The sequence below is a fragment of the Adiantum capillus-veneris genome, chromosome 18 (genome assembly GCF_014529385.1).
Source record: "Adiantum capillus-veneris isolate H3 chromosome 18, ASM1452938v2, whole genome shotgun sequence".
NCBI classification, from domain to species: domain Eukaryota; kingdom Viridiplantae; phylum Streptophyta; class Polypodiopsida; order Polypodiales; family Pteridaceae; genus Adiantum; species Adiantum capillus-veneris.
In genome coordinates, this window is record NC_140948.1 from 74,081,402 (window position 1) to 74,153,490 (window position 72,089).

The 72,089-nt window shown below is 42.6% G+C and overlaps 1 protein-coding gene across 1 annotated transcript; it reads left to right on the forward strand.

Moving 5' to 3' along the window:
• Positions 1 to 20,722: 20,722 nt before the first annotated feature.
• LOC147435878 (GPI-anchored protein LLG1-like) lies at positions 20,723 to 48,325 on the forward strand. Its single transcript, XM_086488795.1, has 3 exons — positions 20,723 to 21,018; positions 47,591 to 47,653; positions 47,790 to 48,325. Exons 1-3 carry the CDS (start codon positions 20,931 to 20,933, stop codon positions 48,164 to 48,166), a joined length of 528 nt encoding a protein of 175 aa, XP_086344921.1. The 5' UTR covers positions 20,723 to 20,930; the 3' UTR covers positions 48,167 to 48,325.
• Positions 48,326 to 72,089: the final 23,764 nt, after the last annotated feature.

The window sequence follows — 72,089 nt, forward strand, 5'->3', positions numbered from 1 at the left end:
ACAAGTTGAAGCATAAGCCGAATGGTGAAATTGATCACTATAAGGCTCGACTTGTTGCAAAAGGCTGTGCACAACAGAAATGCATTGATAGATTATGAAGAGACCTTTGCTCCCACTTGTCATATGACTACTGTGCATTTTCTATATGCATTGGCATCTCATTTTGGTTGGGATATACATCAATCAGAAATTGTTACTGCTTTCTTGAATGGCGAAATATCTGAGGAAGTTTATGTAACGTAGCCTCACATTTTTGTCATGAAAGGACAATAGGATAAAGTGTGCAAATGTAAGAAAGCTTTGTATGGGTTGAAGCAGTCTCCTCATGGTTGGTATGAGAAAACTGACACTCATTTGGTCAAATGAGGCTTTTGTAACAATCCAATAGAAAGCACTTTGTATGTGAAGTGTGAGGGTGATGTACTTCTCATTGTTGTTCTATATGTGGACATTTTGTTGATCACTAGTCCAAATGAGACACATGCTGCTAAATTCAATTCTAGTTTGAATGCTACTTTCAAGACGAAAGATTTGGAGTTGTTGCATCATTACTTGGGCATACAGTTTAAGCAGTGTGTGATGGTGTGATGGTTGTATTGCCTTGTGTCATACAAGTTACATAGAGACATTGCTATGTAAGTTTAGAGTTGATTGCAAACCTATTACCATTCCCATGGAAACGTGTTTGAAATTGAGACTTCATTATGCTGGTGATCCTGCCAATGTCACTCTTTACTAAACTGTTTTATTTATGTATGCAATACGAGGTTAGATATTCAGTTTTCAGTCTCACAAGTCAGCAAATTTATGCATAGCCCAGGGTCTAAGCATTGGTAGTTTGTCAAGAGGATCCTTTGTTACTTGAGTGGCACTTTACATCTTGGGTTGTTTTATCCCAAGGGGGATCATTGCCGCCAGATTTACATGCTTTTCGGACTCAGATTGGGCTGGTTGTTTTGACACAAGAGTGTCCATGAGTTGTTTCATGCTCGGCAGTTCATGCATATCATGGTTGAGCAAGAAACAACCTACTGTGGCCACTTCTAGTTGTGACGTAGTCTTCACAGCTACGATTGAATGTGTTAGCTCAGACGCCTTATGGCTGATTTCGGTGTTGGACAAGACACTACCAACATCATCTACATTGACAGTTAGAGTGCATTGACAGCTACGAGGAATCCAGTTTTTCATGTGGCACAAAGCACATTGAGGTGCATTATCATTACATCAAGGAGAGACTCTCAATAGGAGAGATAGCTTGGCTTATGTGCCAACACATGACAACCTTGCTGGTCTTTTCACAAAAGGCATTGTCTCGTGAGAAGTTCAAAGCTTTTTGCAAAGATTTGGGCTTGCTCCCCTTTGTGGACTGGTCCTGTCCTCAGAGGATGGCACTTCCCTATACTCTATGTGCCAGCAGTCGTTCACTGCATCACTCCCGGGGGGATTTGTTACCATATACATGTGGTAGTGATGTGTGTGAACACACTTAGGAATGTCGAGGCATTTTTTCCCTCACTAGGAGGTTTTTCGCTTCCATTGCACACTAAGTAATACACTCTCTATTGTGTGCCTTGAGCTTCCTTTGTCTTCTCCAAGCTGTGTGTGTTTCCATGCAACCCTAATTCCAACAAACCATAACCATAACATGGTTCCAAAACCATAGCCAAAGAGCAATTCTATATCCATGATCATAACCTAAGAGCAATTCCATAACCATGACCCTAAGCCAATTTAGAGCGGTTAAACCCTAAGCCAATTAATTAGAGCGGCCAAACTAAAAACCGCTAGCCCTTTAGAGTTTTTACATTGGCACGATGTGAACTATCTCACATTCTCTAGCCATACCCGATCCATGTACACCTCAATCTAGAGGTGCACGAAAGATCAGGACCATCAGGTTATACTATCATCTTTATTGGTCAATGCCTATATTTGTGGGTGCGACATAAGAACACACCCACATCTGCATGACAATGCATGTTGAGGACAAACCCTAACACTCTAACACTCTAACCTAAAACTCCTACCGGCCATTAAGAACTTGCCTAACGCCTGCACCCTAACCCGATATAGAGCAGTCAACCCTCCGCGGCTATACACAGCCAACCCTAAGCACCTTTGCACTGTTAAACCTAAGTAGATTGAAATGACCAAACCACAAGCTGCTTACTCCAAGTTAGATCTAAGCAGACTGAAATGATCAAACTGAAGTGATCCTAAGTCGGTTAGAGCATCTTTAGAAGGCCAAATCCAAGAAGCCAAACCAAAAGCTGCTAACCTTAAGCAGCTAGCCCTAAGCACACTGAAACAATCGGACCAAAAACAATTGAAAACAAAAGCCACTTACCGCAAGTGGCTAACCTTGAGTAGATTGAAATGTCTAAACTAATGCGACCCTAAGCCAATTTAGAGTGACCAAATTGAAAGCCGCTAACCCTAAGCAGACTGAAATAGTCAACCGAGAAGACTGAAACCACAAGCTGCTTACCTTAAGCGGCTAACCCTAAGTGGATTGAAATGGCTAAACTAATGCGACCATAAGCGGATTTAGAGCGGCCAAACCAAAAGCCACTAACCCTGAGTGGTTAGCCCTAAGCGGATTGAAACAATCAAACCAATAAGAACTAAAACCATAAGCAACTAGCCCTAAGCGGATTAAAATGGCTAAACAAATGCGACCCTAAGCCGGTTTAGAGTGGATAACCTTAAGCAGCCAAATATGGCAAACCCTAAGTGAGTAAACACAACAAACTATTAGCATGCAAACTAACAGCCGCTAACATTAAGCGGCTAGGACTAAGCGGATTAGAATGAACAAACCTATATGACCCTATGTCGATTTAGACCGGCCAACCCTAATCGCCTTTACACAACCAACCCTAAGCGGATTGAAATGGCCAAACCATAAGCTGCTAACTCCAACTAGTTAGATCTAAGCAGACTAAAATGGCAAACCAAAGCGATCCTAACTCAGTTTAGAGAGGCTTTACAAGGCTAACTCCTAGCGACTAAACCAAAAGTTGCTAACCTTAAGTAGCTAGCACTGAGCGGATTGAAATGGCCAAACACCACCCTAGCTAACCCAATTTAAAGCGGCCAAACTTAAACGGCTTCACATGGCAAAGCCTATGCGATCAAACATGGATCGCCAACTATTAGCAACTAGACCAAGAGCTACTAACCCTAAACCGCTAGCCCTTAACGAATTGAAACAACCAAACTAATGCAGCCAAAAGACAATCTAAAGTGGCCAACTTTAACCTGCTTTATGTTGGAATTAGGGTTGTAGAGAGACACACACAGCTTGGAGAAGACGAAGGAAGCTCAAGGCACACAATAGAGAGTGTATTACTTAGTGTGCAATGGAAAGATAGATAGCCCTAGAGTGATGGGCATATATACAATGCAAGGGGGGGGGGGAAATCCTAAAGAGGGAAAAAATGCCCCGGAGGTCCTAGTGTGTTCACACACATCACTACCACATGTATATGGTAACAAATCCCCCCTAGAGTGATGCGGTGAACGAGAGCTGGCACATGAGTAAAGGGAAGTGCCATGCCCTAAGGACATGATCGGTCCACAAAGGGGAGTAAGCCCAAAGCTTTGCGGAAAGCTTCAAGCTTCTCATGAGACAATGCCTTTGTGAAAAGATCTGCAAGGTTGTCCTGTGTTGGCACATAAGCCAAGTTGATCTCTCCTGCTGAGAGCCTCTCCCTGACATAGTGGTAATGCACCTCAATGTGCTTTGTGCGAGCATGAAAAATTGGGTTCCTTGCAACTGCCAATGCGCTCTGACTATCAGTGTAGAGTGTCATGTCCAACACCCAAATCAGCCATAAGGTGTCTGAGCCATACACACTCAACCGTAGCTGTGAAGACTGCCCTGTACTCAGCCTCACAACTCGAAGTGGCCACAGTAGGTTGCTTCTTGCTTAACCATGATATACATGAACTGCCAAGCATGAAACAAAAACCACTTGTGGGCACTCGCGTGTCAAAACAACCAGCCCAATCTGAGTACGCAAAAGCATGTAAGTCTGGCGGCAATGATCCCCCCTTGGGATAAAACAAGCCAAGATGTAAAGTGACACTAAGGTAGCGGAAAATCCTCTTGACAGCCTGCCAATGCTTAGACCCTGGGCTATGCATAAATGTGCTGACCTGTGAGACTGCAAACTGAATATCTGGACTTGTGTTGCATACATAAACGAGGCATCCAACACAGCAGGATCACCAGCATCATGTAGACTCAACTTCAAACCTGTTTCCATGGGAGTGGGAATAGGTTTGCAATCCTCAAGTCCAAGCTTACATAGCAATGTCTCTATGTAACTTTTCAGACACAAGGCAATACCACCATCACACTGCTTAAACTGTATACCCAAGCAATGATGCAATAGCCCTAAATCTTTCATCTTGAAAGTAGCATTCAAATCAGCCTTAAATTCAGCAATATGTCTCTCATTTGGTTCAATGATCAACAAATCATCGACATAAAGAACCACAATGAGAAGTACATCACCCTCATGCTTTACATACAATGTGCTTTCTGTTGGACTATTATGAAAGCCTTGTTTGACCAAATGAGTGTCAGCTTTCTCATACCAAGCACGAGGAGATTGCTTCAACCCATACAAAGCCTTCTTACATCTGCACACTTTGTCCTCTTGTCCTTTTATGACAAAACCGCGAGGCTGCGTTACATAAACTTCCTCAAATATGTCACCATTCAAGAAAGCAGTAACAATGTCTGATTGATGTACATCCCAACCAAAATGAGCTGCCAATGCACATAGAAAATGCACAGTAGTCATACGACGAGTGGGAGCAAAAGTCTCTTCATAATTTATGCCTTTTTGATGTGCATAACCCTTTGCAACAAGTCGAGCCTTATGGCGATCGATCTCACCATCCGGCTTGCGTTTCAACTTGTAAACCCACTTCGTACCAATGGCCTTGTTGCCATGAGGCAAATCACATAAATTCCATGTGTCATTTTCTATAAGTGCATTATATTCTGATTGCATGGCAGCCATCCAATTTTCTGAATTCAGTGCTTCATCAAAAGACAGAGGCTCCTCAATATCATGTAAGCTAGACACAGCCAAAGCATAACATTCTGATGCATAAGATGGATGGCGAGAGCCTGAACGAGTACGACTAGACAAAGGTGCATCCAATTTACTATCACGCAAAGTGTGCACCAGCCATTTTGGCATACCTCTAGCCTGCTCATTTTCAGCCCTTTCCTCATCAAGTACATCATGTACATCTGCATGTAATAGGCTGATCTGTAACATTTTAAGAGACCCCATAGGCTGTACATTTGTCTCGTTGGAACTTACATTCGTATTTCCACCACTGAAAAGAGGCAACAAAGTGTCATAAATGTCATGTGAGCTTACATTACTGTCTCTAGTACATGACAACAAGGGCTGAACAGAATCTTCCACAAACACTACATCCCGTGAAACCAGAATATGCTTCGTTTGCGGATGATATAACTTGTAACCTTTGCTTTTAGCACTATAACCAACAGAAATACATTTGATAGCTTTATCATCCAATTTTCTGCGCCGTGTTTGTGGCATCAAAGCATATGCCAAACAACCAAAAACACGCATGTGCTCAATAGAAGGCTTTCTATCATGCCATGCTTCATATGGAGTAATAGACTGCAAAGCTTTCCTAGGACACCTGTTAAGTACACAAGTGGCACACATGATGGCCTGAAGCCAAAAAGAATGCGGCAACTTGACTTTTGACCATAAATTGTGCCATTTTTGTCAGTGACCCGTTTTTCCTCTCAGCAACACCATTTTGCTGAGGTGTATAAGGCACTGTACATTGGTGTTTTATCCCATGACTAGCTAGAAATGCATTAAATTCATGAGACATATACACCCCCCCTCGATCAGAACGAAGCATGCCCATAGTACATTTTGAGACATTTTCAGCCATAGACGAAAATTGTTTGACGCACAAAAAAAAATAATTCGGACTTCGCTTTAAGCGGAAATACCCATGCATGCCTGGAGTAATCATCAATGAAAGTCACGAAGTACAGGTAATTGCCCAAGGATGGAGTTTGCATGGGTCCACAAACATCACTATGCACAAGCTGCAACCTGCATGTGGCCCCAACTGAACCATCCTTTGGAAACTTAGAACTCTGCATCTTACCCAAAATACAGCCTTCACAAACATGTTTGACACGTGCTTCAAGAGGCGGCAAAGAAGCTACCATATCAGATTTCTGCAAACGCAGTAAACTGGCAAAAGTCAGATGACTAAAACGTGCATGCCAAAGTTTTGCATATGAAATAGCCCTTCAACAGCATTTGCAAAATTTTATACACACTTGTCATACAAAGTGAGCTTATACAGGCGACGACACAAGAGGCCAGATCAACAATTTCATCACCAAAACTGAGATCGTGAACTGTACATCTGTCATACACAAATTTGACTACAAGTCAAAGTCTAGCAAGTGCGGATATAGACAAGAGATTCTTCTTGATCCCAGGTACATAAAGTGCATCAACAAGTGTGAAAGAACTGCCATTAGCAGCAGTAAGCACAATCTTTCCAACTCCCTAAACCGGATAAGAGGCATTGTTGGCACAAGTGACTGAATTCCCATGAGGGACAGACTCGAGAGAGGTAAACAATTCACGGCGTGAGGTAATGTGCTTTGTAGCACCACTGTTGAAATACCACACATGTGAATCTACAGCAACTGACAAGCATGCATCATGGACAACAGGATTGTAAGTGCACTCTGCGCTAAAAGCCCATTCTGCATCAACATCAACAACACAGTCTCCTTTCACAGAAGACTCAACAATGGCTGCATTTGTAGTGGAACCAGCATTTGCAGTGGAACCACCCTCTTTCTTCTTAGCCTCTTTGGCCTTCAACTTATGACACGACTTGATCAAGTGATCATTAGCTTTACAATAATGGCAACGCATCTTCTTTTTGCCCTTATCACCAGAATTGCCAGATGAAGTGCTGCCAGCAAAAGCATTTGGAACAGAAATTTTGCCACTCACAGCAGAACCATAAGAAGTGGCTGCATTGTTGTTACCACCCTTTCTTTGAGAAGGAATAAAAGCCTGTTCAACTGTATGCTGTCTAGTCTTGTTTTTTCTGGAAAGTGATTCTTGCAACAACAATGTGCATAATGCATCAAACTTGACAACTTCTGGATTTCCTTGGGTCATAAGTCTCCAAGTACTAGCAAAAGTTTGGTAAGGCATTAAGAACAGTCTGCACAAGGGAACTGTCTGAAATGACTTCTCCAGCAGAAATAAGTTGCTCATTGATATCCTTGACACTAGCAAGGAAAGTGTCTATATCATCTTCCTCATGCATAATCTTTGACTCCAGCTCTTTACGCAGCAAAGCAATTTTAGCCTCATTGCGACTTGCATAAAGACCAGCCAAAATATCCCAAGCCTATTTTGCAGATTTTGCTAAACGAATTTGAGGAACAATGGTGCGCTTCACAGACAACGCAATCAATGCATGAGCCTACACATCCTTAACATCCCAACGAGCTTGTTCTACCGTAGGCAAAACTACTCTAACAGCAGTAATCCTTGCAACATCCTCAACATCGCCTGCATTCTCAAAACCAGGACGTACATCAATGCCCTGCACAATGTTCCAGACGCCCTTTGACACAAGAACATGTTGCATCATATAAGCCCACATAGGGTAATTGTCCCCATCCAACCTGTCCTCAACAGCAAACATCTTGAACACATCTGTGTTGTTGTTGTCAGCCATGGTAAATGCTGCACTTGATGTGCAAACTGCCTGAAAATAGGACAAACGGAGTGGGGACAACACATGCTATATAGCACAAACCGTAGAAGACTATAAGGCACCTGTTATGCAGAAAACGGCACTGACAGAATTTCTGCACAAAATGACGAAATTGCCTGTGCAAACCTGCATGTAGGGGAAACGGAGGCCAAAATGAGCCCTAATAAAAAATCTGAGCAGACTGAGCTCTACAAGTTCTCTCGAAACATTTGTCGACCTGCGAACGCTCGCCAAAGCTTACTGAAATCGGAGAAAGTGAGCAGGCGTGTATTGGAGCTGCTAGCGACTAAGCCCAGGAGGATGCAACCTGCTCTGATACCAATTGTGGGAATTAGGGTTGTAGAGAGACGCACACGGCTTGGAGAAGACGAAGGAAGCTCAAGGCACACAATAGAGAGTGTATTACTTAGTGTGCAATGGAAAGATAGATAGCCCTAGAGTGATGGGCATATATACAATGCACGGGGGAAAAAACCTCCTAAAGAGGGAAAAAATGCCCCGACGGTCCTAGTGTGTTCACACACATCACTACCACATGTATATGTTAACACTTTACATGGCCAATTCCTAACAGTCAAACTAGAACTATAAGATAGCCAAACCCTAATAAAGTAACCTAAACGGCAAGTTCTAGACGGATTAAGACGGTTAAACCCTAATAATGTAACCTAAACGGCATGTTCTAAACGGATTAAGACAACCAAACCCTAATAATCTAACCTAAATGGCAAGTCCTAAACGGATGAAGATCGTCAAATTAAACCTGAACACTATAACCTAAAACTATAATGACCTCTAACCTAAAGCATCCTAACACTAAAATTTACAACCACTTTGCATTTAGTAAACATAGGTCGCTAACATAATTAACAATTTTACCTACAACAAGTCACAGCTTAATTGTACCGCGTACACTTGAAATAAAATTGCATAAATATAGAATAATTACCTATAAATAAATCTAAACCAAAGCAACTCAACAAATTTGTTCTTTTATTGAAAAAATTCAATATATTAGTTTGTTTATGATAACATTTAATCAAAGTTTACAAATGAAAAACTTAATTTAACTTTATTCATTAATTATAACCTTTTTTGAAAATGTGTGTGTGCACGTAGTGTGTTTGATTATGTGCAACTATATATGTGTGTGTATTTATTTATGTGTTTATGTGCATGCATGTGTGATTATGTGTGCGTATGCTATAATAAAAAAAGATTGAGCATTCACCTTGGGCCTATCTGAGCACAAAGAGCTTGAGCTATTATAGCAAAACTTGCCAGAAAACACACACACACACACACACACACACACATGTTACTTTGATGCATGGCTTACTGCTATGAGTATGGATACTTGTTGATATTTAACACTACATGGATGGTAGGTATAAGTTAAAAAGGTTTTAAGTAGGACATGGATAACAATTGATAGGTTCATTGATCCCTATAATACTTATTCAAGGCTAGCAAATCTGGTTTCTTGTTTATATGGATGCAGGTGAGGACTCTCTCTTTACTTAGGATCTTTTTGTCTTTACTGCTGTCCATTACTATAGAACCTGGCATATTTCACTTCAGAATAAGTTGTTCTTGACTATGTTATATACAAAACACTAGAATGATACCTCATTCTCACTATGATGTAAAAAAAGGAGTCAAACACAGAGTTGTTTTTGTGTTAATCATTGTCCTTGTCTAAAGCCAGTTGTCTTTTAAATAGTTACGTTCTTTTGTGTATAAGTATAAGTCTAAAAACAACAACACACACTATGTGACGTAGACACACAAATACACAATCAATCTAGCACAAATCTTTAAAAAAATCATGTCTTTCAGTTGCACGAGGGTGTGTGAGTGGAAATCCAAATCCGGGTTGCCCTAACGTGGCAGATCTGGAGGTATGGATGGGATTGGCAATAGAGGAGCAAGAAGAAGAAGCAAAAAAATGGGGCAAAAACACGGAAATGAGCCCGTAGGTTTTGTTTTATACATTGGCGTCAATATTGGTGTCGAAATGCACCTCCGTATACGCGTCTAAATAAACATCGGTATTTCACATTTTGATTTTTTCTAAAATTGGGTCTCCTTCTAGTTTTAGCAATGCATATATCGACGCCCGCCAACGACGTCGGTAATTTGGCATTGGTAATGAATTGATCTCTTGTAGTGTCCACCCTAATCAAGATCACTCCATCCTCAAATAGTAATCCTAGAGTTTATGCCACTAACAACATTCCATATGCCCATCAACTTTGATTGCTTTAAATACCGCAACAACTGAAGAGCCTATTGAAGACATGACTGTGTGGGCTTCAACACATGGACTGGGAAGTCTTATTGAGAATTATTTATTTCAAAATAGGTGTTCAACGACCAAATAAGAGAACTGACCAATTTTTGATACTTTGTAGCATCGACTACATTTGAGGGGTCATACAAAGATAGCTTTGATACTTTGTAGGATCGGCTACATTTGAGGGGTCGTGCAAAGATAGCTTTTGATTGGGATCCATCGGAGTAGAGATAGTCTTGTAGCTAGTCATGCCAAAACCCTTAACACTTCCTAGACATAGTGTTGCTAAGAGAGAAAGATGCTTCCCTGTATTTGCCAAATCTCCACTCCAATAAAATGATGAACCAAGTCGAGATTTGTCATCTCACGCGGTCGCTTCATGAAGGGATCCCCTTAGGCCTGCCTGTATCACTACTAGGGCGCCTTCCATCGTGGAAATAGTGATCTTTAGCTCCTCCAAACGGAAAGGAGGTGTCCTACTTTTGGGGGTACTTACAAAGCACCTGCCCATAGTGCTAATCATGGTGCTTGTGGGTTGCCCTTCCTTGAACACTATAAAAAATTACCTTACATTTGAAAGCACCTCCGACCTTCAACCACCCTCCAAAAGCAAGCAACCCCTATAAAATTGTTGGGGTATAAAGCCCAATGTGGTCGCCTAGGTAAATGGGCGACCGCCAGGTATGTACACATATTCTTTTGTAAAAACCTAATAAGAACTCACTATGCTCTACACATTACAGTAGAGCGAGTTCACCATATCGTCGTGCTCTTCTTCTTGCACTCTCTCTCGCGCCGCACTTCCGCTCGTACTCCTTCAACTGGTATCAGAGCTCAAATCGAGGCTCGGGGCAGGATTTGCAGGTAGCCAGAGTCACCTGCTCAGATTGGAGTGAGATTCGACAGGCGAAGACACAGCCCCAATTCCTGTGGGTAAGCCCGAAGGGCTTGGTGTTCTCAGAATTTCATTCTGAGATCATCTCGGCCACCGTTCGGCTTCAACAAAGACCTGTGCAAGCCATTTTCGACTTCGTGGTCTTGGCGGGTGCAGATCCGACTCTGCAAATTTGGGGTTTCGGCCTACAACTGCAAGTGCTGAGGATATCTGCACTTCCAGAGTGCTGATTTGTGGCTATCTACACAACGAAGGACGGCTTACAGTTCTTGGAGGCGTGTGTAAGGTCTCTACTTTCAAATTTCACACAAGTTCTATTACGCAGTTGAATTTTTTTTAACCATCACTCATTATTTAAGATATTCAAGTTCAAATTATGAATCGTAGGTTGAGAAAACCTAGAATTTAAAATTTACGCTACAAAATTCTGACATGTTTAGCTATACGAATCACTAATTAACTTATTGCAAGATTTATTTGCTGATTGTAGAATTTTCTTTTACTGTTGTAAAGTTAATATAAGACTGTAAAGTTTAACTTAAAAATGTAAAGTAAATTATCATTAAGGAAATAAATAAAATAATTATAAAGACAAAAGAATACACAGGGATGACAAAGGAAGGCACGTGGACTCACTTGGACTCACATAGGAGGGGACAAAGTGGGACACACTGTCACATGAAAAGGAGAGGCTAGTCTTGACTAATCATAATGAGGGGGGGTTGTGTGGCCTTATCTTTTGATGATAATGACAAAGTGGTCAAGCTGATGGGTACCACAAGGGTACCAAAAACGCGGGTATGATTTTTGGGAAAAAAATTAAAAAAAAAATTAATTTTTTTGTTTTTTTGTTTTTTTGTTTTTGGAAAAAAAAGTTGGACGTTTTCTTTTCTGCTATAAATAGAGCATCCATGCTCACACTTTAGACATAGAGATTGCCTCTATAGCGCTCACGAAGTGCTGCCACTTCTCTTAGAGAGAAGGCGTCCACAACCCACTAAGAGAGCAAAAACTCTAGTAGACTAATAAGGTGCGTATCAATTAACTTTAGGAATGATGTATGCGTGCTATCTCTTACTCTAATCTCTCTAATAGATTAGTAAGATTCAATTAGCTATGTGTGTATGTGCTATCTCTTACTCTAATGTCTCTAATAGATTAGTAAGATTCAATTGGCTATGTGTGTGTGTGCTATCTCTTACTCCAATCTCTCTACTAGATTAGTAAGATTCAATTAGTTTTAAGAAGGATATGTGTGTATGTGTGCTATCTCTTACTCTAATCTCTCTAATAGATTAGTAAGATTCAATTAGCTTTAAGAAGGATATGTGTGTGTGTGTGTGTGTGTATGTTATCTCTTACTCTAATCTCTCTAATAGATTAGTAAGATTCAATTAACTTTAAGAAGGATATATGTGTGTGTGTGTGTTATCTTTTACTCTAATCTCTCTAATAGATTAGTAAGATTCAATTAGCTTAAAGAAGGATATGTGTGTGTATGTGCTATCTCTTACTGCAATCTCTCTAATAGATTAATAAAATTCAATTAGTTTTAAGAAGGATATGTGTGTGTGTGTGTGATATCTCTTACTCTAATCTCTCTAATAGATTAGTAAGATTCAACTAGCTATGTGTGTGTGTGCTATCTCCTACTTTAATCTCTCTAATAGATTAGTAAGATTCAATTAGTTTTAAGAAGGATATGTGTGTGTGTGTGCTATCTTTTACTCTAATCTTCTAATGGATTAGTAAGATTCAATTAACTTTAGAAAAGACGTGTGTGTATGTTTTCTCTTACTCTAATCTCTCTAAGTATACCTACTCTCTCTAGTTAGTACATCTTCACTATTAACTTATGCATAGTTAATTGAAAGTTAATACATAAGAGAACTCGTCATATTCTTATTATACATGATGAAATTCTCATTCAATAATTTTATTGTCAATTAGATTAAGTAGAATTTTTGAATAATACTAAAAATTGATTTAGTTGAAGTATAGAAATGAAAGTTAGAATTGGATTAGAAATGTGAAGCATAAAAGTAATGCATTCCTAAACTTTCACTCATAGTTTACACACTTAATTTTTGATTAATTACGATTAGCAAATATTTGATGTATAGAAATTAGATGTAGAACAACAACACTAAGTGTGAATCCAAGTTGGCCAGGGTTCAAATTACAGTCTCTCTTTGGAAACAAGAGATTACTAGGAAAATTGACCAATTTAAAGTTCTAAGTGCATAACATAAGTGTAGTACAAAAAAATGGCTCCAAAGCGTGTTCGAACCCAAGGCGCTAATGATCATGAAGCTGGTACAAGTAACGGTGGAACCCCTGCGGAACATGCTATGTCTCCACCAATCGGACCAATCGGAGCTATGATACAGGTTAGTATTGCAGTTTCAAGTTATGCATCATTGCATATGCGAGACCATAGGAATATATTATTTACCTTATGAAAAGAAAACACGGACCGAAACCACAGGGCTTAACCCCAAGAAACTCGTGATATATTTGACAAGTAGGAAAGATTGTCCAGTTAAACTGGTTGCTATAGGAAAGAATGTTTGTCCAAAACCTTCAGTATGGTTTCTCTCAAGTCTCTCTACTTATTAGCGTTGGTATTATGTGGCAGTTGCCGAGGCGTGAGATGACGCCTAGGATGGCACCGCTGATGCTGTGGTGGGAGTACACCCAGATTGGCTCAGTTGGATACTGTAGTTTTGTTTTGCCGTGGCGTGAGGATGACGCCCATATTGGCACCGTTGTTGTTGTGGCGGGAGTACGTCCAGATTAGCACAATGAGTACTTGTCGAGCGGTATGGGACGCTAATGAGGACAAGGGTTTTTATAAATAATGTATATACCAATCGGACATAATAGCGCCAATAGAGATTCTTGAGTGAACCTAATCCAGGGGTTGTTGGTTTAAAATTGGACGACTTCTTGTTTGACTATTGTTTGTAATACTGTTTGAAGAACTGTTTTAACGAACCAGTATCATAAATAAAGTAAAGAAACATGTATGTTTAAACAGTGTGGTAGTAATTAGATAACAAAAGAAGGGTGAGTGTGGTGTGGAAAGTGGGAGAATGATACCCCGACGTTATCATTCTATGGACGGGTGGACCCGATGAGTCGAGTAACTTTCCAACGCTATAAATTTTTTTTTATTAGTCATAAATCTTAAAAAAGACAAACCTTGGCGGCTGTGCTTCTGAAACATGGGGAAAAAAGCGCACAGGTTGGTCACTCTAAGATTTATACTTTTAGGTATAATTTATTATAGATAGTTTTTAGATAGGGTTATGGTGGTCACGCTCCGCCATAGCGAGATAGGACCAATCCTTCACTAACGGTTCATGCCCGTGGGGCTACGTAGTAGCTAAGGCAATGTCCGTTGGTTTTCCTTTCTCAGGATTGGAGACCTATCAAAGGTACTCCGCTCCTCTCAAAAAGGGGCAGGGACCTCACAACGTGTCACATACGACACGGGCGCACCTACACATAGACTGTAGGCAACATCCACCAGTTCATCAGGTAGCTTGTGTTTGCTGCTTGATATTCCAGATTTCATCCTGACATTTGGGATGTATTGTCAGAGATGATGTGTGTATGTTGAGGGTTTGCTGGCTGTGAGTCACACAGCAAACAACCGCCGCAACGGTTATAGCATACAGTGGGAAATTTGTGGATGTATGACTTTGTGGGAAGTCTATGTACTGTCAGATTTACCGCAGCCTTTGTTGAGGGTCGAGTGAGGTTTTATTGAGCTGGGGGATTCTCGAATGTTGAGATCCTTTCGGTGATAAAGGTCTTGCAGCGATCCCTCGAGCACCCTTAGATAGGCAGCTAGGATGTATTGACTGTGAGTCAGACAGTTGGGATTGCATCTTTGCTTTACTGCCGTTGAGGCATTGTCGTAGTATATGCTTATAGGACAGTGACAGGACAGTACAGGTGCAGGACAGGTTTACCCATAGTTTACAGTGTTAGAGAGATAGTGGATTTTTGAGCTGTTTTTGGTTTGTTTTTTAGTACACTAGAGTCATTTTACAAAGGAGACTCTGCCAAAATTTCTGCAGAATCTGAAGCTTTCTTGGTTCATTTGACAGGTTGATATTGGTTCAGAGGTCAGTTTACAGGGGAAACTCTGCCGAATTTTTCCCAGGAAAGTAAACTACTGTGAAGCGTAGCTATGGCTGGATCACAGGACACTGCTCTTTACAATATCAAGAAGCTGGATGGAGCCCATTTCCCATTGTGGGAGAAGCAGATTTGGCACGTGTTGGTACAAAAGAAGCAGATAAAACCTATAAAGCTCAAGGGGATAAAACCACAAGATATGGATGAAGATGAATGGAGCGAAATGGATGAATTGGCACTTTCTACCATTATGCTGACTTTGGCAGAAAGCGTTTACTTCAATGTAGCAGACGAGATGTCGGCTTATCAAGCATGGACAAAGCTGAGTGATCTTTATGAGAAGCAGAGTGCAGCTTCACAGGTATACTAGCTTAAGAAGCTTGTTGACTTGAAGATGAAAGAAGGGACCCCTATGTCCAATCATCTGAATGAATTCAACACCATCTACAGTCAGTTGTCAGCTCAAGGTGTCAAGTTTGATGAACCTGTTAGAGCTATGTTCCTGTTGATCACATTGCCGAAAAGTTGGGACACTTTTCGCACAGCTTTGAGTAATTCTGCACCTCCAAATGGTTTGACCATAGCAGGTGTAGAAGGCAGTCTGCTTATTGAAGAAACCAACAGAAAGACAATGGACAAAGGCAAAGGAACAACCTTAGTTGTCAGGGGAAGGACCAAAGAAAAGTACAAAGGTGGAAAGAGGGATCAGTCTTGTAGCAAGTCCCGCAGTGCTAAAGGCAAGAGTGACATAGAATGCTACCATTGTGGCAAGAAGGGTCACATGAAAAGAGACTGCAGAGAATGGACAGCAGAAAAAGGCAAAGAGAAAGCAGAAGACCATGGTGAGAAGAACAAGTCCTCAGTGAAGATTCGAGAAATAAATGTGACAAACATTGTTGCAGAGGATGATAGTCTAGTGTCAGGAGACATCTACTTCTTGAAGAATACAATGGACTCAGCTCTTCTTACAACATCTGATGGAAATGCAATGAGTGACTGGATTATAGACTCAGGGGCATCACTTCATGTGTCTCCAAACAAGGAGTGGTTTACCTCTTATGTGACCACTAAAGATCATGTTCGGCTAGGCAATGGACAGACATGTGAGATCTTAGGTGTTGGAGATGTTCAATTGAAGTTTCAGAATGGCTCTTCTTTCACACTGAAGAATGTGAGACATGTTCCCACAATTACAAAGAGCTTGATTAGCACAGGTTTACTTGATGATGCTGGCTACATCACCACTTTTGGACAGAACATGTGGAAGATATCCAAGGGTTCTATGACAGTAGCACATGGAGTAAAGTTTGGAGGACTTTACATGATTTATGTATCAAATGTCTCTAAAAATGTAATCAATGTAACCGAGTAGCCGAACGTTTCTTTGTGGCATAGCCGGTTAGGACATATGTCCAAGAAGGGAATGGAAATCTTGTCTCGTTCTGGTTATTTGCCTGGCTTGTCATTTAATGATTTTGAATTCTGTGAACATTTTCTATATGGTAAGCAAACACAGCAGCCACATAAGCATAGAAGCAGTAGAAGAGATACACAATTGGCACTTGTTCATAGTGATTTGTGTGGACCTATGCCTAACCTATCTCTAGGGGGAGCTTCTTACTTTATGACATTTATAGATGATTACTCGAGGAAAGTATGGGTTTACTTTCTCAAGCACAAGGATAAAGCGTTTAGTGTTTTCAAAACGTTTGTGACACTTGTGGAGAATCAGAGTGGCAAGAAGCTTAAATGCTTACGCACTGACAATGGTGGAGAGTATGTTTCAAAGGCCTTTCATGACTTTTGTGAGTCAAAGGGTATAAAACGTGAACTTACTGCTCCTTACAATCCTCCTCAAAATGGTGTTGCTGAGAGGATGAATAGGACCATACAAGAGAAGGTCAGAAGTATGTATTCTAATGCACAACTGCCAAATGGGTTTTGGGTTGAAGCTGTATCAACAGCTGTTCATCTTATAAATAGATCTCCTAGCAAGGTTTTGCACAAGGATTCAATGGCAGAGATGGTATGGTCAGGCAAAATGCCCTCATACAAGCATCTCAGAGTCTTTGGCTGTGAGGCATATACTCATGTTCCAAAGGAATTTAGGAACAAACTTGAGCCAAAGAGTAGAAAGTGCATCTTTCTAGGCTATGGTAATTCTGGTGAGATGGGGTACAAACTTTGGGATCCCGAATCCAGAAAGGTTATCCGCAACAATGATGTTCACTTTAATGAAGCCAAATATCATTCTAAACCAGAGAGGGGGAGATTAGAAGAGTTGTCTTCCAAGAAGACGGACCTGCACGTGCAAGACAAAATGTAAGGACTCAAGAGGAGCAAGGACAGGATAGAGTGGAACCACAGGTTGTGGCTGAGCCTGAGCCACCTATTGTGCATAGATCTGGACGTATCACGCGACCTCCTGATAGGTTTGTTCCATCTATGAACTATGTCATGTTGACTGATTGCAATGAGCCTTCATGTTACAAGGAAGCAGTGCAAATGAAGGACTCCGGGAATTGGCAATTAGCCATGCAGTCAGAGATGACAGCTCTGCATAAAAACCAGACATGGAAGCTAGTTAAATCACCACTGGGCAAAAAGGCTCTACCTTGTAAATGGGTTTACAGGTATAAGATCACCGCTCATGATAGTCAGCCAAAGTACAAAGCAAGGCTTGTTGCCAAGGGCTTTAAGCAAGAACAAGGCATTGACTTTGATGAAGTCTTCTCTCCGGTGGTCAAGATGACTACATTGAGATGCTTTCTTGCATTGGTTCCATATTAGATTTGGTGTTGCACCAAATGGATGTCAAGACGACGTTCTTGCATGGTGATTGAGATGTGGAAATTTACATGCAGCAGCCAAAAGGGTTTGTTGAGAAAGGCAAGGAAGATTTGGTATGCCAGTTGTTAAAGAGTCTTTATGGCTTAAAACAATCACCGAGGGCATGGTACCATAAGTTCCACAAGTTTATGCTTTCTCAAGGCTACAAACGTAGTGAGTTCGATCACTGTCTATATACAAAGAAGGCTAAGGATGGCAGTTGGCTGATCCTTATTTTGTATGTGGATGACATGTTGATTGCTGGCAAGCACTTGGAAGAAATTTCAGCTTTGAAGTCAAAGATGGCAAAATCATTTGACATGAAAGACATGGGTGAGGCGTCATATACTTGGTATGCGCATTGAGAGAGATAGATCAAAGAAGTTGATTTGGTTATCTCAAACAGAGTATATTGACAAGGTTTTGCAACGTTTCAATGTGGAGAAGGGAAAGTCATTGAGTGTTCCATTGCCACCATATGTGAAACTTAGCAAACAAGATTGTCCTGTGTTTGAGGAAGAACAGGCTGAAATGGATAAGATTCCATATGCATCTGCAGTGGGTAGTTTGATGTATGCAATGATTGCTACTCGCCCAGACATTGCATTTGCAGTGGGAGTAGTAAGTCGATACATGTCAAACCCAGGCAAGAAACATTGGGAGGCAGTGAAAGGAATATTGAGATACCTGAAAGCTACAAAGAGTATGCGCATATGCTATGGGAGTCAGGAGCTAAGTGTAAAGGGTTTTACAGACTCAGATTATGCAGGTGACTTAGACAACCGAAGGTCTACGTCAGGGTATGTCTTTACATTGGCTGGTGGAGCAATATCATGGCGTTCTAGATTACAAGATTGTGTTACTCAGTCTACTACAAAGGCTGAATATGTTGCAGCATCAGAGACATGCAAAGAATCAATTTGGCTTAATCGACTAGTAACAGATTTGGGAATCAAAGAAGAGATGCCTGTGTTGTATTGTGATAGTCAAAGTGCTATACAATTGGCTCTCAATCTAGTTTATCACTCAAAGACAAAGCATGTGGATGTGAAGTATCATTTCATGAGGGAAATGCTTGAGGATAAGCAACTTCAGCTTGTCAAAGTTCACACCACAGAAAATCTTGCTGATCTACTTACAAAAGGACTTCCCTCAGAGAGCTTTGCGCATTTTCGCAAGCAGTTAGGTGTAGGGTAGTACATCACTTCTCTACATCTCTTGTATATTAGCTTGTATAGTAGCTTCTCTCACACTTAAAGTACCACATTGGACTTTAAGTGGGAGGTTGTTGGGGTATAAAGCCCAATGTGGTCGCCTAAGTAAGTGGGCGGGCCGCCAGGTATGTACACATATTCTTTTGTAAAAACCTAATAAGAACTCACTATGCTCTACACATTACAGTAGAACGAGTTCACCATATCGTCGTGCTCTTCTTCTCGCACTCTCTCTCGCGTCGCACTTCCGCTCATACTCCTTCAAAAACAACCTATTGTCATTAGTTCTGCACTTGCACTACTTTGCACAAAGTGAGAAAACTGAAATATCAAAACCGTTTGCTCTAGGGATATGTATGGGATATGTGCATGGCCATCAAAAGTAGAGGGCCCTCTTTGCAAACACTTTTAGCATCAATATGGGTAGGTGCTCTTAAACCCCTAAATCCAAAAGGGGCTTATTGTGCCACTACATGGTAAGAAAATAAGGCCTTTCCTACTATACAATTTCAAAAATATTTATGGGGTTAGTTCAATTTGCAACACTCGAGAATGTTCTCTCTTCCACCCTCTTGTCAAAGTGAATTGTGGGGTTGCATCCCACAAACGAGGGATCCATTAGCGCAAATCGCTACTACACCTGCGATTTGTGGTTGATAAAAAAGTTAACATTTGGTATTATGGAGAGAGAGAGAGAGAGAGAGAGAGAGAGAGAGAGAGAGAGAGAGAGAGAGAGAGAGAGAGAGAGAGAGAGAGAGAGAGAGAGAGGTGGAAGCTAGAAGGCAACACATGATTGCCGATGTCTCCGCCTGAACACACATGGACGTGTGTGCTGCTAAAATGTCAAAACAAGATTTGAATCTGCAATGATTGTCATTGGGCGGCGTTAACCGACTCGACCCCCTTGCCCACCTTGAGGGGTGTGCAGACACTACAAAAAGCAAGCACCCAAAATGGCTCTTTTTATGCTTGTCAGACGCTCGTGTGTGACATTGGCCTAATATCTCGCCGAAGTTGGCATTGTAGAGAGGCCTCTCTTATGGATAACGTGATAACAAGTTACAACTTTTGAGCTTAGGCCCATGTCACATTGGGACATGCAAATGCTAGCCATGCCGAGGTGTCGGACTGTCATTGGCGAAGGAAAAAGAAAAAGTTGACCTGCAGCTTTTGCCAGAGGGACGGGCAAGGGAGATTGGCCAACTTGTGAGTGAAGCGGCCATCTCCAAAAAATGAGCGCGCGAAGAAGAGCATAGGTCTTGAACAATACCCGTCGGCACGGAACGAGGATTTCTAACACTTGGCTACATGCAATTCATTGTCAAATGTGGGCATTGTTTAAGTAATGGCCCAATGTGACTGCAATTGCCTGGGCCCTCCTAGGCGCCTTGTGGCCGCCTGTCCCAGTGTGACAGGAGCCTTAAGGTCCAACGCCCAGGTGTGAAAAATTAATTTGAATATGGTAATGTACCATTGCCATGACTTTGATGACCTGTTAGAAAGGCATCTTTTGAACAGCTGGACTGACATACCGCCAATGCCAAGATTTCTGCCGCGTTTTCTCAGGATTCATTTCGATTTCTGCACTATCTAGCCTAGTTATGAGCTCTATACTCGTTAACTGAAGCTCGAACAGCTCAGCGGGCTAGAGAGGGAGTTGACCGGATCTAGAAGGGGATAGAGAGCCAGTCTTCGTCTCATTGATGCAGTCATGGATATGGCGATCCGATCGGTTGTTCTCCTTGTAATGCTGGCCATCTGCTCCTTTCATGTTTCTGGAGATTCTAGATACATTTCCTGTGAGTTCTCTCTCTCTCTCTCTCTCTTTCTCTCTCTCGCGCGCGCGCACACCTTTTTTTGTAAATCTTTTTTGATTAATTTTCAAGTGGGAAATCTTAAAGTGAGAAAAACCCATCAGAAAGATCAGATACAATGGGAAGAACACAGGAGTGTGCCCTAATTTAAAGGCGGTAAAAGAGCTGTAGGATATCCCAGATACAATGGGAAGAACACAGCAGTGTGCCGTAATGTAAAGGCGCTAAAAGAGCTGTAAGATATCCGAGGATATGCCCCCAACATGGGGCACAATGTAAGGATTGCCTAAGTGAAATGTTGAATGAAGGAAATGGATCCGCATCATGCTGATGGAACATGCGAAATTTGCATTGACGCCACCAAGACTATAGAGCTGAAAACCTAACCCATTTGAAGAAAACTGCAAAATGTTAAAGGGCAGTTGGAAGAATGCCAAAAGCCCAGAACTGTTTGCAGAAAACTGCCGAGGGAAAGTGGAGGCGCTTACAGAGCGATATTCGGTCAAGGAAGGCCTTGGTGAAGCGACAATCCCAAGCAGGTGTCTCACAACCTCATCATAAGCTGAACAGCTGACACAACGGGAAAAGCTGATGCGACGCGCACTAAGGAGAGTTCCAATAGGGAGGAACACACACACACACACAAACCCCCCCCCCCCCCCACCCAAATTGTATTACTACAGTGTTTTTCCTTTTCTGCTGCTTGCCAAGAAGCTTGAAGGCTTCGGGACTTCAAGAAATTTATCATTAAGGCATTTTAATGTGCCATTCCCAACTCAATGATCTCTGTATTCAGATCATGTGAGGGAGGCATAGAAAGCTTAATGATACGTGCCCTTTACCTCTATGGAAAACGTGTTGTTATTTGGTATTTATGTGTAATTGTTTCTCTTGATTGTCACAGCTTCTTAGTTTGCCTGTTAGTTCGTAATTGACGAATTGGATTAAAAAAGTAATCAGCTTGTTCTTATTTCTCTACTGAATTTATGTTGCTGTATATTACAAAAAAGAGATCTGATGGAAGCATGTTGAAAGCGTTCATGCTCAGTTCTCAAAATTGTTTGTTTGTGTTTGGAACAAACATAATTACCAAGAAATGGCCTGCCCATGAATGTCAACCTTACCCTTTAGATTCTTGGTTTTGGCTAGAGTCTTTGTTAATGTAGTTCCTTCTTTGCCACCGGATTAAGATCTCTTCTGATTCTTCAATTTTTGCTTAATGACTCACATGGAAACATTGTGAGTCTTTCCCAAATAATTTCAAAGTATGTGCTACCCAATTGAGATAGAGTTGATCTTTGCTCTTCATTTTTCCGAGTCTTGCCTTTTCGCAGTAGAGAAGAACCAATCTTTGACTCATCGATAATGCTGGTTTCTTATGCTTCTATGCTTCACTTGAGACTTGAGTGAGCATCTATAAGCTTTGTACAAACGTGTCTTTAATAAATTCTCAAAATCACTGTTATTAGTGTGAAGAATAGGTGGAAGCTTGCAATCCCCAGGATGATCTCAAAGGAAAATACCTTCCCCATAAAGTGTTTTGCAATTTAAGTCTTTAAGAGTTATTGGCTTGAGGGAGGTTAGTGGCCCTAAACTGCCATTGTCAGTGCCCTGGGTAGGGAATCGCTTTACTAGGCTGGGACTTCTTGCGTGTTTCTGATTGTTGTGGCTCCCTCCTGCTTATAATCTTCTCATCACACATGTATTGGCCAGCGGTCGTGGGTTGGCCACCTATACACGTGTTGGAAAGGGATTTAGGGCACACTTAGGGTTTGCATCGGCACTTTGCGTGTTTTAAGCTTGTTTTGACCATTTTATTTTTGTAGGATCAGGGTTTTATTTTGGTCGTGGTATTTGATAGAGAGATTTACCCAACCTTACCCTCCCTCACTATATATGTGGCCTAGGGTGCTCTCTGTCCTTTTGCTTGAATCATTGGCAAACTTTGCCGTCTTAAGTTATTTTACTTGCCAGCCTTTTCCATCTATCTGTCTTCTCTCTCTCATGTGCCATTGTCTCTTTCCTCTCTCCTTCCTTTGCACACTAGGACATGGTATAAGAGCATCAGGCTTGTGCATGCTAGATTTGTCATCGCCATCCCTATTGCCGAAGAAGCTTGTTGGTTGAGTTTCACTGTGGACAATTCCACCACTCCATTAGCATTTTTTTGCAGCTTCTTGTCTTATTGTATATTCGGGGTCGCTTTCCTGCTCTGTGTGCACCTCTTGCCAGCTCCTCCTTTCAAAGTGCCTCTCTTAGTGACAGCTTTTCATATATTGCTTTTCCCCCAAGGCCAAGGGCCTTTAAACAAGTCCCTTGGGCTCTCTCTGGCTCAGTGTGTGCTGACGAGCCGGTGAGCAGAGGAGCCCCAAGGACAACTGCACTTTGCTCGAGCATTAATAAAAAAAGAATATCGAAAGGGGCGCCAATCTTTGGGGCCAGTCTCTCTGGCCACAAAACTACGTCGAGCCGTGTCGACTCAGTTGGATTGTGAATTAAGTGAAGTATTATGAAGTTATTTTCTCTCGTGTGTCGAGTTAGATTCCAGATTTGGGGGTGTCCAAGTTTGTTACAGTGGTATCAAAGAACGACCGATTTCTCTTCTACCTGGAAATCCGATCCTCTTATCGCGACACATGGATTCAAACAATGAATCCCGCAAGAATCAAACGAACCCTCCTGACATTTCGAGAACGGGAGGCAGCATGGAAAATTCGAATGGATTAGCAGATCACGAATATGGGCCACCTTGGCCTACGTAGTATCAGCTAATCTAGATGCAACGTCAATAGCAAGTTGATGCGTGCGCAAAGCAGATGCTCCAGCTTGCAAAGGATCCACAATATGCCAAATTTTTGACCAGACATCGGATTGACGAAGTGCATACGCATTGGTAGAAAGCCATTGGCTCACCAATAAATTTGGCCCTCAAGAAACCTCCTACTCCAAGGATGTTTATTGAAGAACAACTTGATGACGTCGTAGAAAGGCGAGTCAACCAACTCTTGGGGACGAAGAAACAATTGAAGAAACGTAACAAGGGGATTGACTACGCCGGTTATTTGGGCCGTCAATCTTCTTTTGCAAGTGCAAGATAACAGAAGAAGCATGTACGCTTTGAAGGATTGTCCAATTCATCCTCTTCTGACAGTCCAGATTGCTCTTCCTCTTCCAATTCAAGAGAAGAGGACAGAAAGGGCAAGAAATGAAGAAAGAACAAGAAGAAGGCGAAGAAGAGCAGATCTTGACTTGTTTCTGATAGTTCTATTGAGGATTCATCCTCCTCCGAGAGTCAGACTCCGATGACCACATGTTCTATTCAAAGAAGGAACACTTTTACAGAGCCAATCAATATGATTTTCTCGATCACAAGGGCAAAAAGACCAAGGAATTTAAGAAAGGTGGACAATCAGTAAAGTTTGAATCCTTCTCAGGATTCCGAGATTCTCCCAAGGCTTTAGCCTTTATTCAGCAGTTTGACATAGCATTCTCTTGAGGGCGCTACTCAGAGCACTCCAAAATCAGGAGGGCAACATCATTCTCAAAAGGAAATGCACGAATGTTGTGGTCCACTCTTCTTTTACGGAAAGAAGCCCCTACCAAGTGGTTAAAATTCAAATGGTGCCCTTGAATTTTTTCTTGCCCTTTCTCTTTTCCATGATTTTGTTCCCCAACGAAGTGATTCCTCTTCTTGCCAAAAGTGGTCCAGCAAGTGCAGGAGTCATCATCAGAGTCGTCAAAAGAGTTTCTACGTCTGAACGTGTCATGTGCACATGGCTCTGTGTGCCATGTGGACATGCTTCATCGACTTCGAGAGCCAATTTTCCCCTTCTTCCTAGATTGGGATGTCTAGAATCCTAGGAAAATTAGTATCGGCAATTTTGTGAGAGGACCTGCATGTTCGGACAAGTCGATTAGATTAGGTTTTCCAATTTTGGAACCCTCTTGCATAAATGGTTTCTACACGCATTTTGACAAATGTCATTATACTACAATGGGCATTTGGCATGACGTGCATGTAGTTCTAGGCTAGAGGAATCCAACGAGCCATTTCCCGCGTCGATCGGATTCCCGGGTGGGCAATGTCAAAGGTGGCAGAAGAAGATGCAATGAAGACAAGAACTGGCTCGTGATCGGGTGGGTACCTCGACTCCGATTTAGAACACCTGCAATGCCAAATACATGAACAAGGCATACTTGTGGAGAAGAGAGATCATCGAGGTAGAAAGAGACAAGACATTTTAGAATGAGAGAGAGAGAGAGGTGGAGCAGAATGAATGTTGAACTTTGCTCAAGATGAGTGCTCCGAACTGTGCTCAAGGTTCCTTTTACTTACAGAAGGGAGAGCCTTCCGTTCCTTTAGTGAGAAAGTGCAATGGACACAAACAAAGTGGTGAACATTGTGAATGAAGGTGCTGAGACCAAGAGATAGAGAGAGAAGAGAATACGACACTAGGGATGTTGTAAAACCCTCCTCCAAGGGCCCCACTCTCGATGGCGAGAGTGGTCTATGCTATTGATTGCACAATCTGGTATAAGATGTTGATGCAAATCTAAGTGATGCTATGTCGAGGTTGACAGTGATGCCGACAATGACAAGCCTATGGCTGAAAACTGAATGCTTGGTGACTCTGCAATTGTTGAAGTCGATGGGGCTGATCTGTTATTGCAAAAACGCTGTCCTTGCTGTCTACAAACGCTGGATCTGCTGCTCTTCTAAGCGTTGGTTTGCTGCTGTTTCGTAAGGCTGAAAACGTTGATCTGCAGGGATGAAAAACGCTGGTTCAAGGCCTGCAAAATGCTTCCGCAAAACGCTGGTTTGATGGCTGAAATCGCTGATGTCTTAGGCTGAAAAACGCCAGGTTAATTGGGCTGAAAACGCTGGCCTTTAGGGCTGAAAAACGACGGAGTTCTCGAGGGGGAAACGCCACGGTTCTTAGGGGTCTTGCGTGAGAAGATGCCTGTTGAGCAATGCTCCTGCTGCCTCTTCTGTCAGAAAGTGCTACTCTGGTTTCCTTATATATTTCATTAGCAAAATTGCCATACCTATTTTCCAACAAAAGTCACTTAAAATAATAAGTGAAAATTGTCAAAATAGGGAAAATAGGTCTAATGCACTGGAAAACGATCCTGATGGAATCCGATGGGAATCTGATGATCATGCTGTGTGCAACCAGAAGATATGTATCTAATCTAAGTGCTTGGACATGCACGGTCTGCGAGTAGACTCACAAAAGTGCCAGATCACTTCCTATCCTAGACTGACTTGATTGAACTGAACCTTGGTCATGCTGTAGCTTGTCCACGGACACATAGGGTTGGATGTGGAGAGAGAGAGAGAGAGAGAGAGAGAGAGAGAGAGAGAGAGAGAGAGAGAGAGAGAGAGAGAGAGAGAGAGAGAGAGAGAGATCTGGGAAAGGCTCTCCATGCTGATAACAATCTGCTCATACAAGTGACCAAGGGTGGTTCGGCATAGAACTGACATGCCCAATGGATAGACCCAAGGTGCACACAATTGTGACTGCTACTGACACTGCCAACTGCTCTTGCGCACGACACCACTGACACGGTCTCGTCATGGGGTGGACTGTTAGACCTACACCACTTTGCTGCTTCACAGGTCTAGGGCATACTTGTACGACTACTATGTCTTTGGATTGGCCACCCATAGTCTAGGTTGTCTTGGTCCAGCCGCCCGTGTTTGGGACCGGTTGCCCACTTTGTCTGGGCGCCCTCATATATTTTCATATTCATTTTCTTGTTGGATTGTCGGGGATTTTATATGGCATTGCCCTACCTCTCCTTGGGCACCTATTTATGGGGCCAGGGGGTACCCACTTCCATTATCTGATGTATTCACAAGTCTTGTGGTTGATAGTAGTCACGGGGGGACTGGTCGCCCCCTCCTCTCACATCTTGCGTTTGTCTCTACTCTCTCTCTCTCTCTCTCTCTCTCTCTCTCTCTCTCTCTCTCTCTCTCTCTCACGCTTCCGTACACGCGCACTCTCACATGGTATCAGTTGCCAACGTCGAGGGCGCACCTTCAACAACTGTTTCTTCTCCCAAGCTTCAACAGCAAGCGTTTTCATTGTGCAGGCCTAGTGCTAGCATCTCTGCCGATTTTCGTTGCGGGAAAGTTGCAAAACAGCCTAGCGTTTTTTGCAAGAAGCTTAGCGTTTTTGCATCTGCCGTGTTAGGTGTAGCGGAATGAATGTTTGCACTTTGCTCAAGATGAGTGCTTCGACCTGTGCTCAAGGTTCCTTTGTTGTTCTTATGGAAGGGAGAGCCTTCCATTCTTAATGAGAGAATGCTATGATCACAACAAAGTGAATGGACACTGTGCGTGCAAGTGTATGAGACTGAGAGATAGAGAGAGAAGAGAGATACGACACCAGAGACGTAAAACCCTCCTCCGAAGGCCCTACTCTCGTCGGCGAGAGTGGTCTACTTATGATTGCACAAACTGGTACAAACTGAATGCATGTGACTAATGCAAGTCTAGGCTATGTCGGCGATGACCACGGTGATGACGAGACCGACCTAAGGGCTGAAATTTGCAATCTTTTATCTGCTGTCCAAAAACGCTATGGGCTGAAATCTGCTACAATCCAAAAACGTTGGTTTTGGGGTTGCTTTCTAATGATCTTGTTGCTGAAATTCTACAGGTTTTAGAGCTGAAAACTGAGGTTCTTAAGGGCTGAAAACTGCTGGTCCTTTCGGGCTGAATCTGCTACTCTTTAGGGCTGAATCTTGCTATGACCAAAAACGCTAGGCTAGGGAGTTTTGTGGCGATGGCAATGGCTGAAAACGCTGATGTGTTGCAGCTTTGCCGGCGATGCTGAAACTGTTGCAAAACTGAAAACGCTATGCATGAGGAAAGCCGCAAGGCATGGGGATTGCTTGCGGGGAATACCTGTTGCAAAAACGCTAGCTGAGGGAAGGTCCTTGCTTGGAGGAAAATCCACCAAGTGTCTTGCTTGAGAAGCTGCCTGCTGAGCTTGGCTCTTGTTGCCTCTTCTGCCATTTGGTGCTAGTCTAGGTTTGCTTATATATAAACTTACTCAATTTGCTCTACCTACTTTTCAACAAAAGTCATTTAAAAATAATAAGTGAAAAATGTCAAAAATAGGTAAAATAGGCTAAATGCATTGGAAAATTTCCTTGAAGGATTCTGATGGGAATGCGTATGATCATGCTGTGTGTGTAAGGATTCTAGTCGCTAATCCTTAATTAAGTACTTAAACTCATGATTAAGACTTAAGAAACTGAAATTGAACTTAGAACAAGACTAAGAAGACTCTGTGTTTGATTGATTGAAAGTGTGATACAAGGGTTCCTTTTATAGGAATTGAATAGTCATCAGTGAAGAGGCATGTCTCTTTGTGAAGAGACATGACTTTAGGCGAAAAGACACTTCCTTTCGGCGAAGAGCTGTAACCATTGGGTGAAGAGTCGCATCCGTAAGGTGAAGGGGTGTGACCAGTCGTTGAAGGAGTGTGGCTTTTGGCGAAGAGGTATGTCTTTTGGGCGAAGGGGTGTGAGTCCTCCTGGGTTAGTCACACTTCGCATCTGCATCTGTAATGAATCAAGAAGAGTGTAACAAGTCACAATCGTGACATTCCCTCCCATTTACATTAAAACCCCGTGTTTAGATGAAAGTCTTCCGCTTTTCAAAGAATTCTTGAAGGAGGTTTGGGTACTGCTGCATATCTTCATCCGTCTGCCAAGTTGAGTTTGACTCATCAAGATCCATCCACTCGACAAGAAATTCTGTTGTTGTCTTTCGTCTTGTTTCTTTGTCTTACATCAAGAATCTTTTCTGGAACAAGAATTATGTGTTCATCTTCAATTTCTGGCACATAAGAAGATAAGTCTGGAATTGGCGAATCTCCTTGTATGTATTGTTTGAGCCAAGAAATGTGGAAAGTTGGATGAAGTTTTCCCCATGAGAGTGGAAGTTCTAACTTGTAACTGACAACTGAGTACTTCTTGATTATTTTGAAAGGTCCATAGAAGCGAGGGCGCAACTTTGGAAAGACCGATTTCACAGTTTTGTAGCGATGAGGTGCTACATATAATAAAACCAAATCTTCCTCTTGGAAATCTGCATGTCGTCGATGCTTATTGGCTTGTTTCTGGTACTTTTGTTGGACATGAACCAACTTGTCACGTACTTGAATAAGTACATCTTGCATTTCTTGAACCAACTGATCTGCTAGAGCTACTTTGTGTTGAAGAACAAAGTTTGTCGGTATAAGAGGAGTATGCCCATAATCTGCTTGGAATGGAGTCATGCCAGTTACTGAATGGATAGAGTTATTGTATGCGAACTCTACAAGTGGCAAATACTCTTCCCATGATCCCAATCGAATTTGTATGTAATGTCGAAGCATTTCTTCCAAAATTTGATTCACTCTTTCTGTCTGCCCATCAGTTTGAGGATGGTATGCTGAGCTGAATAACAAATTTGTACCGAGGGATTTGAAAAAGGATGTCCAAAAATGCCCTGTGAATTTTGGATCTCTGTTTGAAACAATAGACTTTGGTAATCCATGTAATCTGAAAATGTGTTGCACAAACAATTGCGCAACGTCTGGTGCTGAGGCAGCTTTCTTGCAAGGAATAAAGTGTGTCATCTTTGAACATTGATCCACCACTACGAGAATCTGTGCATTGCCTTTTTGAGAACCAGGCAATGTAGTGATAAAATCCATGCTGACACTTTCGCATCTTTCTTGAGATATGGGCAAAGGATGAAGTAACCCTTGAGGAAGTTGTCGAGAGGCCTTCATTGTTTGACAAGAATGACAAGCTTTGACAAACTTGATAACATCTTGCTGCATTTGTGGCCAAAAATATGTTGCAGATAACAATTTGTATGTCTTGTTGATGCCTGGATGAGCAGCAAAAGGGACTTCATGATGCTCTTGGATCAAAATTTTCCGCAATGGTGTATTGTGTGGAACACAAATGCGATCAATGTAATACAGCAAGTCATTGACAGTGGTGTAAGCTGCAAACATATTTATCTCTACAGGAGTCGGAGTAGAGGATTTAAGAGCTTGAAATGCATCCCCAAAATCTCGATCTGTCAAATACTCATGCTTGAAACAAGCAGGTATCTCCATCTGCACACCGGAAATGGCAAAGTTGATGGCTCAAGGAAGACGGCTTAAGGCATTTGCAATTGCATTTGCAAGGCCTGGCACGTATTGAATAATCATATGAAAATTTGCCAAGAACTCAACCCATTGTCCTTGACGAGGATTCATCACCGGTTCCTCTGGAACTGGAACTGGAGACGAGGAATCCGAAATGAGAATGACTTCCGGTTCGAATGCGGGTTCCGGTTCGGGTACGGGTTTTGCTTCGGGGGTATCTGGTATAATTATCACTTCGGGAGCCGGAGAAGGATTTTCTGGCAATATTTCTTCGGGTACCTCGTCTATATACGAGAGAAAATTGACGGAAACGTCGAAGGCATCGTTGTCCATGACTCTGAACAAGCCCGCGTGCACGTCTGTTGATGGCCAGAATTGGTGGCGCTGGAAGTTAGCAGAAGAGGGTGCGCTGAATTTCTCTCATGATGGCGCTGTTTTGCCATTGCGTTGGTTGCAACTGGCCTCTTGGTTTTTTTTTTTTTGTTTAATTTTTCCACAAAGGGGTGCCCAAGGGTGCCCACTTAAAATTAAGTTGGGGCGGTCGGCCAAAATCTTTTAAAGTAAAAGGGTGGCCTTGGTTAAAAAAAAAATCGAACGCTGGCTTTTTCATGTGAAACGTTGCGCTGTTGGCTTTTTAAAACGCATGCTACTGCCTATTGGAAAAACAGCCAGCGCTACCATGTTTGGGTTGTCGTGAGCGAGTTGCCGGGTGAAGGGGCGGCCTGGATGCATGGGCTGACGGTTGATGCGCAAGGGAGATCCACGCGAAGCGTCACCTACTGTTGGAGAGACTTACTCCAGAAGTGCAACTAGTATGCCGCAACACCCACGCTTTCTGCCATCTTCTGCTTAGCTTTATGTATGTGTTTGAGAAAAAAAATTACCTCATGGCCATCTTTCTTTTGCTTCCATACAACTCCGGGAAGGGGGAGAGTAGCGGTGAGGGTGAGAGGCTCACAACCTTCGGGTCCTGGGAAAAATTTGCTCTGATACCACTGTAAGGATTCTAGTCGCTAATCCTTAATTAAGTACTTAAACTCATGATTAAGACTTAAGAAACTGAAACTGAACTTAGAACAAGACTTAGAAGACTTTGTGTTTGATTGATTGAAAGTGTGATACAAGGGTTCCTTTTATAGGAATTGAATAGTCATCAGTGAAGAGGCATGTCTCTTTGTGAAGAGACATGACTTTAGGCGAAAAGACACATCCTTTCGGCGAAGAGCTGCAACCATTGGGTGAAGAGTCGCATCCGTAAGGTGAAGGGGTGTGACCAATCGTCAAAGGAGTGTGGCTTTTGGCGAAGAGGTATGTCTTTTGGGCGAAGGGGTGTGACCATTCGAGAACAAGAGTCCTCCTGGGTTAGTCACACTTCGCATCTGCATCTGTAATGAATCAAGAAGAGTGTAACAAGTCACAATCGTGACAGTGTGCAACCAGAGGATATGCATCTACACTAAGTGACTGGGCATGCACGGTCTACGAATAGACTCACAAAAGTGCCAGATCACTTGCTAAATCTAGACTGACTGGATTGACTGAACCCTTGTCGTGCTGTAGCTTGTCCACGGACACATAGGGTTGGATGTGTCACGTGACATCCCCTCCTTTTCAAAGTGAGGTACTGGTACCGAACTGTATGGCGTCGAGGGAGATCGCCAATAGCATCCAGAATCTTGGAAGGGACTCTTCGCCGGCCCACTATGATGTGTGGGTCATGCGGTACTTGAACTTCATAAAGGTCTGCAACGCTTGCTTCTTTGGGCCGCGCCGAAAGCGACACAAAGTCTTCTGTGGCTACTTCAGTGCTTCAACTTCGTCGGGAGTCATGCTTCTATCTTCTTCAAGCATCTCCATGGCTGAAAATCCCTGAAACCATTTCCAACACAAAACCATGAACATACCTATTCCATGTAAAGTGAATGAAAAAAATCTTGTCTTCTATAAAGACTGTGTATGCAATGTAGATGAACATAGAGACGGAGTGACAAACCGTTCATTAAACACATGAAAACAATGAGATCGAATCTTTCTCTTTGGATCAAGAGCAATCACTTGTGGCGATTCACAATGGAAATGCGCATGCTTGGTGCATGTGCTCTTGCTACAACTGTGTCGTGCCAAGGAAGAGACATGGAATGTGACTTCCTTGAATGCATACTTTTTAGCTTTTCATGAACAATCCGCATACATTCGTGCTCATTCATGAGTGAAACGTACTCAAATATGTCATGCCTAGGAAAAGGGATCACATAAAGAGGCTGACGAAAATACGGGAAACGATCACGAATGAAACACTCGAACAATGTGTGCGTATCAATCATGCGAACACATAATACTTCCTGTGAGGGGTCTTTGGACCTAGGCTCGAGAGCCAAGATCGGTTCTTCCTGAGGGGGTTCTTGGGACCTAGGCTCGAGAGCCAAGATCGATCCTTTGTGATTGATCGAATCTGCAATGAGGTTAGCTTCGCTAGAAAAAGCATCAACTAACTCATCATCCTTGTGAACAATCACGTCATTTTCCTGCAACTAATCATGCTTGTGAGAAATCACATCTTGATCATGCCGGAATTCTGCAAAATGCAAAAACGCTAGGCTGATCTGCTGTGTCTAACTGTTGCCGGGTTGATCTGCCATGCAAAATCATCATGCTTATCATCATCATCCAAATCATCATGCTTATCATTGTCATTCAAATCATCATCATGCTTCTCATAATCATGCAAATCCTGTGTGTCATGCTTTGGATGTTGGGTGCAGCGGAATGATTGTTTGCGCTTTGCTCAAGATGAGTGCTCCAAACTGTGCTCAAGGTTCCTTTTAGTTCTTATGGAAGGGAGAGCCTTCCGTTCTTGATGGAAAGTGCTATGATCACAAACAAGTGAATGGACACTGTGTGTGCAAGTGTATTAGACTGAGAGATAGAGAGAAGAGAGATACGACACGAGAGACGTTGTAAAATCCTCCTCCGAAGGCCCCACTCTCGTCGGTGAGAGTGGTCTACTTATGATTGCACAAGTGGTACAATGACGATGCAATGGACTGATGCAACTTGGGACTATGTCGACGACGACGATGGTGATGACGACGACGACTTTAGGGCTGAAATCTGCGGTCTTCTAACTGCTGAATTTCGGGGCTGTTCTGGTGGCTGAAAATGACTCTTTTGGCTGCGTTTTTCAAGGCTAAAAATGAGGTTCTTCTGCAAATCCTCTAGGCTGAATCTGCTGTTATCTTGGATGCCAAAACTCTGAATCAACTGCTGCAAAAAAGGCTGAATTTGAAAAACGCTGATCTGCCCTTCTAGCATTAGTAAAAAACGCTGGTTTTTTTGGGATTGCTATCGATCATGGGATGGCTGAAAACGCCAAGGTTGTGGAGGTGCTGAGGATATGCAAAAACACCAGGGCTGAGAGGAAACACCAAAACGCTAGGGCTAGGTGTTGGTGGCGAAGCTACAAACGCTAGGTTGAGGGGGTACTGTGGGTTCTGCTGAGAAGATGCCTGTTGAGCGGGAAGCTCCTGCTGCCTCTTCTGCCATTGAGTGCTAACTTGGGTTTCCTTATATATTAATTTAGCAAAATTGCCCTACCTACTTTTGTTGGAAAGTCACTTAAAAATAATAAGTGAAAAATGTCAAAAATAGGAAAAATAGGCTAAATGCACTAGGAAATTCCCCTAACTGATTCTAATGGATTCTGATGGGGATACTGATGATCATGCTGTGTGCAACCAGAGGATATGCATCTATGCTAAGTGATTGGGCATGCACGGTCTACGAATAGACTCACAAAAGTGCCAGATCACTTCTAATCTAGATTGACTGGACTGACTGAACCTTGATCATGCTGTAGCTTGTCCACGGACACATAGGGTTGGATGTGTCACGTGACATCCCCTCCTTTTCAAAGTGAGGTACTGGTACCGAACTGTATGGCGTCGAGGGAGATCGCCAATAGCATCCGGAATCCTGGAAGGGACTCTTCGCCAGCCCACTCTGATGTGTGGGTCCTGCGGTACTTGAACTTCATAAAGGTCCGCAACGCTTGCTTCTTTGGGCTGCGCCGAAAGCGACACAAAGTCTTTTGTGGCTCCTTCAATGCTTCAACTTCGTATAGAGTCATGCTTCTTCCATCTGCAAGAATCTTCATGGCTGAAAATTCTTGAAACCATTTATAACACAAAACCATGAACATACCTATTCCATGTTAAGTGAGTGGAAAAAAGCTTGTCTTCCTAAAAGACTGTGCATGCAATGTAGATGAACATAGAAACGGAGTGACAATCCGTTCATCAAATACATGCAAACAATGAGATCGAATCTTTCTCTTATGATCTAGAGCAATCAATTGTGGCAAAACACAATGGAAATGCCCACGCTTGGTACTCAGACTTTCATATGCTCGTTCAGAAACTGTCATGCCAAGGAAGAGACATGGAATGTGACTTCCTGACATACATACTTTTCAGATTTTCATGAAAAATCCGCATGCATTCATGCTCATTCATGAGTGAAACGTGCTCATTATACAATATGTCATGCCTAGGAAAAGGGATCACATAATGATGCTGACTAAAATACAGGAAACGATCACGAATGAAACATTCGAACAATGTGTGTGTACCAATCATGCGAACACATAATACTTCCTGTGAGGGTTCTTTGGACCTAAGCCAAGATCGGTTCTTCGTGATTGATCGAATCTACAACGAGGTTAGCTTCGCTAGAAAAAGCATCCACTAACACATCATCCTTGTGAACAATCACACCATCTTCATGCAAATCATCATGCTCATCATTATCATCCAAATCATTAGGTGCAACGGAATGATTGTTTGCGCTTTGCTCAAGATGAGTGCTCCGAACTGTGCTCAAGGTTCCTTTTAGTTCTTATGGAAGAGAGAGCTTCCGTTCTTGATGGAAAGTGCTATGATCACAAACAAAGTGAATGAACATTGTGCGTGCAAGTGTATGAGACTGAGAGATAGAGAGAAGAGAGATACGACACCAGACGTTGTAAAACCCTCCTCCGAAGGCCCCACTCTCGTCGGCGAGAGTTGTAACAAACTGCTGACGTGTCAAAGCCTAAAGAATGGAAACCCTAATTTTTGCCAGAAACCCTAACTGCTGAAACCCTAATTTTGGAAACTCTAACTCTAAAAACTACAGAAACCCTAACCCTAACCCTAAGGGTAGCATGGGTTCCGAAAATTGCATTGGCATGATGATGTGGCATGCTGTACGGATTTCCGCGTTTTGCGTTGGTTGATGACGTGGCAGGCTGTACGGATTTTCCTGATTTACGTTGGTAGCTTTTTAGCTTTGCTTTTGGACGAGAAGCTTTTAAGTTTGAAGGCATTTTACTATAAACTGCTTTTTAGGCCAAGGGCCTTTAAATATGAGATTAGGGCTCATTCTCTGGCATGCTTCAATATGAAGGTGTAGTGTCTCGAGTACTGGCTTGTACTGTGTTGATGCAATATAAAGAAATACCGGAAGGGGCGCCAAGGTTTGGGGCCAATACTCTCTGGGGTGGAATTCCGCCACTCCGTGTTGCGTGTCGTCTCTCTCTATCTCTCAATTTTGTTGTTATTGAAGTGCTAAAAGTCTATTCAGTTTGTTCTTTTCTATTGGCACGTGGTGCCCGCCTTGTGACAGTGGTATCAGAGCATCAGGCGTGTGCTTTTCTGAAAGCATACCAGTCCTACAAAAGAGCAGACAGAGCTATTGGAATTTTATTGGGAGGTATGCTCTCCCTCCAACCGGGACTTATTAGCCACACCCACCCTTATTTCATCGCGCATCGGGCGCGCTCTCGTCTTCACCGCAGTGTCTTACAGGGCATAAGCCAATTAAGAACCCAATACTTGGAATTCATGGATTCAACAGAATATTTGCAGTTTCTGCTCAACGAGCTTCACGACATTCTTTCGCGGCATCCTCAGCAAAATCTTTTGATGCTGCAAAGTTTTCAACAATTTTTGAACTACATGTTACCCCCTCTGATGCCCCAGGTGGTACCTCCTCCTGCGGGCACCAGAAAGTACGAGAGCTTCCGAGCGGCAACCTTCTTAGCCGTCTGTTCCGATGGGGGGAGTCTTCAGGAATATGGTGCAGCCATCTGACCCTGATCCAGTGCAACCGCCTTTGCCACTGCCATTGCCCCCACCTCCACCACCACCGCCACTAGGCTACAATGTTTGGAGCCCATATGGGTACCCTTATTTTCCATACCCGGGACCTGCGCCTAACCAACCCAAAGATTTCTAAGATGGTGGCACGACAGTCAAATTTTTCACTTTTTCCGGGGTGAAAGATCGCAAGAAAGCATTGCAGTTCCTATAGCAATTCGACAACATCTATGCTTTGGAACTATACAGAAGAATCCAAGATTTCTCGAGCAGCGAGATCTCTTAAAATATAATGCTATGCAATGGTGGAGTTCAATCGCGACACAACCGCATGCTCCAAGGACCTGGCAAGCTTTCAAGACAGTTTTTGCACGTTGTTACATGACTTCAATGTTTGAAGTCCGGATTTTGGTAGAGTGGGGCAACTTGAAAATGCTTGCCACCGAAACCATGGACGATTATAACCAAAGGTTTCTCGACGTGTACCTTCCAGTGTCCTTCTTTAAGTTCATTCCCTTGGAGGACCAGTGCGAGCGCTACACCATTGGACTACCATCACCATTGCAGGAATATTGTCTCTCCAAGCAAGTCTCTACCATGCAAGAGCTTATGGACCATGCCGCGGTCGGCTACAAGCTCATGAAAGGAAAGTTGGAGTTTACCATAGAAGAACCTTTGGCCACTAACCAGAACTCCCGGCAACAACGAACAAATTCTCGAGAATCTCGTGAAAACCAACCTCAACGGCCTCGTTTGACACAACTTCAACAAGACGCCTTGTTACAAGAAGGCCGATGCTTCGAATGTTTCCAAACAGGGCATACGTTCAATACATGTCCTGAGCGACCCTCGACGTCCTCAGTGCAACCTTCTGCTCCCACGACAGACAGATCCCCGCGGCCACCTCCGGCCAAGAAGCCTAGACCTGCTATTGGACTAGTACCCGATATTTATGGTATACACCTCGAGAGTTTTAATGAATTATGCAGAGCTTATGGAAAAGTCAACGGCTTGAAAGCCCTTATTTTCTTTGACCCCGGAGCTATGGAGAACTTCATCCATCCAGAATTCTTGAAGTAGATGCACTTTGATTATGATGTAGAGGGTGGAGAAATTGAAGTTGAGCTAGCCACGAGGCAAACTCAGAAAGTGGTACTGCTCATTGGTGCACTTCCACTCACTATACAAGATTATCATGGAAAAGCCGATTTCCACATTATGAAGTTGGGCAATTGCGACGTTCTCTTGGGCATGCCTTGGGACGACAAGAATGATGCAACTCTCCAGGTCCGGAACCGAACCATCATCGTGATGCAGAAGGGCAAGCCCGTTGTCCTCAAAGTTCGATTGTCTGAACAAAACCCCGAATGACCTCTCTAGTTGTTTTCTACTTAGATACTTTTGAACATTGTTTGAGAAAGTATTGTTTGAACTTTGTTTGAAATGGATGCTATCTGTTTTAAACCTGTCTTGGTGCCGATTTGAAATGTTTGACTTTGGTTTCAATACTGGTTTCATTGATTGGTGATTTTTACTTCCGAGTGGAGGAGTGAGAAATACTGTCTTGATATTGTTTGAACCTCGGAACGACGCAGGTCGATGCTTGGGGAGCGTTTCGTTGTATGCTAGAAAACCTCCAAACGACGCAGGCCAATGCTTGGGGGACGTTTGGTTGTATGCTTGAACCTCCGAGCGACGCAGACTGCGATCTGGGGAGCGTTTGGTTGTATAGTCCTGTGAGCTCATGGCCCGGACCTTTTTAGGTTATTTGCGGGGGGAGTGACGAGGTAGTCGTTGAGTAGCTTCATACCGCATACCGTTTGTCTCGGGGGAGTGCTCAACGGCTCTGTTTGTTGTGTCTTGTAACATGCATATGTGAGCATTTGTGTTGCATTGTGATGTGTCAATTACTGAATAATCCTAATTGGATGAGATTGCCTGGGTATGTAATTTGAGTGCATCAAGACACTCGTGGAAGATCAGTATGGTCTGGGTGTGATGGCTAATTTTACTACGCCGGAATATCAAGAGTTCCGATCTGGACGAATGGAGAAGCTAACTCCTTGATCAAAACAGTCGAAAGGAGAAGCTAACTCCTTGATAAAAAGGGCAAAGTGATTGTTTCTCGGAATGTCCCTCAGAAATTTTTGAGCTAACTTGAGTTGTTTTGCAGATATGCTAAATCGCGAACGATTACTCTCTTTCAAGAAGAGGAGATGTAACAAACTGCTGACATGTCAAAGCCTAAAGAATGGAAACCCTAATTTCTGCCAAAAACCCTAACTGTTGAAACCCTAATTTTGGAAACCCTAACCCTAAAACCTGCAAACCCTAATTTTGGAAACCCTAATCCTAAAAACTGCAGAAACCCTAACCCTAAGGGCAACGTGACAGATTTCTGAAAATTGCATTGGCATGATGACGGGGCAAGTTGTACGGATTTCCGTGTTTTGTGCTAGTTGATGACGTGGCAGGTTGTACGGATTTCCGTGATTTACGTTGGCAGCTTTTTAGATTTGCTTTTGGACCAGAAGCTTTTAAGTTTGAAGGCTTTTTACTGTAAACTGCTTTTTAGGCCAAGAGCCTTTAAATATGAGGTTAGGGCTCATTCTCTGGCATGCTTCAGTACGAAGGTGCAGAGTCTTGAGTACCGGCTTGTATTGTGTTGATGCAATATAAAGAAATACCGAAAGGGGCGCCAAGGTTTGGGGCCAATACTCTGTGGGGTGGAATTCTGCCACTTCGTGTCGCGTGTCGTCTCTCTCTCTCTCTCTCAGTTCTGTTGTTATTGAAGTGCTAAAAGTCTGTTCAGTTTGTTCTTTTCTATTGGCACGTGGACCGTGGTGCCCGCCTTGTGACAAGAGTGGTCTACTTATGATTGCACAAAGTGGTACAATGACGATGCAATGGATTGATGCAACTTAGGACTATGTCGGTGACGACGTTGACGACTCAAGGGCTGAAATCTGCGGCCTTCTATCTGCTGTCCATACAAACACTATGGCTGAAAATCTGGATTGATTCGGGTGGCTGAAAATGACTGTTTGGCTGCGTTTTTGAGGGCTGAAAATGAGGTTCTTCTGCAATTCTATAGGTTGAATCTGTTGCTATCCATGCATGCTGAAAACGCTGACCATCTGCTGCCAAATGGGCTGAAAATAGATCTGGTAGCGTTAGTGAAAATGCTGGCGTGTAGGAATGATGGCGATCACTGCAAAGCTGAAAACGCCATGGCTAGGGGGAGGTTGACGATGTTCCAGAAAACGCTAGGGTTGTGGAGGAAAAACGCGAAGTCTAATGGGGTGCTGAGGGTACTGTGGGGTTCTTGCTGAGAAGATGCTTGTTGAGCGGGGAGCTCCTGCTGCCTCTTCTCACCCAAGTCAACCTTGGAGGGTAATATCTTGATAGTCTTATCATTGGTACAGGACCAGGTCCAGCTCCTCCCAAGCCCCGTAATGCAAACATAGCTGCAGCCACAATCTGCTCTTGCTGTGTGCTACTAGGTGTGGCTTCATTGATAACGTCTGCTGCCACAGGAGCGGAAAGATTGTTTGTGCTTTGCTCAAGATGAGTGCTCCGAACTGTGCTCAAGGTTCCTTTTAGTTCTTATGGAAGGGAGAGCCTTTCGTTCTTGATGGAAAGTGCTATGATCACAAACAAAGTGAATGGACACTGTGCGTGCAAGTGTATGAGACTGAGAGATAGAGAGAAGAGAGATACGACACTAGAGACGTAAAACCCTCCTCCGAAGGCCCCACTCTCGTCGGCGAGAGTGGTCTACTTATGATTGCACAAAGTGGTACAATGACAATGCAATGGACTGATGCAACCTGGGACTATGTCGATGACGACGGTGTTGACGACGTTGACGACTTAAGGGCTGAAATCTGCGGTCTTCTATTTGCTGTCCATACAAACACTATGGCTGAAAATCTGGGACTGATTCGGGTGGTTGAAAATGACTGTTTTGGCTGCGTTTTTGAGGGCTGAAAATGGGGTTCTCTTCATGCATCTAGGGCTGAATCTGCTACTGTGTGGAATGCTGAAAACGCTGCTGCAAAGGCTTTACTTCAGGCTGAAAATGAAAACGTTGGCAGATCTGGGGATCGTTAGCAAAAACGCTAGGTAACCTGGGAACTGCTGGCGATGGTAGCAATGCTGAAAACGCCAGGGGTTGGGGCGGTGCTAGCGATATCCAAAATGCTAGGGTTGAGTGTGGCGATGAGGTAGGACCAAAAACGCCAAGGGGTGTTGAGAGTACTTCGGGGTTCTTGCTGAGAAGATGCTTGTTGAGCGGGGAGCTCCTGCTGCCTCTTCTGCCATTTAGTGCTAACTTGGGTTTTCTTATATACAAACTTAGCAAAATTGCCCTATCTACTTTTGTTGGAAAGTCACTTAAATTAATAAGTGAAAAATGAAAAAAATAGGGAAAATAGGCTAAAATCACTGGAAAATTCCCTTAACTGATTCTAATGGATTTTGATGAGAATACTGATGATCATGCTGTGTGCAACCAGAGGATATGCATCTACTCTAAGTGACTGGGCATGCACGGTCTACGAATAGATTCACAAAAGTGCCAGATCACTTCTAATCTAGACTGACTGGACTGACTGAACCCTGATCATGCTGTAGCTTGTCCACGGACACATAGGGTTGGATGTGTCACGTGACATTGGAGAAGAAGAGACTGAGAGAGTCTCCTTCTCATGAATGCTTTCAATCTTGTTTGCATATTAGCAATGAGAGAGGGAGAATGAACAATGCCCTCTCCACGAATGACAATGGGAGAGTCACTTTTGGCATAGAGAGTGAAAGTGTTAGCCTCCCAATCAATGAGAGGGTTAAGATCACGAAACCATTGAATGCCCAAAATCATATCACATCCTGAGAGAGGAGAGACAAAAAAACCTTCTATTGAAGGCAGCTTGTTGAATTGTAAACAACACACCCAAGACACTCTTGCGTGATGAGAGAGTCCATACCTGGAACAAAGCCAGAGACCTTGAGAGGAGATTTCTGACTAACTTTTAGGCGGGCTCTCTCAACAAGAGAGGGACTGATCACATCATGCATACTACCTGGTCAAACAATATGACAAAACGCTGCCCCGATACCTGACCATAACATTTAATGAGAGAATCATCAATGGGAGGGTCAAGAGACACTTGGGGCACACTCTTGTTATCAGTAATTGCATTGAGAGAGAAAGTGGGTTCTGTGGATTCTTTAGATTCATTCGATTCAAGCTTAGGACATGTTCTTTTTATGTGACCCTTAATGTGACAATGAAAACAACGACCTTCCTTACAATAAGTGCTTTGCTGTTCCGACCTGATGTATCCTCCTACTATTCCTTGTGCTACCTTTTCATCTGGAGTAAGCTTAGGTTTAGCAATTGTGTTAGTCTTACCCTTAGGTTCATTGGAAGAATTCTTTTTTGAGAGACTGTTGGAAGATTGGTTAGAAGAGTTACTGTTCTTACTAGTCTTACCGTTCTTATCGTTCTGAGGGTTCTGAGAAGTCTGCGAGGTACTTGTAGAAGTCTTGTTCTCCTTAGGCTTTCCCTTGTTGTGCTTCATCTCTTGCGCGAGAGCAATCGCTATCGCCTTGTTGAGATCGATTGGATCGAGCACCTCGAGATCGTACTTGATATACTCGTCCAATCCGTAAAGGAATGTCTCTTTGCGTTCATCATCCGACTTGCGTAATTGGGTATCTAGTTGCAAAACACGGTTAGAAAAAGACATAACCAGCATACCATTTTGCTTGAGAGCGCGCCGATCATCTTTCAATCGTGTGAGGTACTGAGGTGGCATAAACTGCGCCTTGAGCTTGTCTTGGAAATCAACCCAATTGAAGGAAAGGGGTGTGAGTTCGTCGGCTTCCTCTAGGTGCGCGGCTAACTGTGCCTCTTGCCATGCGTGCTACCAATTGATGTCATCACCGGCAAGGTACATAGTTGCCGTCAAAACCTTGCTATTCCCTGTCTTCTTAGTTTTCGCAAAATAAGCATTAAATTGATGCAACCAAGAATGAATAACCGTAGCATCCATCTTACCATCATACTTACTGAAAGTCAACTTCTTTGTGGCTGGATTGTTGAAATCCCCATCGTGGCTTGCGCCACTGGAGGAACTCCCACGATCTTTGGTTGGTTCGGACTTCGAGGCAAGTACTTGTTGAACCAATTCTTGAGTACGTAGTTCTCTTTGAGCCTCACGCTCGGCCTCCCAAACCGCCGTCGTGCTGCCGCTTCCTCCTTTCTTTGTGCTTTTCTTTCTTTTCGTTCGTTGCGTTCGCGTTCTAAAGCAATGCGAGACGCTTCTTGTTGGATGGCAATTTTTCCGTTTCTTTCTTCGTGCTCGCGGTCCTTGGCTTCCTGTTGTTCTGCTTTTCTTTCTAGTTGTGCCAACGCAACTCGATTCGTTTCTTGTTGTTGTGCCATCATCTCCATCATCAACTTGACCATCTCCTCCATAGAATTTGGTACAACTCGTGGCATAGATGGGGAAGGGGGAGGGTCGGGAAACCCTCCTGGTGGGGAAAGCTCTTCTTCGGCACTCCCATGCTTATCACCTGTATGCGAAGTATCCATTCCGCTTCGGGTGAGGACCATGCACTATGATCTTTGGTTCTTAAGTTCACGAGGAACTAGGGTTCTTGTGGGTCTTGGGTTCTTGGGTTCTTGAGGCTCTTGGGTTCTTGAGGTTCTTGAGGTTTTCTTTCGCTTGCAAACCGTGTTTGAGAAGGATCTTCTCTTCACCCGAGTTCTTCTCTTTTCTGCGGGCGCACCCCTTGGCGGCCTTGCGCTCACACCAAGGTTGCTTTTTCCCACCTCACGTCGATTGGCCGGCCGCTAAGTGCACGGTCCGCTCTTGATGAGTGAAAAGAGACACAAGGGGAGGCTGGAAAAGCCCTTCTTTCTTGGGATTCCTGTCACTCTTCAAAAACACAATTAGGAATCGACACGGCCAAGCGAACTTGGGTTCGTCTGACCGCAACAAGCAAAAATAAAAATAAAAAAAATCTTGTGATTCTTGTGGTTCTTTCCTTGAGTGATACAGAACACTGCCAAAGCTCTGATAACAATGTTAGGTGCCGCGGAATGAATGTTTGCACTTTGCTCAAGATGAGTGCTTCGACCTGTGCTCAAGGTTCCTTTGTTGTTCTTATGGAAGGGAGAGCCTTCCATTCTTAATGAGAGAATGCTATGATCACAACAAAGTGAATGGACACTGTGCGTGCAAGTGTATGAGACTGAGAGATAGAGAGAGAAGAGAGATACGACACCAGAGACGTAAAACCCTCCTCCGAAGGCCCTACTCTCGTCGGCGAGAGTGGTCTACTTATGATTGCACAAACTGGTACAAACTGAATGCATGTGACTAATGCAAGTCTAGGCTATGTCGGCGATGACCACGGTGATGACGAGACCGACCTAAGGGCTGAAATTTGCAATCTTTTATCTGCTGTCCAAAAACGCTATGGGCTGAAATCTGCTACAATCCAAAAACGTTGGTTTTGGGGTTGCTTTCTAATGATCTTGTCGCTGAAAATCTGCAGGTTTTAGGGCTGAAAACTGAGGTTCTTAAGGGCTGAAAACTGATGGTCCTTTCGGGCTGAATCTGCTACTCTTTAGGGCTGAATCTTGCTATGATAAAAAACGCTAGGTTAGGGAGTTCTGTGGCGATGGCAATGGCTGAAAACGCTGATGTGTTGCAGCTTTGCCGGCGATGCTGAAACTGTTGCAAAACTGAAAACGCTATGCATGAGGAAAAACTCCAGGCATGGGGATTGCTTGCGGTGAATACCTGTTGCAAAAACTCTAGCTGAGGGAAGGTCCTTGCTTGGAGGAAAATCCACCAAGTGTCTTGCTTGAGAAGTTGCCTGTTGAGATTTGTTCCTGTTGCCTCTTCTGCCATTTAGTGCTAGTCTAGGTTTGCTTATATACAAACTTACTCAATTCCCTACCTACTTTCCAACAAAAGTCACTTAAAAATAATAAGTGAAAAATGTCAAAAATAGGTAAAATAGGCTAAATGCATTGGAAAATTCCCCTGAAGGATTTTGATAGATTCTGATGGGAATGCTTATGATCATGCTGTGTGCAACCAGAGGATATGTATCTACACTAAGTGACTGGGCATGCACGGTCTACGAATAGACTCACAAAAGTGCCAGATCACTTGCTAAATCTAGACTGACTGGACTGACTGAACCCTTGTCGTGCTGTAGATTGTCCACGGACGCATAGGGTTGGATGTGTCACGTGACATGCCGGCCCGGATCTGCACACCTATTGCAGGCGCTGTCTCCCTAGCAACAGATCGCACCCAAGAAGCCAAGATCAGTCTTGCGTTTTTGGGATTGTTGGCATTTTTGAGAACTTGCTGCGTTTTCAGTCACACGCTGCTCTCGGGAGTGCATTCAGCCACCATATCTTCCCCTTGGTGGCCATCCGCAATCCCACATCGAGAAGGATCCAAGGTGCATCAAATCGGCCCCGGAGGTGCCTCTTCCAGAGGAGTTACTGCAACGATTATCGTCATTCGAGTCAGTAGAGTGTGCATTGAGGTATTGCGTTTTGTGTACATTCCATTTACGCAATCTAAAGCAAATATCACATTGGCAACGGTGTGGGGGGCCCTTGAGAGGGTTGGTTGGGACCCCATCGGGTGTCGCTCTCGTCTTCTCTCTCCCTTTACACATCTCTACTGCATTCTCTCGGCCCCTCTCTTCAAGGGAAAGTAAAAGGAACCATCATTCAAGCACAAAGCACTCACTAACGCAAGGAAAGAAGGAAAGGATTTTGTGGAAGGGTAAAACTAGATCTTCACCGTATTCAATTCCGCTGCACGTGACAGAACGACATGATTTCTTGTAGTTTTTTTTTGATTGTCTTCCTCATTGGAACCAGAGGGAGGAGGAGGAAGAGGATAACTAGAGTTGTCGTCTAATTGAACACATTGACGGTGTTTCCTTTTCGACACCTTGTCTCTCAAATCCTTGAGAGTTGATTGTCGACTAAGGTAGCCAGGGAAAGACTTAAGACTTCAGTGCTTTGCGAGAGTGTTTCCTATATTCCATAATTTCATTGATCTTTTGCTCCATGGCTCGATCAATTTCTTGTAATAGCAGAAATCGCTAAGCAGGCAAAAATTGATGGGCATGGGAGTTTACTTGCTAGGCGCTCTTGTGGGGCAAACGGCTGTGCTCCAGGATTCAACGAGTCAACGTGGCTGGCTAGCAAGACTGTGCTTATTACGTGTTCCACCAATGGCCAAAGGGAAATGGTTGGTTCTTGTGTCTGGTTTGACGTGCAAGGCTGCAATCTAAGTTGGTGTGGTTCTCAGGGGTACACTTGTGGATGCGTTCCTTGTTTGCTATGAGATCGGAGGGTCTAGTGGCGAGATTCCACTTGTGGATGCGTTCCTTGTTCGCTATGAGATCGGAGGGTCTAGTGGCGAGATTCCTTCATGGGTCGGAAGTTGTCTTTCACTCCATCGTCCTTGCGCTACCAATGCAAAGCGAGATGAGAGGTTGATTCTTTTCTCATATCCATAAAGTATAGCCTCTCTCACATGCTTTTGCCAGTTCGGCAAGTAAGAGACAGAGGGGGCAACCTATTGCTCCAACCTGATTTCGTTGAGCACTATGCTTTAATGATGCTTGGAATAGACAACTGGCTTGTTAACCTGGCTTGTAACCTATTGAGTAACTTGGGTGACACGTTGCATGTAATAGACTTGGACACCCCAAGCCAAAGATATAATGCAATATATGTGAGAGAAACTGAAACAACTGAACAAAATTGAGAGAGAGAGAGGACACGGCACGGCGGAGTTCCGTGCCCAGGTGTAGTGGCCCCAAAGACTCGATTTTGGTGACCCTCTTCAATATTTCTTTATTATTATGCTTCAACCAATACAATGTCCGAGGGTTCTCTCTCTCTGCAGTGCTCCCAAGCAAATCTGCCAGAGGAGGAGGCCTTGGCACACTTATAAAGGCTCCTGGCCTAGTCGAAAGCAGTTACATGAAAAGCATTGGTCCCCAAAAGCATGCACTGCTGGGGTCTATGTATACGCCTTCATAAACCACCGGAACTCAAGGCCTGGATTACATTGGCTGGACACAACTCAAACGTCCATCCTGATGTCTAGGTACGGAAAGTTCCTGTACAAATGGTCTTGCCGGTTATAAAGTAGTTAAGGTTTTCAAGTTTTATAGGTTGCTCAACTGGCAGTTAATGAATAAACTAGGCCACTCATCATGGTATCTGCTATGGCGTGAGAATGCATATTGCTGAATCAATGGAGAATGATAACGGGTCGCCAGCAGGTCAATGCTGAGTCTTGTGTCATAGCAAGTTGCATAGTTTCTGTCCTGGTCTTGCAAGTAGTCTCTGGATAGTTCACCTAACTGGAAGTTCATCAATAAGCAGGTGCTTTGTCCTCGCTGGCCTTAACTAAAGTCTGTATCTTGCTAACTGCTTGGAGTGAAAGGTATGTTTGAGCATTAGTAGCAGGTTGGCGTTTCTCTGTCTGAATAGCTGGTGCTGTAGTATTATTATACTCGATATTCCTTTTTTTTTGGCCTGTTATATGTGAAGCCTATTGACTGAAAGGTATTTATGGAGCTCTGCTACCTTTAATGCTCTCTTTTGCCGCAAGGTATTGCTTGATCAAGTGTCCTCTATCCGGATGGTTCCCTTGTGTAGCAAAATGCAAAAGAAAGCTAGCTCACAGGCTGGGTCAATAAAAAAGAACCTCAAGAATCTAAATAGTTGTCATGGAAATGCATGTGTTGGTCTTACATGAACCTAAGCTACAAATGTTGCATACACCATCTCTCCAGTCATTTTGGAACGGGAACGGGCCCCGGGCACAATTCTCTGCGGAATGAGTTTCCCATGTACCATAAGCTTGGAACAGCGTTCCCTTGTTACTATGGTTTTTACAGTTTGCTCAACTGGCAGGTTATGCATAAAGTAGGCCATTCATCATGGTGTCTGACACCACGTGAGGGAGCTTATTACTGATGGAGGGTGATGACTAAATATCAGCAGGTAAAGGCTGTCAATAGTTGCATAGCATATTGTCGTGCTGAAACGCCTAGTCCGATGGTTCCCTTGTGTATCAAATTGCGAAAGAAAATGGCCTTAAACTAGTCAAATGCCTGTATTTTCTGATTAAATATGATTGGTGAGATGAAAATTTGCTAGTCTGATTGAGGTTGATCATTATTTTCTTAGACTTGCAGTGCCTTCAGCTGGCGATACAGAAGCGGTTATTCCAAATAGGCATCTTCTTCAAGTTTTAACTCGTAAGTCGTCCTCATGAATCAGCACTTTGTTCATGATTAGTTTCTTTATGAAGAAAGGGCTTTTCTCAGCAGTCTAAATGTGGGTTATATAGCATGTCCTGACGGCACTTTATGTTGCGTGCATGCGTCTTTGCAGCATGCTCTGTCAATTTCCAGGTTCAAAATTACACAATTATAACAAGTGAATGCAAAGGCCCTCAATATCCAGCAAATGCATGCTGTGCAGCGTTTGTGAAGTTTGCATGCCCATTTTTTGAAGAATTAAACGACAATACGACGGATTGTGCAAACACCATGTTCAACTACATCAACATCTATGGCCGTTATCCATCAGGGCTTTTTGCAAACGAATGCCGTGGAGATGATAAAGGCCTCCCATGCCCAGGTAACTCAACGGCCCCGAATACCAATGGAGCACGGGATGTGAAACATAGTCAGCAGCTATGGTGGTTAGTCTCTATCATCAGTACCATTGTATTGTTTAATCTACATGGTGGAGGGCCTGCTTTTTGAATGACGACAACGGTCTGCTTTCAGCTACATTATTTCATTACTCAAAACATCTGAGACTAGCTAATTTTCCAAAAATTACATTGTACGCTATATATTCTCCTTGTAACTGCTATTGGTGGTTGTGCTGGACTCTAAAAAACTGGGAATTTTTGGGTGCTAGATGTTTGTTTTAAGCTTCATTTGCACGATGTGGAAACTTACTTAGACGTCTTTGACATGGTCCATAAGGTCTCTGACATGGTCCTCAGGTTCTTCGGCAAGAGGGAATATGGTTTTGCTGGGGTGGGGGGGGGGCACGGGGTTTAATGTCAATCCTAAGAGACCTCAAATATCTATCCAGTCTTGAACTCAAAAGTCTATTACTCAAGTGGGAATTGAGATGACAATCCATCACACTTGGTGGTAGAAAGTTTATTCAAGTTTCCTCTTTTTACTCTCTCTCTCTCTCTCTCACACACACACACACACACACACATGCCCCACCTGATTACACTCAAAAGCTTTGTTGGATTATACATTATTTATGGTTTTTACACTTGGGCAATGACCCTGATTTCTTGAAACTCTTCCCTACATTGTAAACATCTCTTTGAGGTAAACTACATTTAAGTTGCAGTACTCTTTACCTTGAAGCATATACATGTAGTGTTTATGCATGGCTATGCGAAACTTATTGGTTTGTTCATTGTTTATGGAATGCCCATCTTTACATTGGGTATTGGTGTCCATGTGGGATTTGATGAAGTGACTTGCCTTGATGGTTAAATGATTAGTAATTTTCTTCGATGCGTGGGATTGTGCCCACACACATACACTCAGTCATTATACTTGTGCTAGTGTTTACTCCAACCATTGAATCTCTGAGCTTCCATTGCCCATCTCCCTTACACATTTTATGGCATGATACAGCAGAATTTTGTTGCTATTTTTATTTTTGGGTTTCTCTTAGACATAAGTTTCATATTTTTTGGGTTCATTCATAGCTAGATTGGTTTTCACATCTTTGGATTGTTTTCTTGTACATTCCTCCCAACAGCTTTCAATCTATAGCATCCCCAAGGATAATAGAAAGGAGCCTTAAGTCAATCAAACAGAAGTTAAGACTCAAGTTCATTGAGCATCACTAAGAGTGTTTAAGAGAAGCCAATCAGCCTTATAGTATTCTGTCTTGCCTCCTTCTAAACTTTATTTAATAAACCTTTGATTTTTCCCTCAAAAGTGGGAAGAGAGTGAGAAAAAGCTAGTCTTTTTGAGGTGTCCTCTTGTTGACCTATAAATGCCCATAGAAATTGTGGATGGAACTTTTTCTCAGGCTTTTTACTTGGCACTCTAATGTATATAATTTATTTTCTACTCTTTCAGTTCTCTACGGGTATGGTATGTTGGTAAAAGATGGTGCAGTTCAAGCTTATGGTGCCTGCTTGAATTATCGATATTAGGAATTGCTTTTGGCAAGATTTGGCGTTCATAAGCCAAAAATCACGAAGTTATGATGTGCAAGATAGGACACTACAGCACTATAGGCCTCACTTAGCCTATGGACATTTTGTCTTCCTTGTCTTCCAAATCAAAGGGAGTAAGAATGAAAGGAATGAGATATTGTCTTTGCTTTCCCTCGCTTAGCTCGGTATTACCTTTGCTTATTGTTTACTACAGAAGAGGTAGAGTTTGGTTTCTTGATACTCTGTGTATTGGGTTTATTTTTTACACTTGCAATTCTCTGTGGCTATGGTATGTTGTTGCAAAATTGGGATGGGACATCCTCACTTTCATGGCATGATGTTGTATTTTATCAAATATGATCTAGCCTACGATGTGTGTATTTGGCTTGATTTTCAAGATTAAAAAGAAACATATGCTGACCTTTCCTACAATGGTGACCTATCCTAGAATAGTACACTACAACACTAAGATTGGGATGGGAAATCCTCACTTTGATGGCATGATGTTGTATCTTATCACTTATTGATCTAGCCTAGGACGTGTGCATCGGCTTGATTTTCAAGATTAAAAGAAACATGTGCTGACCTTTCCTAGAATAGTATACTTGACCTTTCCTAGAATAATACACCATAGCACTAGGATTGATGACTTCTGAACATCTACACTTGCATATTTATCTTTTTACTCACGCCTGTTACAAGAAAATTGATGCTTAATTGGATATAATTGTTGTTCTTAAACTCTTGCAGTACTTTGTTGTGATCTCTTTTGCTATAAAGTGGGAATGCTTTGCTTAAAGGATTTGTCACTGGTTGAGATGTGAGTCCTTTTACCCCACTGATTGGCCTTGCTCTCCTTAGCAGTGTTATGATTGTAATGAGGTATTACTACTTGGTGTTGATAAGAACTAAATGCTATTTCTGAGAATGGTTATGGCATTCTGGTTGTTTTGATATTAGGAAACTTTGGCTCAGATTAATGGCCTTTGATTACTGTTATCTGAGTTAGCCTTTGAACTTTGATTCCTAGGTAAAGGAATTGCATTAGAACTTTGCTTAATCCCATAACATTATTGTGCTTCATTGGACTAGAAGAATTTCTTTTTGATGGCTAGCTTGATTGCTTGTTGCACTTATCTGGTTATAGGATATGACCATGCTTTTCGCTTTCCTCGTATAGATAGAATTGGTTGCTCCTCGTTAGCATTCTTGGAGCTTTAATCTACACTCGTGTTACAACCTTGAATGTTGTGGGATGATTGCCTGTGATAATTAACACTATGATACACCAGTTCTTCTGGTTACTTTGAGTTTAAATCCCTAATGCATGTTTTTCGTTTAGACCCCAAAAGGGAATGCATGGAGTTAGGTGGAATATAATTTTAGCTTATGGTACCCTGTTAAACTAGTTGTGACTTGTTGGCAAAGGACACATTCTTAGTGTATGTGTGCATTAGGTAGTGACTAAGGGGCATTTGGATTTACTATATTTATCCTTCTTGATTCGTGGTATCTTTAGCTCTACCTTTTTTGACAAGGTCTTTGCTTCCTCTTGCTTGGATTGATGAAGTTCTACCTTGAATACTAACATCCAATAGTTGCGTGCTTGACTCATGCCTCTATACTAAGTTCTACTTGCCTTAGAGCTTGATGGTGGATTGTGGGTCATCATGCTGTGTGAGCATGCTGTTTCATAGGGATTGAAGTTGTGAGTATGGATTGACTCGGTAACTAGTCACTCCTTGTTTGAGTACACTAATTGCTTCATTGGCTAAGATTTGAAGTCTACCTCTGAGAAGTTTCAAAAAATCTTTTGGGCTTACTCCTAATATGGTCTCTATTACAAATGCTAAACAACATCATATTGTAACACTAAAACACTATCTGAACACTATCTCTAATGTAACATTAGAGCACTAACACATTAAAACATCAAAACCCTAACACATTCAAACATCAATAAGAAGCTATTTACCAACAATTTTCCTTGGCCATATCAAGCAGAGATGGTCTTGTGACGGTGTTGGAATTAGGGTTGTAGGGATGCACACACAACTTGGAGAAGATAGAGAAGCTCAAGGCACACAACAGAGAGTGTGTTGCTTAGTGGGAAAATAGAAAGATAAATCCCTCCTAGAGTGACGGGCATATGTACAATGCATGGGGGAAAACCTCTTAGAAGAAAAATGCCATGGTTGTCCTAAGTGTGTTCACACACATCTCTACAACATATTTGGTAACAAATCCCCCTTGGGAGTGATGCAGTGAATGAGAGTTGGCACATAGTGTATAGGGAAGTGCCATGCCCTACAAACATGATTAATCTACAAAGGGAGCAAGCCCAAAGCTTTTCAAAAAGCTTTGAGCTTTTCACGAGGCAATGAATTCATGAACATATATGCAAGGTTGTCTTGTGTCAGAACATAAGCCAAGCTTATATCTCCTGCTAGAGTCTCCCCCTGACATGGTGTAATGCATCTCAATGTGCTTTGTGCGAGCATGAAAAATTGGGTTCCTAGCAATCTACAATGCGCTTTGACCATCAACGTAGATGATGTTGGGAGTCTCCTATCTAATATCCAAATCAGTCTCACAAGACGTTTGAGCCATACATACTCACCCATAGTTGTGAAGATTGCCTTGCACTCAACTTCACAATTAGAAGTGGCAGTAGTAGGTTACTTGTTGGTTAGCCATGATATGCAATGAACTATGGAGCATGAATTAAAAACCATGTGTGGACACTCGTGTATCATAACAACCAGCCCAAAATGAGTAAAAAAAGCATGTAAATCTAGCGGCAATGACCCCCCCTGGATAAAACTACCCAAGATGTAAAGTGCCACTCAAATAGCAAAAGATCCTTTTAACAACTGCCAATACTTAGACCCTGTGCTATGCATAAATCTTCTCTCCTGTGAGATTGCAAACTGAATCGTATTGCATACATAAATAAGACATTGATAAGGAGTGACATCCACAAGATTGCCAATATCATGAAGACTCAATTTCAAGCCTGGTTCTATTGAAGTAGCAATATGTTTGCAACACAAAGCAAGACCTTCATCACACTACTTAAATTTTATGTCCAAGTTATAATGCAAGAGCCCTAAGCCTTTCATCTTGAAAGTAGCATTCGGTTCACCCTTGAATTTAACAATGTGTGTCTCATTCGGACAAATAATCAACAAATTATCTACATACAAAAAGATAATGAGAGGTACATCACCCTCATGATTTACATACAATGTGCTTGCAGTTGGATCATTACAAAAGCCTTGTTTATCCAAATGACATCTAGCTTTCTCATAGCAAGCATGAGGAGAGTGTTTCTAGCCATATAAAGCTTTCTTACATTTGCACACTTTCTTTTCTTGTCCTTTCTTGACAAGATTTCGAGATAATACTTAAAGGTGAATGTGTCGATAAGTGGTATTACTAGAGGACCTAGTAATATGTACAGTAGGTAAGGGAGGAAACACATCTCAACCTATGCCCACTAGCTCTCTCGAAGCCAATGCACGTCACTGTGTAGGCTCTAGCAATGTGCGAAAGCGTATATCCCTGCTAGAATTAGCATGCATACTCTGCAAGTATCATGTATTGATATGCACCACTTCATGATGCATCATGATAGTGCATGTATCATGTAATGACCTGCACCGCTTCATGATGCATCATGATAGTGTCAATCATTACATGACTGATAACCCAAGTGCAAACACTCCCACTACAATTGCTATGTCGGGTCTTGACACTAAGAGGTCAAACATAAGAGTCCCAAAGGCTGATGACAAATGAGTAATCTCTACTAGCATATCCATGCCAATCGCATCAACTCCATGTGCAGTGACCTCTGCCAATCTATCCACAATAAATATCTCAACCATAATTGTATCACCACCAGTGCTAGTCGCATATGGATGCATCAATCCTGACTCCATGGTAGTCATCACTCCCTCATCATCCATAGGGACTGTATCCTCATGTCTTGGCATCACCATATTAGCCTCTAGCATGAGCGTGTCAGAGAACTCCATATCGCTCATCTCCGTGGTATGAGGCATCTCTATCCTAAGAGGATCAATCCACTGTGTCTTGCTAGAGCATGGTCGCTCTAACTCTGCATCTATAGACATATCGTGCACAACACTCTGGAGCTCATCCATAAAAGTACATGTCTGCAAAGTCACTGAGACTGCACCGTCTCGCACATGTGACTCACTGCTCTACTTTCTGACTGGCAAAGCAAAAAAATTTGTCACCACCATCGATAACTGCTCTAGTCGTCCATTCAAAGAGCTGTCCTGCTTTACATGTTTTTCCTCAGACCCTGCATGCACAACAAGCGAAGCGTCACACTGCTCATCAACAAAGTATACTAGGTTGTTTCCATGTGTTGTCAAATACCCGACACTTCCTAGCTTTCAAGGTCTGTTTGAAGTAGCCGAACTAACAATTTGTGTTGCAATAAGCAGCTCGTGGCTCTTGAGAACCTTCCCTCCCAAAAATAGATTGTCTTAAAGAACCCATCTTCCAGGCCCTTTGAACCCATCTGCAGATCTTTCCCGCCAGGCCGCTAATTGCAGGGCATTCCTTGAAAAGGTGGGAGAGGTCTTGGCTAGCTGATCTGCATTGAGAACATCTATATGGGCCAAACCCCCAGGCTAGAGACTTCACCCCAGTCGGCAATGTTTCCCACAACAGCTACCAAAGGAATACCTTCATGGCATGTGGCCCCTCAGATGTTCTTGGTGACTGCCTCCCATCTTGATTCTAGCCAATTCATCCCCCATTGTTTATTCAATAAAGAGAAACAATCCATTGATGCTATAAGTGTGTGGTATACTCCTTTGGTTTGAGGCTTAAATAAGTATCTATCCTTAGGCCAACGCCATGATTTTCACTCACCATTACACAAGAGAGGACATTAGGGTAAAATCATATGTAGGCCTTTGATTTTCTTCTGTTGACGATAATTGATGCACGTTAGTTTCCAATTACTAATCTAGCACAATGTCAAAATGAGTAGCTACAACCTTGCTTCAAAGTTGGATCAAAACCTTCCCAATTGTCTTCACCTAGATACATGGAAATTCGTAAAGAAAAATTCTCATTATTAGTCGAAAAAAACCTTGATTGAATTGATAAATGTCGTACTTTTTATTGGATTAACTACTATCTTAAAATAATACAAGTTTTTTGGAGAAATTATAGTGGCTACAACCTTGCTTCAAAGTTAGATCAAAACCTTCACAATTGTCGTCACCTAGATATGGAAATTCATGAAGAAAAATTCTCATTACTAGTCAAAAATCGTTTAATTAAATTGATCCATGTCGTATTATTGGATTAACTACTATCTTAAAATAATACAAGTTTTTCGAAAAAATGATAGTTTCTTTTTCACTCTTTTTAAAATAAGAAACAAGTTAATTGATATTTTGTCTTTCCATATGTTACCATATATGTGGTAGTGATGTGTATGAACACACTTAGGACTGTCGGGGTATTTTTTTCCTCACTAGGAGGTTTTCCCCCTATGCATTGTATATACGTCCATCACTCTAGGGCTAACTAAAGACCTCCAAAGGTTAGTGTTAAAAAGTCCTTTGACCTTAGGTAAGCTAGGACTGAGCTTGAGGTGGAAACCAGGCCCAAGCTTGAGGTGCTTGTGACGGCCTGCTTTCGGAGCTGTGGCCATGGGAACAAACCTCAATCGGGAAACCGTTTTCTTAGCTGTTGCATGCCGCCACCCCCCTCCTTGTCTCAACGCCATCAAGGGGGCCGCCACTCTCTCTTTCTCTCCCCTCCATTATCGAAAGAGGATAGTCTCTCTCTCTCTCTCTCTCTCTCTCTCTATCTGTTAGCAATCTACGCGATGTATCCCTCTCTCTCATCCATTATGCATGGCAAAGTATCTCTCTCTTCTCTCTCTCTGAGATCCGCCAACGATCGATGCTAGATCTCTTGTGATTCAGCTATCCCAGCAAGCCGCCCCTTTTTTGCTTAGTTCACATCGACCAGTCTAGGATCCCATAGTATATATCTTTTTTTTGTACTGTTGTTAGTTTGTTACTCTGACTTTGTATCACATCCACCACCTTGTAACTTTCTGGTCTCATAGGTCACTATGGCCTTTTGAACACGTTAATATAACATTTCATTTCATTTCATTTCTTAACACACACCACACACACTCTCTCACCATCTCTCTGACACACACTCCCTCACCTCTCTCTCTCTCTCTCTCTCTCTCTCTCTCTCGTTCCCCCCCCCACACACACACACACACACACACACACACACACACACACACACACACACACACACACAAACCCCTACACACACACATACACTCACACTCCCACATCCCACTCTCCGAGCCTCTCAATCCCTCTCTCTCTCTCTCTCTCTCTCTCTCTCTCGTTCTGTGTTAGAATCTCTCTCTCTCTCTCTCAACCCCCCCCCCCCCCCCCCTCCCACACACACACACACACACACACACTATCTATCTTAACTCTCTCTAGCTATGGCCGCTACCGGGACCTTTACACCTACTCTTACACTACCTACCTTAAAACTAGATTCCTAAACCCCCTAGCATGGGGCACACACACACAGACACACACACACACACACACACACACACACACACACACACACACACACACACACACACACACACACACACACACACACACACACACACACACACAATACCTATGAAGGCCGCTAGCTATTCAAAAACCTACATTACTCTTGACATCTATTCCTACACACTCGTACACTTACTCTAATACTACCTACCTTTAAACTGGATTATTAAACTCTCTTGCATGGGGCACTACCCTTACATGATAAAAATTATTATCTCCTAATATTGGGGGGCATATGGCCATTACACTTAATGCTCTCCCCCAAATCGAGCCGGCCTGCGATCTCTGTTCTGTCTCCCCACTCTACACAGCGCACTCATTCCCTCACTCCTGCACTCTGTCGCGCGGGTTCCTATACGCTCTGCTCTGCTCACACAGAACGCCACCGAAGGCATTAACCTCGGGGATCGTCCGTATGGATCTCTCCCACTCCTCCAGCTGCTGCGTGAGTTGTATATAAAGGTGAGCTCTCTTGGAGCTCACTTAGTGTTGTGCACTTGTTCATTTCGTTGTGTGTTTGCAAATACCACTTAGTAGTCGCACTATCTCTTGTTGGGGAAAAGCTTTGAGTGATGGTTAAAGGGAAAGATAAATTGGCAGTTGTGGAGCTGGCTGCTCCAACTCAAACACAAGTATTAATGTTGGACATGGGCTTTCAAATACTTGATCTCTTGTTTAATTTTTGTGGTAAAAAGCTGGCTTGCGGTATGGAAGCAGTCTAAATAGTTTTTTTTCTCTCCTTTACTTAACTCAATGTAGTTGGTTGTTTCCGTTATAATCCGACTGTAAGTTGCCTACGACGTTTTCATATCGTTGTTTTGGTTATCTACCCATGACTAAATGAGTAGGAAAATCTCATTGGATTGGTTGTTTTCTGCTGGCCGGAGATTTTGGGGATGGTGCTGTAATGAGAAAACTCTGATCTGGAAAATTCTGAGGTTAAAATATCACCCAGGTTCTGTCTCTATTTTGTACTAGTAAACGATATCCAAATTTTGTCGATTATTCTATGAACTTCTGTCTAGGCTTGCTTGCTTTGGCGACCGGACTGTTTTTAAAGGGCTCTTGTGCTTAGCCAAGCAACTTATGTTCTATGGTTATAACTAAGTAGTGGGATTTTGGTCTTTTGGCGTGAATACCATGCCTGACTTAAGGATACTCGCAGAACTCGGTTGATTGAATGCTTATGCCTGCATTTATATTGAGCTTTATTTAGGTTCAGCTTCATGTGGTTTTGTAGCTGCTCTTCTCCATTCTGATAGGCCATGTGTGGCATTACAGCAATATAACATACATATTATGACTGGTGATTTTGGTGGAACTTGGCCTAGTGGAGCTTCTCTAGGTTCGCCTATGGTATATGAATGGTTCTCTGTTTGGGAGATGTGTTACTGTTCTGTTTGGGGTTGATCAGACATTCATTAAGTGCTTTCAAGGCACTTTGAGGGTTAAGTGGATGTGACTGAATTCCCATGAGGGACAGACTCGAGAGAGGTAAACAATTCACGATGTGAGGTAATGTGCTTTGTAGCACCACTGTCGAAATACCACACATGTGAATCTGCAGCAACTGACAAGCATGCATCATGGACATCAGGATTGTAAGTGCACTCTGCGCTAAAAGCCCATTCTGCATCAACATCAGCATCACAATCTTCTTTCACAGAAGACTGAACAATGGCTGCATTTGTAGTGGAACCAGCATTTGCAGGGGAACCACCCTCTTTCTTCTTAGCCTCTTTGGCCTTCAACTTAGGACACGACTTGATCAAGTGATCATTGGCTTTACAATAATGGCAACGCATCTTCTTTTTGCCCTTATGACCAGAATTGCCAGACGAAGTGCTGCCAGCAGAAGCATTAGGAACAGAATTTTTGCCACTCGCAGCAGAACCATAAGAAGTGGCTGCATTACTGTTACCACCCTTTCTTTGAGAAGTAATAAAAGCCTGTTCAACTGCACGCTGCCTAGTCTTGTTTTTTCTATAAAGTGACTCTTGCAACAGCAATGTGCATAATGCATCAAACTTGACAACTTCAGGATTTCCTTGGGTCATGAGTCTCCAAGTACTAGCAAAAGTCTGGTAGGAATCTGGTAAGGCATCAAGAACAGTCTGCACAAGGGAACTGTCCGAAATGACTTCACCTGCAGAAATGAGTTGCTCATTGATATCCTTGACACTAGCAAGGAAAGTGTCCATATCATCTTCCTCATGCATAATCTTCGACTCTAGCTCTTTACGCAGCAAAGCAATTTTAGCCTCATTGCGGCTTGCATAAAGACTTGCTAGAATATCCCAAGCCTGTTTTGCAGATTTTGCTGAGCGGATGTGAGGAATAATGGTGCGCTTCACAGACAACGCAATCAATGCATGAGCCTCCGCATCCTTAACATCCCAACGAGCTTGTTCTGTCATAGGCAAAACAACTCTAACAGCTGCAATTCTTGCAGCAAGACCTGCAACATCCTCAACATCGCCTACATCTTCAGAACCAAGACGTACATCAATGCCCTGCACAATGTTCCAGACACCTTTTGACACAAGAACATGTTTCATCATATAAGCCCACATAGGGTAGTTGTCCCCATCCAACCTGTCCTCAGCAGCAAACATCTTGAACACATCTGTGTTGTTGTTGTCAGCCATGGTAAATGCTGCACCTGATGTGAAAACTACCCGAAAATAGGAGAAATGGAGCGGGAACAACTTGTGCTATATAGCACAAACCGTAGAAGACTATAAGGCACCTGTTATGCAGAAAACGGCACTGACAGAAAATTTGCACAAAATGACGAAATAGCCTGTGCAGTACTGCCCGTAGTGGAAACGGAGGCCGAAATGAGCCCAAATCAAAATTCTGAGCAGACCATGCTCTTCGAGCTCTCCCAAAATATTTGTCGACCTGCAAATGCTCGCCAAAGCTCACTGAAATCGGAGAAAGTGAGCAGGGGTGTGCTGGAGCAGCTGGCGACTAAGCCCGGGAGGACGTGACCTGGTCTAATACCAATTGTTGGAATTAGGGTTGCAGAGAAACACACACAGCTTGGAGAAGACGAAGGAAGCTCAAGGCACACAATAGAGAGTGTGTTACTTAGTGTGCAATGGAAAGATAGGTAGCCCTAGAGTGATGGGCGTATATACAATGCACGGGGGAAAAAAACCTCCTAAAGAGGGAAAAAATGCCCCGGCGGTCCTAGTGTGTTCACACACATCACTACCACATGTATATGGTAACAGGCGGTCTACTGCATGTATACTGCTGACATCACACATTGTTATGAAAATATTCCATTGGTAGGTGAATATGGTCTTATCAATGTTCTAACCACGCTAATTGACTTAGCTTTCTCCAATAGAGGTAGCAATGGTTTCTCTGGCTTATCATTTGTTCACTCGGGAAAATGGATTAAAAAGATTACAAAAAACCCCCCCCTTCATGTATCCCAGATACAGTTTCAAGAGGTAATACATTGGGTTCTAAATCACTGCTATATTCTTATCGGAAACAACTGTTTCCAGCAAACTTGTGGCATTCAGATGGGATTCTCATGCTCCCCGGCCATGTGTAATCTTTATTTGTTCTACTATGAGTATAAGTGGATTACCAAACATACCAACAACTTAGAAATTTTAGCCTTACTCACAAAATGTAATCACACCTATAGGTTCATGGATGATATTTTAAGCATCAATAATCCTATTTTTGCCCTGCTGGCTACTGATATTTATCCTCCCTGTTTAGCTATTGAAGCCACTTTTTTAGAACAAGATAATTTCAGGGATATACCCTCCTCGAAGCGAGTTAACTATCTTTCCATCGAGATAAATATCATTAACCCCCTAGATGGCGTGTTTACCACACGATTCCTTTGGAAAAGAGACCACCTCAAACTCACGACAGCTGAATTTGTTAAGGAAAAGAGTAATAGACCCTTTAAATTAGCCTTGAATACTTGTCTAAGTATACTACACTTAATTATCTACTCTTCCTCTGATGTGTTCTCTACCTTCGAAGAAACCGAAACTCTTATCAGGAAATTTCAAACCAATGGCTTTCGTAAACGAGATTTGATCTCTACTATAATAGCTGCCTTAACAAAGAGTTCTTGGCCTGGCGCCAAATTTAATACTGAATCACTTATTCTCTTACTGAGGAAGTAGGCCCATATCTAATGGGCCTACTAGACTCATTAGATATGGTGCCTGGGTATGGGCGGGCACACACACAAACACACACACACACACACACGCACACGCACACGCACACACACACGCACACACACACGCACACGCACACGCGCGCGCGCACACACACACACACACACACACTATCTATCTTAACTCTCTCTAGCTATGGCCGCTACCGGGACCTTTACACCTACTCTTACACTACCTACCTTAAAACTAGATTCCTAAACCCCCTAGCATGGGACACACACACACACACACACACACACACACACACACACACACACACACACACACACACACACACACACACACACACACACACAATACCTATGAAGGCCGCTAGCTATTCAAAAACCTACATTACTCTTGACATCTATTCCTACACACTCGTACACTTACTCTAATACAACCTACCTTTAAACTGGATTATTAAACTCTCTTGCATGGGGCACTACCCTTACATGATAAAACTTATTATCTCCTAATATTGGGGGGCATATGGCCATTACACTTAATGCCCTCCCCCAAATCGAGCCGGCCTGCGATCTCTGTTCTGTCTCCCCACTCTACACGGCGCACTCATTCCCTCACTCCTGCACTCTGTCGCGCGGGTTCCTATACGCTCTGCTTTGCTCACTCAGAACGCCACCGAAGGCATTAACCTCGGGGATCGTCCGTATGGATCTCTCCCACTCCTCCAGCTGCTGCGTGAGTTGTATATAAAGGTGAGCTCTCTTGGAGCTCACTTAGTGTTGTGCACTTGTTCATTTCGTTGTGTGTTTGCAAATACCACTTAGTAGTCGCACTATCTCTTGTTGGGGAAAAGCTTTGAGTGATGGTTAAAGGGAAAGATAAATTGGCAGTTGTGGAGCTGGCTGCTCCAACTCAAACACAAGTATTAATGTTGGACATGGGCTTTCAAATACTTGATCTCTTGTTTAATTTTTGTGGTAAAAAGCTGGCTTGCGGTATGGAAGCAGTCTAAATAGTTTTTTTTCTCTCCTTTACTTAACTCAATGTAGTTGGTTGTTTCCGTTATAATCCGACTGTAAGTTGCCTACGACGTTTTCATATCGTTGTTTTGGTTATCTACCCATGACTAAATGAGTAGGAAAATCTCATTGGATTGGTTGTTTTCTGCTGGCCGGAGATTTTGGGGATGGTGCTGTAATGAGAAAACTCTGATCTGGAAAATTCTGAGGTTAAAATATCACCCAGGTTCTGTCTCTATTTTGTACTAGTAAACGATATCCAAATTTTGTCGATTATTCTATGAACTTCTGTCTAGGCTTGCTTGCTTTGGCGACCGGACTGTTTTTAAAGGGCTCTTGTGCTTAGCCAAGCAACTTATGTTCTATGGTTATAACTAAGTAGTGGGATTTTGGTCTTTTGGCGTGAATACCATGCCTGACTTAAGGATACTCGCAGAACTCGGTTGATTGAATGCTTATGCCTGCATTTATATTGAGCTTTATTTAGGTTCAGCTTCATGTGGTTTTGTAGCTGCTCTTCTCCATTCTGATAGGCCATGTGTGGCATTACAGCAATATAACATACATATTATGACTGGTGATTTTGGTGGAACTTGGCCTAGTGGAGCTTCTCTAGGTCCGCCTATGGTATATGAATGGTTCTCTGTTTGGGAGATGTGTTACTGTTCTATTTGGGGTTGAGCTACATCTATATGGCTCCATGAAAGTCTGGCTATTTCACCGCTTTGCTTAAGGGGGCAACTGCTTGTGACTGAATTCACTTTTGCACTATTGGCATGAACTTTATTTATTTGTTTGGAAAGCCGTATCGGTTATATTCTGCAATCAATTTACCTATACAACTATGAGGTGGATACCTTGCTTTTTAAGCTTCATGTGTTGTTGCTGCTCTTCTTAATTTAATAGGACTTATATGGCTTATGGACTGGTTCTTATGGTCTTTTTTCCTACATCTCATGACAGCATTATGGCTTGTTTGATATAGCCGATGGTTTTGATAGAACTTGGCATGCTGGAACTCCACTAAGGTTGACTATGGGTTTGGGAATATTTGAGTTTTGGAGCTCTGGTTGGGAGCTAGGCCGCTTCTCTGTTTGGGGCTGAGGTGCATCAATATAACTCTATGAAAATCTGGTCAATGTGTTGGATAATGGAGTGGCTAATCATGGCTGCAGTCTCTTTTGTTTTGTTACTAACCTGAACTTTTTGCTTATGCAACTATATAGTTGGCTTGTGACTTAATGCAACTATGCTATTTTGTGATATTGGCCGTCTCTTTGTTGATTGAATGCTTATACCTGCATTTGAATTGAGCATCATTCTTGTACAGCTTTTTGTGTTTTTTTTGGCTGCTATGGTGTCCAAGAACACAACTTTGGCAACATTCGGATACCGGATTCTTGGTTTTTTGTCAAGATAGCTTGCGGATCTGGAAGCGGTCTAAATGGTTTTGTGTCGCTCTTTTACTTCACACAATATAGTTGGTTTGTGACCTTTAGGCCTGGATGTTTCAACAGCATGTGGCCTACGATGGTTTCGTATCTTGGCTATAGTTTTCTATCCATGGTTAAATAGGTAGAAGCATCTCATTGGGTTGGTTGGTTTTTGCTGGCCAGAGATTTTGGGAATGTTGCTATAGTGGAAAACTTTGATCATGCTGATCTGGAAAAATTCTGAGAATAATTTTCTTAAAAAGTTATCCAGGTTTTTTGTATTAAAGGGTATCTCATGGCCCTTTTTCACTGGGTGCTGATTGATTTTCTGTACTAGATTTTGGGCTGGGTCTTGCTTATTTTGGAAAAAAACTACTTTTTGTCCCCATACAGCTTGGTTTTTTATGATTGTTAAACTGATAGAGTTGTATGGTCTTTGATATCGTGAAACACATAAGTCTAAAACATTTTCTCCCATCGCACTGGTTAAAAGTTTTCATCTCTTTACTTTAATTGATAGCAATTTTAAAGTTGGGTGACATCGATAACAAGTGGGATACCTATGCATCACCTGCAGTCAGTGCCAATACTAACTAAATGTTATATTGTCTCTATGGATGCAGGTGAGGGTTACCTTCTCAAATCTAAGCTATCAAATTTTTGCTGGTCTGGAGATTTGCAGGACTTGTATCTCTTCATCCTTACTAGGGAAGCTTTTTAAATTTCCCCACTTGTGTATAAGACCATTTTTTGACATGATAATGGAATTATACAGCCCTCTTTCCTGACATAGTTTCTAGTGTCTTTTGAATTTGGTCAAATTCTTTGGTGTCTATGTATTAATATTATTGAAACACACACACACTCGACCTCAATAGTCTCTCTCTCACTATCATTCAGCCCTGTGTGTGTGTGTAAAATTCAGCTCTCCGTCTCTCTTACCATACACAAGCACTTACACACTCACACACTTACACACACACACACACACACACACACACACACACACACACACACACACACACACACACACACACACACACACACACACACACACACACACAGAGCCCCATCTCTCTCTCTCTTCCAAAAAAATTCAGCCCATTCTCTCTCTTTTAAAACACACACACACACACACACACACACACACACACACACACACACACACACACACACACACACACACACACACACACACACACTCATGAACTCATGCGTACACTACACGTATGAGTGCACATACACAGCTACATACATAGCAACAACGCACACACGGTACACACAGAAGTTGGAAAAGAAAACAACAAAGATGAATGAGGAAGCTTCGTCAAACATATTAGAAACACGCGATGGTGACCATCATTCAAAGAAAGATGCCGAAGGCATGCCTTGACAGGCCCCAAAAGTGACGAACATGCTACACCGACGCAGTAGCAAAGCCTGCCATTCACTGGCATCTCGTCCACGATGCATCTCTGTAGTAACCATCCGTAGGGTAATCTATTTTTTCGTTTTCAAGCCAAAACCTTGTATAAAAAACCATTTGTATATTGCCACCTCTGTCTAGGTGATGGTCACAAAGGCCCACCTAAGAGATACCATTTTAAAGTTCTCCTAAAACAAAGCAAGGGTCAACCATCTGGGACCCGAATTCTTGCTTTGTCTCTCTTGATTAGGGCCCTAACCTAATCAAATTATCCTAAACTAATGCAGCATGCACCTATAAAAGAACATTGAGAGGTCAATATAAGGGTCAGCACTTGAGAAGGAAGCCATGCACACACAATGACTCCAAGGGTCGCCACACACAAGAGTAGGATCTTTGTGCATATGGAATTTTTCCTAGAGAGCACACTATAGGCTCTCTCTTTATCTCTCTCTCCCTCTCTCTCTATCATCACCGTCTCCATCTCGCCGAAACTAAGGTTTCTATAGATACCAATTTAAATCAAGTTTCCCTCTCATCCCAAGGGTTTTTCATCATCAACTTCTACGTCTCTCTCTCTCTCTCTCTATCTCCCTCTCTCTATGGTGTGCTGCATTAATGTTATTTGAATCATTGTTGTCCGTGTCTTAGCCACTCAAAGCTACGTGGTGCCCCTTGTTCACTCCCCGTGACAAGTTCTGCGTGCACGATCCTGGCGTAGAGGTCATCGAGGCCCGTTTTGCACTTGGACTTGTCATTTGGTGCCCCTAGGGAGGAGGCTTCTAAAAAACCTTCAGTTTTCAACGCTAAAAATGATGCACATCGTCGACCATGGACGACGAGTGGCTGCAAGAACTTTCCCATTAGAGCACAGAGGAGGAAGAAATTGAAGAAGCACTGACTGCCTTCATCGAAGTGCTGCTGCCGGAATACACCGTCATTAACTTCCAGGAAGTAAGTCCTCCGTCTTGCATCTCTCACTCTAACCGCAAATCAAGGGCCACCAGAGGGAGGACTGCAAGCTGATCTCATTGCCATCACCCACCGCATACTACAATGAGTGCCAACGGAGGTAAAGAAGAAGCGAAAATCCTCTACATCGACCTCCACTGCGAAGAGATCATCCATATCAAGGAAGGAAAGAGGTTGGTAAGGTCTCTCTTCCCCAAGGAATATGAAAATAAAGGTATAGCCTCTGCTCCTAAGTGGGCCCAAAGGGACTGCTCGTGCCAAAGGAAAAGGAGGGCTAGGCCAATCCTAAATCACATGACCCCCAAGGAAGAACAAACACCTCGCCATGCGAGTGATTCGAGTTCAAAAAGCAAAATCGTGTCTAGGCTGCCAAAAAGAAGGTCATCTGAAGCAAAGCGGCGGAAGATTGCCTATCGATTCGGACGGCGCATGCGAGTGCGAATGCGAGTGCGAAGATTGCCTATCAATTCGCACGACGCATGCGAGTGCTGCCAGTTCACTTCGACAACCCCGAACTGGAGGTGGTAAGGAGGTTCCCATGCCCTAGAGAGGAGTGGTTTATCTATTGTCCTCACTGCTTTGGAGGGAGGGTAGAGGACCTTCATCCTCTCCCCGTACAACTCATCCTGACTGTCTACCACGGGTGAAACCCAGTGGGCCGGAGATGAGCTGCAATTAAATGGTGTGGAGTTCATGCAACGAGTCGATTACGGTAATTACTTGCAACTGCTCCTAGCTAAAAGGCTAGGAGTGGTCAAACGTGTCGGCATCACTCCATATGTGCTGAGCATTGAAGGGAAGGTGGAGCCTATGAAGGGCAATGACCTCCTGTGGATGTGCCGATTTGTCAACTCCGACATGGTAAGGGTATAAGAGAGTACTATATACTCTGTGCATCATGGATAACGGAACAACTGCTTTTTCGTTTAGGTTTTTGCAACACATGCACGTAAATATATATGTAGATAGGAAGATCCTCTATCAACAGAAGATTGTGTATCTGTTTGGTGCTGCGGTGCTAGGAGAGATCCTTAGCTCCCTAAAACCCATTATCCTCCCTCTGCTGGATTACCATCACTCCTTCAATGTTTCCATTTTCATCCTGTAAATCTATCCACCCAGTCTTGTAAGAAAGCCGCTATAAGCCGCTAAGTCATTTGTGTTTAAGAAAAAAAAGAGATTTTTTTTTTGAAAGAAATCTTGTTTTGTTTGCAATGGCAAACGTTTAGGGTAAGGTCAGGTGTAATGGAAATGGCCTATGAACTTTGAGAGTAGCGGAATTAGGAAATTAGGTGAAGCACTTTTGAGAGATTACTTTGTGAGCATAGCGGGTGAACTTAATTGATGGTAGCAACATAAACATGGTACTTAGTTAACTTGGCATAAACAATACTTTTGCAAGAGAGAGAGAGAGTTTAGAGAACATGACAATAGTTGAGGACTGGATTCATATGGAGCTGGTCCCCCCTCCAATATGCATTTGTATTATAGTTTCTCCCATCAAGAAAGACTTGGTACAATACAATCTTTGTGTTCCTTGTGACCTATGTGATGCAATGAAGATGGAAAGCTTCATGCATCACAAGCATAACATAAACTTGTCGAAAGCATTAACTATCCCAAGCCTCAATCCCAAGGCCTCAAACACCTTCAAAGGTGGAGAGAGCTAGCGGGGAATGAGGGTAGGGAAGAGGAAGAAGAAACATTCCATAGAAGAAAGAAATAGTTCCTCACTTATCATTACTCTTCTTTCTAGCATACATAATAGCATAGTAATGGAGATGGAGAAGATGGCAAGCTTAAGCATTGAAGCATGGCTCTTGGTTGAATTTGCATAGCCAAGAGTGTTGATGTAGGCTCTCACTTCTCACAAGCTTGGAGAAGGAGGTGGTGTTTCTCAACTTTCACCAAGTGAGAATGCACTTGCAAATGAGTGTGTGTGTGGAGTATATCCCCCTAGCACCCTCCTTCCTTGCTTTGGGCGAGTGGTGACTTTTCTACATGCTGCAAGCTCATTGCACCCCTCTCCCCCTGGCCAATCACATGCAGTATGCAATCAAGTACATGGGTAGTCTTTTGACAAGTGTCCTCCTTACCCCTTAGAGAGAGAGCTTGAAAATATCTTGATATTTGTTGGATGGAAGTAGAAGCTCATTGGAACCCTCTTTAGCCCAACCAATAGCATCCAAGCACACCATGTGGTTAAGCTTAGTGAGAGTATGACATGTGTCCCATGTGCCCTTTTAGAAAAGGGGTGCCCCTTGGGTGAGTGGAAGGTTAGGTCAAAGATTCCCCTAACTTTGGGACTTTTATGCATAGGAAGCTTCTCAAGCAACTTCCTCATTAAGTATGACAAGTACCTCAAGTACCTTAGCCATCAAGCAAGACAAGTACCTTAGGTGGAGTTCCCACCTCAAGCTCATCCCTAGCTTGCATAAGGTCAAAGGCAAGTTTAGGTCGGGTTCCCACCTCAAGCACAACCATAGCTTGCTTAAGGTCAAAGACAAGTTTAGGTCGGGTTCCCACCTCAAGCTCAGCCCTAGCTTGCTTAAGGTCAAAGGACTTTTAACACTAACCATTGGAGGTCTTTAATGAAGCTAACCCTAAGGTCTTTTAAGCTCCATTGGTTAACCTTGCTCTTTGACAAACCATCTCTCATTTGGGCCCCTTTACCATTGGCCTCATGTTGAGATAGATCCGTAAGCACATGTCTATATTCTAACCCTTGTTCTCGTTTATTATCCCACATTAAAAGATGAATATAGCCTCCTTAATCTTTGCCTTAATTGGGAGATGGATATAGCCTCCTTAATCTTTTGAAAAGATGCTTGCAGGTCACGGCTATACTCATCGACAGCGAAGATCTTCCCATGTACTTTAAGTAGCAAGGGACTTTTAGGTCTTCCCTCTATGATTTCAAAAGGTGCTTTTCCCATAGAAGTATGGATAGTATTATTATAGCATACTCTACAAGAGGTAAGTACTTTTCCCATTGTGAGCGTTGATCTACTTCTGTAACATAGGTCTTTAGTAGATCAAGAATCGTAAGATTGGCTATCTTACTTTGGCCATCCGTTTGTGGGTGATAGGCCGAAGAGAAATTCAATCTTGTACCTAGATTTTCAAAGAGACCTTTTCAGAAATTACTGGTCATTCTAGGATCTCTATCTGACACGATGGATGTTGGCAATCCATAGTGTTTGAAAACTTGTGATATGAAGAGAGTTTCCATTTGGTGTGCCTTAATAGTCTTCTCCAGAAACGAAGTCGGAGTCATTCCCGTGGTAAAACAGGCGAACAAGTATACAAATGACGATGGCTAATTCGGTTTAGGTAAGACACTTATTGCTTTGATTATATGCATAAGTTCTCTATATAGGCTGATTTCTCAATAAAAAGTAGCACTGTGATATATATTGTAGAAGGAGTAGCAGATATAAGTGATTAAGATATATCAATTGGGTTATGAAAACCTCCTTTGAGGGTAAAAGATACAATGACTAGTTATTGATATTTTTTGAAAAAAGAGTAATAGTACAAAGGAAATGCTGGTGAAGTTTTCACAAGTTAGAATGACAATACGTTGCAACATAAGAGAGTAAACACTTTAAGGTTTTAGAAATAGCATTAGTGACGGCAAGCAGTAAACATGTAAAATGATACATAAATGGCTTAAGAGTTACCTTTTTCAAAGCAGTTTATAAACAACTTGGTATATGAAGGTCCAATAAAGTTATTTTTGTGAAGTAAAAAGATCTCCCTTTAATTGTACCAAAGGGATTTTATTATGAGGCAAGATATGAAAGAGTGTTTATGACTACCTCTTGTGAGGGCATAAGTTAGAAGAAACAAAGGTTTTTTTTGAAAAATGGGCGTTATTACAAACAAAATGCTGTCGAATTTTTAAAAGAAAAACCCCGCTCATAAAAACAAATCTAATATGTATATACCATAGAAGGTGGGAGTCATAAACCAATAATTGGGGCAACAATTAGGTATATTAACCACATGTGTGTAATTATTGCTGGCAAACAGGGATACAGGCAGATGACTAGGATGAGCATCACTCAGGACATATTCAAGCTACAACAGATTTGGGACAAGCTCATGGTGGCACATAATGGGAAAAAGAAAACCAAGCCAATAGCAATTAGGGACCCTATCTTTAAGCCGTGTAAACCCATGAAAACTTTCACAGACCGCAATCGACCTTACTTACATAGACGAGCAAAAGAAAACATAAAATGTATAGGAGTAAGGTTGGAGTCCAGGGTGTGACAACAATAACAAGTAGTGGGGATTGCTTGATATACATGTCACCCATTTAGTGCAAATTAATTCTAATTAATTGTACTTGTGGTTGGTTGGCAGGTAAAGATCCCTGCTCTCATATGGTAGGAGTTCCGGCTTTAACTCCTACTTTGTCATGTAAGTATCTTGTAATGTACTTTTTATCAAGACATTGTTCTATATTTTGTTCTATACACAATGTGCTTTTGCAAATAGTATTTAATTTTATCAGTATATGGTTCTGAATGATGGGATTTTTGAATTCAAACACACACACACACACACACACACACACACACACACACACACACACACACACACACACACACACACACACACACACACACACACACACACGAACTCACACGTACACTACACGCATGAGCGTACATACACAGTTACATACACACCAACAACGCATACATGGTACGCACAAGAAGCAAGAAAAGAAAAGAACAAAGACGGACGACGAAGCTTTGACAAACAGACCAAAAACATGCGATGGCGACCATCATTCAAAGAAAGACGCCGAAATTGACAAACGTGCTACACGACGCACCGGCAAAGCCCGTCATTCACTGGCATCTTGTCCACGATGCATCTCCATAGTAAACATCTGTAGGGTAATATATTTTTCCGTTTTCAAGCCAAAACCTTGTATTAAAAACCAGTTGTATAGTGCCACTTCTCTCTAGGTGATGGTCACAAAGGCCCACCTAGAAGATATCATTTTAAAGTGTTCCTAAAATAAAACAAGGGCCAACCATCTGGGTCCCGACTCCTTGCTTTGTCTCTCCAGATTAGGGCCCTGACCTTATCAGATTATCCTAAACTAATGCAGCCTGCACGTATAAAAGAACACCGAGAGGTCACTATCAAGGGCAACATTTGGAGTTAGCACTTGAGAAGGAAGCCATGCACCCACACTGACTCCAAAGGTCGCCACACACAAGAGTAGGATCTCCGTGCATATGGAATTTTTTCTAGAGAACGTACTATAGGCTCTCTCTCTATCTCTCTCTACCTCTCTCTCTATCACCATGGTCTCCATCTCACTGAAACTAAGGTTTTTATAAATACCACTTTAAATCAAGTTTTTCTCACATCTCGAGGGTTTTTCATCATCAACATCTATGTCTCTCTCTCTCTCTCGCTACGGTGTGCTGCATTAGTGTTATTTGAATCAATGTTGTCCGTGTCCTAGCCGCTCAAAGCTAGGTGGTGCCCCTGTTCACTCCCCGTGATGAGTTTTGTGTGCACGGTCCTGGCGTAGAGGCCGTCGGGGTCCATTTTGTGCCTGCGCTTGTCACTTGTCGTGTTTGATGACTGAGATGCTTGAGGTGCTTGTCATGCTTGAGATGCTAGGCTTGTACTTGATGTGGAAACCCCCGCCTTCCTTTTCCAAGTAAGATGCATAAAATTTCTATGTTTTCATCCATTTTTTCTCTTTCGCGAGATGACAAGGTCAGGTAAGAGCCAAGAAATTTGGGCTATAGTCTCCAACATAAGTTTCTGCATTATGCAGTTATAGACCGACTTGTAGGGTTTATTTAGCACATGTTGTCACATGTGATACAACATGGTCTAGGAACTCAAGGAGTTTGGTTTAGCTAGTGTGGAGCAAGACTAATGAGGGTGCCTCTCACTCCTGTCTCATAGAGTGTTTGCAGATACCTCCATGCACAAGTACATCTTGTACTTGAAGGATGTTATTTTTTAAGACACCCTTACATGAGACTTATGCCACATGTGGAGAATATGAGTCTTTGGGATTGACACTAGCGCCCACTATTTCAAGTATGTGTCACGACAACGTCCCTAGGTACTTGTCGAGTCCGTTTTATAGACCATTTTTAGCACAACGTGTTAGGAACAATTTCAGTGGCAAAAAATTATCATATACTCAAAATGACTTGTTAAGGTACAAGTGCTACTAAACAACATTAATGGATGGTTGTTTATGCATATAGCAAGGCTATGAATTGTTAATGAAAATGTTTCATTGTTTGTACCTAGAAGTGATTAATGTTTCACCTTCTATTATGGTTCAAATATTTCAGCAAGGCTTGCACATGATTGCGGTAGAAAGTATTTAGTTTCTTTTCAGAACTATTTACATTCCTCTTTAGTGTGTGCTAGGAGAATCACATTCGCCATCAGTATTGGCAAGGATGATCATGGATATACAGGTTTAAATATGTTTTTTGCTAAATGCATGCACACTAGGTGTTATGGACCCTAGTGTTTAACAAAGCCTGATTTTGTAAGGAATAGGGGACTGGAAAGTGTGATTATCCTCCCAACCGTGTCCTATATAAGCCCTTGGCTTGCATAAATATAAGAACCCCCTTAACACACGTCCGTCCTAGCCCTTGGCCTTGCCCAGCCCTACCCTTGGCATGACATTACTCCCCCTTGGAGAAGCATTTTCGTCCTAAAAAACAAGAGTGATGATACACTAATGCTTTCCACAGTGGCATCCTTCATGGAGCCGGACGTTTGCTTGACCAGAACAC

Bases quoted from the DNA above. Each gene is read 5' to 3' on its own strand.
- LOC147435878 (XM_086488795.1), top strand. From the start codon at position 20,931: ATGGATATGGCGATCCGATCGGTTGTTCTCCTTGTAATGCTGGCCATC. The intron at 21,019-47,590 runs GTGAGTTCTCTC...TTAGACTTGCAG, and splicing joins AGATTCTAGATACATTTCCT to TGCCTTCAGCTGGCGATACA. The intron at 47,654-47,789 runs GTAAGTCGTCCT...GCGTCTTTGCAG, and splicing joins TCTTCTTCAAGTTTTAACTC to CATGCTCTGTCAATTTCCAG.